The sequence below is a fragment of the Bos indicus x Bos taurus genome, chromosome 15 (genome assembly GCF_003369695.1).
Source record: "Bos indicus x Bos taurus breed Angus x Brahman F1 hybrid chromosome 15, Bos_hybrid_MaternalHap_v2.0, whole genome shotgun sequence".
Taxonomy (NCBI): Eukaryota; Metazoa; Chordata; class Mammalia; order Artiodactyla; family Bovidae; genus Bos; species Bos indicus x Bos taurus.
Window position 1 is genome coordinate 62,628,473 of NC_040090.1, and position 72,089 is coordinate 62,700,561.

A 72,089-nucleotide genomic window follows, 5' to 3' on the forward strand; every position below is an offset into this window, starting at 1 on the left:
TCCATCCAGTCAGTGATGCCATCCAGCCATCTCATCCTCTGTCGTCCCCTTCTCCTCCTACCCCCAATCCCTCCCAGCATCAGAGTGTTTTCCAATGAGTCAACTCTTTGCATGAGGTGGCCAAAGTACTGGAGTTTCAGCTTTAGCATCATTCCTTCCAAAGAAATCCCAGGGCTGATCTTCAGAATGGACTGGTTGGATCTCCTTGCAGTCCAAGGGACTCTCAAGAGTCTTCTCCAGCACCACAGTTGAAAAGCATCAATTCTTCAGCGCTCAGCCTTCTTCACAGTCCAACTCTCACATCCATACATGACCACTGGAAAAACTAGACAGACCTTTGTTGGCAAAGTAATGTCTCTGCTTTTCAATATGCTAGGTTGGTCATAACTTTTCTTCTGAGGAGTAAGCGTTTTTTAATTTCATGGCTGCAGTCACCATCTGCAGTGATTTTGGAGCCCCCAAAAATAAAGTCTGACACTGTTTCCACTGTTTCCCCATCTATTTCCCATGAAGCGATGGGACCTGATGCCATGATCTTCGTTTTCTGAATGTTGAGTTTTAAGCCAACTTTTTCACTCTCCACTTTCACTTTCATCAAGAGGCTCTTGAATTCTTCACTTTCTGCCATAAGGGTGGTGTCATCTGCATATCTGAGGTTATTGATATTTCTCCCGGCAATCTTGATTCCAGCTTGTGCTTCTTCCAGCCCAGGGTTTCTCGTGATGTACTCTGCATATATGACCCAGTAATTCCACTGCTGGGTATATATCTGAAGAAAAGAAGACACTAATTTGAAAAGATATGTGCACCCCAATGTCCATAGCAGCGTTATTAGCTAAGATATGAACTGGAGGGCTTCCCTGGTAGCTCAGTCAGTAAAGGATCTGCCTGCAATGCAGAAGACCTGGGTTCAGTCCCTGGGTTGAGAAGATCCCCTGGAGAAGGGCATGGTAACCCACTCCAGTATTCTTGCCTAGAGAATCCCCATGAACAGAGGAGGCTACAGTCTGGCTACAGTCCATGGGGTGGCAAAGAGTCAGACACACAAAGAGTGACTAGACACAGCACATATGAACTGAAGTGCAACCTAAGTGCCCATCAACAGATGAGTGGATAAAGATGTGGTATATCTATACAGAGGCATGGCTTTTCTGAGGCTGTTCAGCTGGTCAGAGGGGTTCTCAAGGATCTTTTCCCCTGGATGTTCTGCACCCACACGTTCCCCCCTGGCCTAGGGTCTTCGGGACTCAATCCCTGCCCTTCGTTAAAATCTCTCAGGAAATGATAGGTGCTTCTTCACACTAGCATGTAAATCACTGATTCCACTTCTGCTTCAGCCCTTTAGAGAGACGATTGCCTCTAAACAAGGATAAATGTTTACTTGTCATTCTCAGCCTTGGCTGTGCGTCAGCATCCCTGGTGGTTCACTGAGAAATGAAGAAGCCCAGGCCCCACTGGAACCCTGAAACGTTAAAAGTCATCACAGGTGATCCTCATGCACCCCCAGGTCTGGAAACTAGCCCTGGTTGAGTGAGAGGTTGTGTGTGTGGTCCCTGGACCAGCATCATCAGCTCTGCCTGGAACTTAGGAATGCAGAGCTGGGGGCCTGAGCCAGGCTCCCTGAACTGGAGACTCTGGCAGTGGGGCCCAGCCAACTGTCTTTTGTTAAATCTTCCAGTTTAATGTACCAGCTAAAGTTCCACTGCTTTCAAGCAAAAGGACTATGGTCTAATTGGTACATTTGATCAGGAGTTGGGGAAACGTGGAAGGAGGCCAGGGGTGCCCTCTGAAACCACACTGAATAAATGCGGGGGCTAGTTTGTGGACACATAAAGACACCTCTGGTTATTTTTTCATCAATTGACTGAAGCTGTCTGAGATTCATAGACCATTAGCCTTGTTAGAACCTTTTCTTCCAATAGAAGGGCAGTTTTACTTAAAGTGATAGCAACATAGTGGGTAGCAGTATTGATCGGTGGTGGTCATGTTGGTGGTCATGACTGGCCCCCTTCCTTCCTCTTGTACCCCACAAGCCATAGACCACAAGTGAGGCTGGTGGACAGGGCAGAGGCAGAGAATAAGGTAGTGGTAGGGAAGTAAATGATTTGATATGTGAAGCTAAATTGGACTAAATTAGAGGCGATGGAACTCTTCTGTACAGTATTTAATCATAAACTTTATCTCAAAACCCGTGATCCTAAAGTGCTCATGTGAAGGGTAATGTCTTCATGGCCTGAAGTTTGCACATCCTGAGCATTGGCTGAAATGTGAGGGTGTTTCAGTTTTATTCAACCACTTAGTATTGGGTTTATATTGATGAACAAAAGGGACATGTTCCGTAGCTTCAGGGAGTAGGATAAAAAATAAGTGCAAAGACTGTTAATGAAGAGGAGACATAGGAAAGACATGGTGTGAGCAACTGGCAGTTTCTCTGACCTTAGGTCTGGGGCACAGGTAAGTCCTCTCTGGGTAAGTGATGTTTAATCTGAAAACTGAAGGTTTAAGAGTAATTGACCAGGTGAAGGCATGCAGAGGAGGGAAGGAAAGAGTGAAAAGAACATGAAAGAGCAGAAGAGCTCATGTGAAAGCCTCAAATCGAGAGAGGGCATGATATGAAAGTTTTAAGAACTGCAAGCCAACGATGCCAATCCTAGAAAGCACAGGCCGCCTGATAGAAGGTGAGGTGAGAAAGGCAGCAAGTCCAGATCCCCGAGGGCCTAGGAAGTTAGATGAAGGATTTGCACTAGGGCCTAGGGGTGATTGGAAGCCTATGAGAGGTTTAAAGAGGACAGTGGAAGAAGATGACAGATTTGCATGAAAAATAAATCTCTTGGCTGCATTTTGGAAAGTGGATTGGAAGGGAGAAGAGGGGGTGCTGGGACCTGGGAGGTGTGTGTTACACAGACCAAACTTATGAATGTTTGCTTAGGAAAAATCTGAAGAGAACTAGGAAATTATGAGATTAAAGTTGTGTTTGTGCTTATATGCTTTTTTCAGTTTTGCTTTTTGCATGGAGCAGGTTTATGGCAGCTGTCTTCAAAAAGTGCATAAATATCTAACATGTGATGGCCCTAGACAGTGCCGAGGTGACATAACCAATGCTGGTTAAATACTAGCTGCTTGCAAAGCACAATAGAAAACGTGGTGCTAGGCATTATGGGGGATTCCAGGAAGACTTGGTCTTTGCCTACAAGAAACCAACAACTGAGTTACGGAAATAAACAGAAACACTTCAGTGTCCATGGAAAATTTGAGCAGTAAGGGGTGATCACAACTGAGAAAGGAGTCATACACTCCAAAAGGAGTGTTTGAAGTAGTTTCACAGAACACGTAGGTCTCAGGCAAGGCTTTGAGGATCTTGGGAAGTGAGCAAGCCGACAAGAATGGGGGGGACATTCCAGGTCCGGGGAGTAGGAAGAGCAATGTGTGCAGTGATTGGATCCACATTTGTGGTTTCAGCTTGTCTTGGTTTTTAGGGAAAGTCGACTCAACCTCAGACGTAACAGCAAAGCACACTAGCTTTTGGCAAAGAAGAAGGGAGTGGTGAATGTTGCCATCTTAATTACTGGTCAGTTTTCTGCTAAATGTGCTGGAACGGCGGCAGAGCAGGGCCTGTGGGGGGACTTGCTGAAAAGGCGTTTGGGGTTGACTTGAGGCCTGGGAAGGGTGGGTGGGCAGCTTAGACTTTGCCACAGAGGAGCACGTGGGCCTTCCCTAAGTGACCAGTCAGCCCAGAAACCTGTGTGCTCTGGTTTTTAGAGCATTACCTGATACCAAGGCAGTTTAGAAGTTACATCTAACAGAAGGGGACATTTCTGAAGCTCACCCCTCACTGTCCCAGAAGCCCAAGTGCACTGACCCTTCACACTGACAGAGTCTGCTCTTGAGTGGGAAGTTCAGCTTCTCTGAGGGGTAGATTCGGCTCTGAGTTGCCCTCACGTTTCAGGGACAAGTTGCTACTTCATGGCCACCTGCCACTGTCCTGGGCCGGGAGTGAGGTGGTTGAAGAGCAGAGGGCCAAAAATGGAACCCTGTAACAAAAGAGTCAGGTCTGGGCCAGGCTGAAGGAAGATAGGCATGTCTCTGAGGGGGCTCCTGGAAGATGCCTGTTGCAGCCAGTGGGCCAGGGTGAGAGACTGTGCCAGGTGATCGGGTAATACAGGGGGTGTCTCAAGGTCCACAAGGTGAGCTCCAAGAGGATGTCAAGGGGCTGGCCTTTCCAAATGTGTGCTTTCTGTGCAGATGCCCTGGGGCTGCCTGGACTGAGGGATGGGGAAGCTAAAATATGGGGAGACCCAGAGACAGCCTATAGACCCCACCCCATCTTCCCTGGAGCTGGTCCTCTTCCATTTGTTTTATGGGGATCTGCTTAACAATTCACTAGGGGATTAGAAAAGGACTGTGATGATAGAAATCAGTTAGTGAAGTGAAAGTCGCTCAGTTGTGTCTGATTCTTTGCGACCCCATGGACTATACAGTCCATGGAATTCTCCAGGGCAGAATACTGGAGTGGGTAGCCTATCCCTTTTCCACCGGATCTTCCTGACCCAGGCCCAGGAATTGAACCAGAGTCTCCTGCATTGCAGGTGGATTCTTTACCAACTGAGCTATCAGGGAAGTCCAGAAATCAGTTAAACTTTTATCAGTTAAATGACTTTCCACAATATGCTGTTTTGGTTCCTGCTTGAAAAAATGTCCCCCAAAGAGGAGGGTGCTTTTTGAGCACCCTGATCTGCGATGCCCACTGGGGTGGCAGTGATGAGCCCCAGGACCTGCTCAGGGGTTGCAGGGGCCAGCAAGCGGGAGGGAGAGTCAGACAACTGCCGGCAGGAGGAGGAACAATGGGCCAGTGTGAGTGCGCCCGAGGGCCCACGGAGGTGACGGTCCACCAGGGCTGTGGAGGCGTGTTTGTCCAGGCAGGAAGCCACAGGGGATCCCGAGCCAGCCTGCCTTGGCACATCTCCTGACCACACCTGAGGCAGAGCCCTGGGTACCTTGAGGATGGCAGGAGCTGAGCTGGGAAGCCCGCCCCAGTCCACCTGGCAGGGCCAATTCGTCTCTGGTTTCCTGGTTACACTTGATTACCCGCCTCCCACCCCTGGTCCGCACCCCCACCAGCCCCCTGCTCTGTGCTCAAGTTGTCCAACCTTTTCTTTTTGTCACCTCAGAGTCTCACTGTCTGGGAGACACAGCTTGAGCAGGGGTGGAAGTGGGGCGCTAAGATCTAATGACAACTATCCAGGGCAAAGGGTCCCGCAAGGACGGGGGAGCCTCCTAGGTTCTCATTGACACAAGTGGAATAGATGTTTTAGGAGCTCTTCACAGCTCTCCAATTGTGTGAAGACCCTTGGGCCAACACAGGTATAACCATATCTCGGTGGATAATGGTAACTGTATGACAAGACAGTACCATTTCTGGTGTCGATGACTTGGGGAGGAGGCCTCTCAGAACAGGTGGTAGGTTGGCACAATTATCTGTGAAAGAGCTGGGGTGAGCCCACATGGAGACAAATAGTGGAAATGAGTGGGCAAGTAGAGGTGGAACTTGGCTCTGGTGTTCATTTGAACATTGTGTATGGAAAAGACAGGGCCTGTGAGCCAAGGGAAAGAGTTGATCATGGTGAGTTCTGAAAGCCAGCGTGTTGGCTTGACTTCACCATAGCTGGTGTTGTACATGTATGTTTTACATATAACTAATCTAACCGTCACAGAAATGTTATCGTCTATGTACTCAGAGATGATAAGTAAACCTGCCCCAAGTTGGTGGAAGCAGGATCCAACCTAGGCTTCTGAGTCTGGACTCTCCATCACAAGTTGTAGATACACCATTGCCCAGGTTGGATGCCTGCTCTCCCCAAAGTTCACAGCCAAGTCATGAGGGATGAAAGAGTCAGGCCAGGCCCCTCTTTTTTAGAAAAGACAGCTAGGTATTGTTGTCAGGAAGATGCCCTGGAGAAGGGCTTGGCAACCTACTCCAGTATTCTTGCCTGGAGAAACCCATGGACAGAGGAGCCTGGTGGGCTACAGTTCATACGGTCACAAAGAATTGGACATAACTGAAGCTACTTAGCATGCATGCATTGTAGAGGGCAACTGGGTAAGGCTGCTGCTGCTGCTGCTAAGTCACTTCAGTCGTGTCCAACTCTGTGTGACCCCATAGACGGCAGTCCACCAGGCTCCCCCATCCCTGGGATTCTCCAGGCAAGAACACTGGAGTGGGTTGCCATTTCCTTCTCCAATGCATGAAAGTGAAAAGTGAAAGTGAAGTCACTCAGTCATGTCTGACTCTTAGCGACCCCATGGCCTGCAGCCCACCAGGCTCCTCTGTCCATGGGATTTTCCAGGCAAGAGTACTGGAGTGGGGTGCCATTGCCTTCTCCGAACTGGGTAAGGCAGAGGTTCTCAAATGTAATCCCAGGACCAGAAGCTGCAGCATCACCCTTTGGAGCTTGGAAGAAATGCAAATTCTCTGGTCCTACCTCAGATCTACCACATTGCAAATCACATGTCATGATTTTGACATGTGATAAAGTGAAAATCGCTAACTCGTCTCTGCCTTTGCCTATCTAAATGACTGTGGGAAGGTAATTTCATCTCTCTGATTCTGGTTTCCTCATCTTTAAAATGAAAGGCTCATTCCAGATTCATTTACTTTTTATTAATCCAACAGGTACCTACTATGTGACAGACTCTGAGACTACAAAGACATGTGGCCTCTAGAATGGGATAAAATGACAACCAGGTGGCTTGGGATCATCAATGGTCACCACTGTAGATTGAACCTGAGCTAATTCTTGCTGGAATAGTTGTCAGGAAGACTTTTTCTCTACACCTCCTCTTTCTCCTAACTCAAATATATCTCCCCACTGTTGCGAAAACCACATTTAAAGGGAATATAACTCTGACCCTATTGCTTCTCAGTTAAAAATCTCCAATGGCTTCCTGTTGTCTATGCTTTCCAAGAGGATTGCAGTGAAGGGCCAGACTGCTTGAGATCCTTAGAAATGTCAGAGGCCTCGACACAACTCTGCTCAGCACACATAAGCCTGCGTGATGGTTAGGAGGAAGGATTCCTGGCCAGCAGAGGTCCTAGGTTCTACAGCACACAAGTTCACGGCTGAAAGAAGGAAAGGATAAGATTCTTATGCAACATTTGGCAAAACTCTGCTCTTTCTTGGGGCTCATGTGACATTTCCCTGGACGAACCTGGTTAAGTTTCCTGCCTGCATTTCAAAACCTACAAAACATTCAGAGCAGAAGAAAATGGATGCGATGGCTCAAGACTCATCACGGTGTGTTTTGTCTGATGTGGCAACTGGAGCCATTGTGCTCACCGATCAGCAGCCTGAATCAGGCCCCCAGGACTTGGGGACCGCAGTTAACCTCGATGGGCTGGGAATTTGTTCCGGTGCAGCTTCTACTGTCTACATGGTTGTCTCACCCTCTGAAGAAGAACAGGAGACTGGTGTCAATGAATCTGTGATAGTTTAGTGACCATGTGCTCTACAACTGGCATTGTGCCAATTTTTCTGGATACAAAAGAAACCTGAGATGCTTCCCCAAGGAACTCAACATTTCTTCCTCCAGAGGAGGTAGTCTTCCAAGATTTCTGCAGCCCACAAACTTGTTGTCATCTGCACACCAGGCAAGCCGCACTCAAGGTGAGGTGGGTCTGGGACTGCTTAGCATTTGTCTGGAATTTGCTCTGAGTCTGAGCATCTTCCCATGAAGGCCACCTCACTGGTACAAAATAGTCCCACTGTTTCAGAAAGGTAAGTGTTCAGAATTGGGTTCTTGGCTCCGCATGTAGGACTGGAAGCCTCTGGATAAAGAAGGCAGGCAAGGATGTCTGGGTCATATTAGGTTCTAGGCTTTTGGGCTCAGCATCCCCTGGTAAAATCTTTTGTGGCATCCATGGCAGAGTGGGAAGCTCACCAGAGCCTTGACCCCACTTCCTGCTTATCTGACTGAGCATGGGCCTCCTTGAGTTCAGTTTCTACTTTTCCACTGTGAAGGCAATGGCTGGTGCTTAGTTGGTATTTGCTGAATGTAGAATATCTGGGTTTAATGTCATTGATGATTTTATCTGTATCCCTTAGCTGAACTCTTCTTACTGTTTTTCTAAATGTGACCGGTGTAAATACCAGGCTGGAGGCCTCAAGATGTTTATTTGAAGAGATTCTTTTTGATCCACTGCTTTTGCTGTTCTGATGAAAAGAAATTTGTGCTGACTGTCTCTCCGCCACCTCCGCCCCCTCCCCAACTCCCACTAGAATGGAAGCTCTTTGAAGTCAGGGACTTTACTTTCTTGTTTACTGGTATATCCTCAGTGCCAAATACACAGTGGATGACAACAGGGGGACAGCCAACAAATATTTGCTGAATGAATAGATAGCTGAATGGATGGTGGGTGAATGGATTGAGGGATGGGAAATGAATCACTGATTTCCTGAGACCCAACTCTCTTGGGACATAGTGTCATTGGTTGATTAAGAGGTGTGGAATCACACTGCCCAGGTTGGAACTCTGGCTCTTTTGATGAGCTATATGTTTTACTCAAGTTTCTTAACCTCATTCTGTCTACTTCTTTCATCTGTAAAATGAGGCTAATACTTCAAAGCATTGCTAGGAGGATTAGATGAAATAATACGTGCGAGTATTTAGAACAGTTCCTGGCATATAGTGAGTGCCCCAAATCTTGGCCATCATTGGCTTTGTGAACAGGAAAGTACACGTGGGGCTCTTGGAGTTGTTTGACCTCCGTCTTCTGCCCGCCCCCCACTCCAATACTTTTTTAGTGTGTGGTGTGACTGTATCTATTTGTGGAGTACAGTAACTAACCAACATTTATTTATTTATCTTCTTAAGTTCTTATCCAATCAGTTTATAGTTATTGTGATCCTGTTATACTTCTTGCCCCGCTTTTGTTTTGTATTTGCTTCCATACATAGTGGTAGAAATGCTGAGCTCAAGTCAAAAGCCCCCATATTCATTGTTAATAAAAGTAATACTGACAACAATAATAACTACCCTTGGTAGAGTCTATGTGCTGGGCGCTGCATACTTTGTTAAGTGATTGCCTGGATCAGAGGCCATGGATATCCAAGTATTGACTGACTGCCATATTTGACTTTGTCTCTGGGTTTGCAGAGTCCAGGCTGAGCTTCGTTCACTAGTTTCCCTCTTGTGTTACTTTGACCACACATGCCTCACTTAGAGTTACTGTTTGAATTAACTGCTCTGTCTCTGGAGGCAGATCTCTTTCTCTTTGGATCTTTGAGATGTCTAAAATTCTGAGTGATCTTTCTCCCTTTCTTACCCTTTTCCCTCTTCATTTACATTTCTATTCCCCTCTTCTTTTCATCTGCTCCATGTCTTCATTCATTCATTCAAGTTGCTCTCCTTCCAAATTAGAGAAGTGGTAGTTCAAAAAAAGCAGCACAGCTGCTCACCCTGCAGCTCCACCTGTGACCGAAAGTTGCCCAGGAGCATGGCACACATGCAAATAGACTTGTCTTGACATGCTGGAGCCTTTTCCTTTTTGTAGTAAACTAAACCTTTGATTCATAAGGAAATGGACTTTGGCTTTATTGTAATTCCTATTTTGATAGTGTGTGAGCACAAGTCATGAACTACACTTAGTGAAAATCCTGAGTCACTGGAGGGCTTGGTGTTTCAGAAACAGGAAGAGGAGGAGGTGCTTTGTTGCATTTTCAGAAGGAAGGGTGGATGACAAGCATCACCTCAATCATTGGGCAAACTCCCTTCACTTTACTCCTCTGAGCCTTTAACTCAAGGGAAACGGGGTTTGACAGCATGCCTGAGATATGTTGTTTGGGGGCCTCTGGTCACTTGGGTCTTTTAACACCACACACAGAAGCAGTGAGACTGAGCAGTCTGCATCATGGGCACGCAGAGTGGGTGCCAGGCAGGTCACAGGGTCCCAATCACTATTCCCTGTGGTGGGATCTACAGGAAAGGGATTGTCTCTGGGCTCAGAGTGTTCATGGTGCCAAGCTCCCTCCTGTGTGTGGGAAGTGATAGTTATGTGCTTAAGTAGACAAGGGATCTTCCATGCTATGCTTAACCTGGAGCTTTTTGTTTTTCTTCTTAATTAGCTTTTTAGGGGCATTCCAATGAATAAGAGTTGAAAGACGATAGATAGAAAAAAAATCTTGAGAAAAAAGGGAGGACTACATTTTGATTGCCTTTTTTGCTGCTGCTGCTGCTGCTGCTGCTAAGTCGCTTCAGTGGTGTCTGACTCTGTGTGACCCTGTAGACAGTAGCCCACCAGGCTCCCCCATCCCTGGGATTCTCCAGGCAAGAACACTGGAGTGGGTTGCCATTTCCTTCTCCAATGCATGAAAGTGAAAAGTGAAATCGCTCACATGCTTCCTAAATCCCAGAGTAATGTCACCTAAAATTTTTTTTCCATGTAAACCAACTGATCAACCAACTGAGTCATGGCTCCTCCAGATCTATTGAGCCAGCCTTTCTGAGGTTGGGGCCCAGAAATATCTCTCTATAATTATTCTGTATAATTGGATGGGAGCTACTCTCTAGGAACTCTCATGGGAATTTCTATTATTAAAAATTAGGTTTTTCATACCAGTGACAATTGCTTGAGCATAAGGTCTGTGTCTTCCTCACTTTGAAATAACATAAGTATTTGTAGAAGTATCAAGGAAGACATTTCTTGAAGGTAGCCATCAAACGTGCAAATCTGTGGGGGGAAAGTATTGCTGGTGACGTGGAGGTGACATTAATTAAGCCTATTGTTCAATGTGTAGTGCCAAATGTTGGAAGAAACACACGGTGGATAGAATAATCTGGGAAATTTTCTCTTGCAAGTGCTGTTTTCCACAAACAAGGACTTTTGCAAGTGCTGTTTTCCAAAGCTCATGGCTAGCTAGTCCCAACTTAATTAGTTTTTATGACTATCTTCCAGGGTTTTTTATGACAGTCTTGGGCTATAGTTCATAGTTATAACCACCTGACCCTTGGTTTTCTCATCAGCAAAATGGGAGCATGAACACTTGCCAGTTGCCTGGATTGAAGAGAGGTTGTCAGTATGACTAGAGTCCATTCATCTAGTGCCAGAAGGCATTCAAGTATAGCCATAAAGAGTTGGGCATCCTCCAGCCTGCCATGGAGGCCAGGCTCTTACCCATAATAGAGCCCTAGCTTCTAAACACTGGCATCCACCCAAGCCATTCGGACATAGGTCTCTGCAATTTTTGTTTGATCAGAATGAAAGTAATTTCCTTTTATCATTGATCCTGATCATAATATCTAGTTACTTAAAGCACAATAAAGCTGGAAATCTCAACCATTAAGGCCATTATTTGATAAGGATCTGCCAAGTAGCTGTGGGCCATATTGTGGATGGTCCTGGGAACTGGGCGTGATGTGGTGTGAATCCCACTACTTCTTTGGGAGGACCTGTTCTTCTCTTGGAAAAGTAAAAACTGGTGAAACTCATCGGGGTCCCTAGTGTGACTGAATCTGAGAACAAAAATGTGAAAGAGAATTCAATTATGCAGTCTCTTGATCAAAGTGAAACAATGAAAATTAGTATATATAAAAGGCTGTATACTAGGCTATTACATTTAATCATTGCAAGTAATGTTATTATTTTTTGATGTGGAAGAAGAGAAAACTAAAGTTTGGAGAGTTTAAACAGTTACCCAGGAACACACTGCTCTCAGTGTAGCCATATTTCAAACCAGATTCTCTTAAATAATCTCTCCACAGTGCCCTGCTGTCTTGCCCAGAGGCAAATTCTGTGGAAGAATGTAATGATATTCATTTGTAGGAGAAATGGATTTAGCTGACTCAGTGTGTAAAGAAAACACAGGAGATGGAACATACGCAGCAATGGAACTTGATATTATACACAAGGACTACCCGTATCACTTGGGGATCTCATTCTTGTTGCAGCTGAACTGTTAATTTATCTCAAATATTTAAAAAATTTTTATCTCATAGGGTTCAGGATGGGGAACACATGTACACCCGTGGTAGATGCATGTTGATGTATGGCAAAACCAATACAATATTGTAAAGTAAAAAAAAAAAAAAAAAAATTTAAAAAAGCCAAAAAAACACACAACAAACAAAAATAAAATAAAATAAACAGTGGTTCTTAACCTTGAAATTCTCATGAACTCTATGGATTGTGTCCCAAGGAAAATGTATATATACATGTAGGAACCCTCCCCTTCCTCTTTAAAATCACCTATGTCCTTCCTTCCCCTTCTACCACACCTCTGAGGGCAAGAAATCTTTCTGTAGATACATAACTTTACAAATTGCTCCAAATTTCTGGGCCACAGAAAATCTTTATAGTCTGGGGGTTGTTCAACCTGCAGACATCAGATTTTCCATGCTCTAGTCTGTTCTGTGTCTTACAGAAGTATTTTCTCTTTTTTATTCCAGCCTTAAGAAAATTTCTATAATAAACTTTATCCAGGTGTTTGACCACCTTTTGCTCCCATATTTTTTGCAGTATCCTCATGGGTTGCCCCTTTTATCTGATTGCTTTCTCCAAGAGCAATTTTAATGTGAGGCCTTGTATGCTTGAGGATACTTTTGTTATGCTACAACACTTGAATAACAGTTTAGTTGGATTTAAAGTTATAAGTTACATGATCTTTTCTTCCATACTTTAAAAATATTTTTTCATTGTCTATTTGCATCATCTAGTTTTGCTGTTGAGAATTATATTAATCAATATGATTCTTGTTTCTCAGCTGTTACTATGAACTTCTCAATAAGTTTTAGACTTTCCTCTTTGTATTAATTTTTTAAAAACTGCATTATAGTGTCCAAGTTTAGTTTTTATTCTTTTTATTTTTTTGGCCCCAACCAGAGATTGAACCTGTGTCCCCTGCAATGGAAGCGTGGAGTCTCAACCACTAGGCCCCTGGGGAAGTTTCTCATTTTTCTTTACTTGTATGGTTTCACTGTTAATAAACCCTTTTTAATCTTAGATTTTTCATAATGTTTTTTTTTTAATTTTAGGAAATTATGTTCAACATATATCCAAGAGAAGGACAAGATAAGAATAACAACTATCACCATTGCTATTTATCACAGATTGTCCAACATTATAAGGAAAGGAAAGAAGCAAGAGCTGTAAGGATTAGAAAGGAAAAGATAAAACTGTCATTATTTTCAGAAGAGATAATCATCGCCCTAGCATAACCATAATAATCAACAGACAAACTATTAAAGCTAAGTGAGTTCAGCAAGTTTGCCAAAAATAAAATATCACAAATATTATTAGAATTTTTCTATATTAAAAATAAGCAACTAGAAACTATAATAAAAAGTAAGATACTATTCAAAATGGCAAGAGAAACTGTAATTTAAAGACTTTACTTATCTAAGAATTCACTAGATTTCTGTGGATAAAAATTTAAAACTCTAATAATAAAGAATGTAGAATATGAGCTCAGTTGATACTAACAGAAAGCTACCCCATGCTTATCAGGGCCAAATTATTCTTATAACAATATCAATAAATTAAGTGAAAACCAACCAACATTCCAGCTGGATTTTTTTTGAGGGGCTTAATAAACTTATTCTATAATTTTAAGATGTACTGTAATAAAAGTGAAAACTATAAAGTGTAAATACAAGAACACACAATGAGATCAATAAAATAAAATAGAATTCAAAGTCAAGCCCATAACTGAAGTATTTCTATTTAAAGAAAAGACGTTGAGAATAAAGTTAAATGGCAGGTTAGGAGAAGAAAATTTCTATTGAGTAAAACTGATAATACCTAGAATTGTACATATAAAATATATAAAGAACTTCTGGCAATCAGCATGAAAAACACAGCAACCCCAATAGATTAACTGGCAAAGAAATGAAGGGCATTTTAGAGAAGAGGAAATCTAAGAGGTTAAGAAACATATGAAGAGACACCCAAATTTATCAGCATTACTAATGTAAAATAAAACCACGATGAAATAGCACTACATCTGTTAGTGTGGCAAAAATTAAAAAGCTGGATGATACCAAGTTTGGTGGTGAAATAGAAACCTATAAAGCCTCACAAACTGCTGGTGGGTTTCCAGGTTGTATTTGGTTAACTTAAATATATGCATATCCTTTGACCTAGTAATCGTACCTCTGGGCATATAATTCCAAGGAAATGTTCACATGGCTTTGTAAAAGGATGCATATCAGAATGTTTATTGATGCTTTGTTTGTGGAGGGAGAGGTTGGAGACAGTCTGGTTAAGTATGATGCAGTGCTGCATTCCACCGAATACTTTCAAGTCATTAGGAATGACAGATGGAATGTATACATAGCAATGTGGATGGATCTTACAACATAGTTCTGAGTTGAAAAGGAAGAAACAGTTGAGCTCTGTATTATAGCACCACTTACATGAATTAAAAATCCACATGCACAAAAGAATACACATTTTGTAAGAACAGGTACAAATGTCTACAGAAAAAAGGATAGATGTTGACCAGATGAAAACAGTTGCTTTGATTGGAATGGTGGGTGTCTGATGGAGGTAAAGGAAGTCAGAAAAAAGAATAGGCATGGAAGATAGGACAGTGATAGGAAAGTGAATGGATGAATGGATGGATATAACACAATGAATTAATAAATAAGAGAGGGAACTTTCATGGACCAATGATGATAAAGTGTCATGGATGAAGAGGATGATCAAAGTCCAGATGAAAATGGAAAAATAATCTAGTATAGATGATGGTGCATAATGAGCACTTAGTAAATACTTGTTAAATGAAAAAATGCAGTCTGTGGTGGATCATTTTTGCAAAGCTAAGAGGTTCTTTACTGAATTATTTTAGGAGCTTTAATTTTGGCATATCAGTTTGTTAAAAAATGTGAGCCCATATATTTAGAGACATCTGGATGGCATTAACAGATTTTTTTTTCTTCCACTTCTTGAAGTATTACATAAACATGGACACTTTGCCCTTTTCCAAACTATGCCATGTAGTTTGACTTTAACTCTGACTTATAGAATATGTCTTCCCAGAAAATATTTGCCATTTTGATCAAGTCTTGATTTCCAAATATCTGCCTTAACATGGTCATTGATATCAACTTTGATACATCTAATTTCTTTGCTGGAAGCACTGAACAGGATTCTGCTTCTGAGCTTTGAGTCTGTCAGCCATCAGTTCAGTTCAGTCGCTCAGTGGTGTCTGAATCTTTGTGATCCGATGGACTGCAACATGCCAGGCTTCCCTGTTCATCACTAACTCCTGGTACTTATTCAAACTCATGTCCATCAAGTCAGTGAGGCGATCCAATCATCTCATACTCTGTCGTCCCCTTCTCCTCCCACCTTCAATCTTTCCCAGCATCAGGGTCTTTTCCAATGAGTGAGCTCTTAGCATCAGGTGACCAAAGTATTGGAGCTTCAGCCTCAGCATCAGTCCTTCCAATGAATATTCAGGACTGATTTCCTTTAGGATGGACTGGTTGGATCTCCTTGTTGTCCAAGGGACTCTCAAGAGTCTTCTCCAGCACCACAGTTCAAAAGTATCAATTCTTTGGTGCTCAGCTTTCTTTATAGTCCAACTCTCACATCCATACATGACCACTGGAAAAACCATAGCTTTGACTAGACAGACATTTAAAGCTGAACATGACAGTGGATTTGCCTACTAACATTTTTCCCTTCTACCACTGTATGAGATTTGATTTCTTAGAGCATCTCTGTGTTTGTTTTCTCCCTCCCTTCTTGCCAGAGGACAAGGATTTATCCCAAGGGGTATAAACTTCTATTGATCTGCTCCAGGTTTTAATATTAGTAATCATATATTTCCACTAATAAGCATAATTCATATTCAGCTTTCACTGATTTCAACTTAACAAATGAAGTGTAACTATTTAAAGCTCCAGTTCTAGACAGAACTTGTATCTTACACTTAGCTTATTACCTAATAGCCCTATTTGTGCTCAGTTGCTCAGTCGTGCCCCACTCTTTGAGGTCCCATGGACTATAGCCTGCCAGGCGCCTCTGTCCATGGGATTTCCCGGGTAAGAATATTAGAGAAGTCTGCCATTTCCTACTGCAGGGGATCTTCCCCACCCAGGGATCGAGTCCACATCTCTTGTCTCTCCTGCATTGGCAGAAGGATTCTTTACCACTAGAACCACCTGGAAAGCCCCAGTAGCCCTGTGATACTGGGCAAGTTAAATTTCCTAAGCATTTGTTTGTTCTGAACAACTTGGGTAGAAGTTTTCTCAAAGAGTTGTGGTGACAAGATGATGTAACTAAGGCTTCACATGGAGCTTGGTGCATAAGTAGTTATTATTACTTCATGGAAGTCATTATGCTAGGCCTATGAGGAGAGACAAAGATGAGTAAAGAAATGTTCTTAACTTCATGGAACTTGGAGAGAATGAGACAGATGCCCAAACTATAGAGCAATATGAGAGAGGTCAAGTGATGTCACATTTCTCCTGAGACATCCAGAGAACTGCTTCTTCATTTTATAAAGAAGGATTACTTGACTTGATCAAGGGGAAGCAGTCAGTGAGCTCCAGAGCCTTGAAGGGAACCCATGTCTCTTCTGACGGAGCCAGGCCTGATGGTCATGTCCCTGTTTCTGTGGACACTCCTCAGGTAGCCTGAGGCCTCGTGGCACTGCTGTCTGCCAGGCCACGACTGTGGACCTCCATGTCCTAAAGTCCAGAGGCTTTGTGTTGAGGGTTCATAATTCAGTCAGGAGCTAGACTTTGCTGTTTTTTGAGTGAGTAACTTATGGGGATAACATTTCTTCTCAAGTCTTGCCCTCAAATTAATAATCCATTAGAGACTAATTCATTACATTCATAATTTCATTTGATTGAAATTTTACTGAGAGATAGATGTGCTCCAGGTTCTTTGTTGGCATCAGGAAGACAAAGATAAAAACCTCGTGGAGTCACACAACAACTTACTGCCCTGTGACAGAGAACGTGCTCCAGGGCCTGAGAAAAGAGGGACACATATTTTCAGTACCAGGAGGTTTGATGAGTCAGAACATTTTTCACCAGAAAAGGTACTGTTTGAGCTGGATCCTGAAAAAGGAGGTGATGTTCAGGTGAAGAACTGGAGAAGAGGAACTGAGGGAGAGAGGATGGTAGTGTCAAAGACAGGGAGCTGCGTGGGGGCAGAGGTGGTTAGAAGACCGCTGGGGGCCAGTGGTGGGGGCGGGTGCAGCGAGCCAGGAGCCTGGGGAGGCCAATAAGGATTAGATCGCCGGGGGGCCTTCTATGCCCCTCGCTTTGTGGTTGAAGGCAGCAGGTGAAGAAGGCTTTTTAAGCTGGAGAATGGCATGATCCAATCTAGGTTGAGTGAGTGGGTTTTGAGCCAGTGTGGAAGGAAGAGCAACAAGACCCTAGACCTGCCCTAGGGGGCTCTACTCAGGGGGTCTTGAACCCAAAGAGATGGGGTCATCAGGGCCTGAGCATGTGGACTCAGGAGCCTAAGGGCAGAAAACAATGAACTGGGAAGGCGTCTGCGGCCTGGCACACCAATCACTATCCGAGGGTGTACCCCACTGCTTTTCCGTCCTGAGGCTTCTTGCTAACAGGTGGGGCAGGCTGGGAGGGAGACTCCCTTCACATCTCCTCAGCAAGCTCTCTTAGAGTAACCAGCTCCAGACAAAGAGCCCGGCTCCGGTCTTCCTTCTGCCTTGAGTGAGCTGGCCTCTTTCTCCATGGGCTCGCATGGGCCAGTAGGGCTGGTGTTCCCCCGATTTCAGCGTGATTAGGCCTGGCCACTTTGGTGGTGGTTGGTGGGGTGGGCAAGGGAAGGGGCTAACGTGGTTCAAAATGGAATACACAGAAAAGCATTATTAAAAGAATGAGGAGGTTGTTTAGTGAGGCTTGAAGCGTCTACAGGTGTTTCCTCCTGTGTTGAGAACCCGTGTCCCCCGGGAATCGCATTTCCCGTCGAGCAGGGCCCAGGGCGGACGGAGTGCTGCTGACACCCGGGTGTGGTGGAGAGGCCTGAATGGGCGCCACAGAAAACCCGGAGCTTTCCAGGGGGTCTCAGGGCCCCTTGCGGGCGCGGAGGGGGACATGGCTGGACACACCTGCTCACGGAGTGCACACTCACGCACACTTGCCCATGCTCCGCGCACCCTGGCCCACTCTGCGGGCCTCGTCCCGGTGCCCACGGCCTCCCGGGCCGGGCCGTCGTGCAGATGCGGCCGGCGGGCCGCGAGCGAGCGTGACGGGGTGGCCGCTGGTGGGCCCGCGAGGGCGTGCGGGCGGGTGAGGGCGCCCCACCGGCGAAGAGGTGCATCGGCGCCTGGGTGGGAGGATGTGATGACGCGGTGCCCCCGCAGCGGGAACTCAGCCTTTAAAAGCTGAGGAAGCAGCCTCCGAGCAGGCGGTGGCTCCACTGGAGGCAAGCACACCCGGGTCTCACATTAAAGAAGCCAAACTGTCTGCTTCAAAGAGAAAAGGCAACATCCTGTCGCAGGCCATGCTCTGGCAGAAACGTAAGTGGTTTGGCCCGTGGCTGCCGGAGCCGTGTCGGCGAGGGAGGGCCCGGGCTCCAGCAGGCAGCCTGAGCCGGGAGGTGCTGGGGTGACAGGCAGTGGGTCCCCGTCCCCAGCCAGGGCGGCAGAAGGACGAGGTGGGCGAGATGGAGCCCAGTGGAGAAACCGACCTGTCAGAAGTGATGCTGATTTTCCAGGTTGGAGGGGAACGAACGAGTGTTCCAAGGTGGGACAGCTCATCCTCTCTCCCACACGAATCACTGTGGTGAACAAAGGGCAGCTGATGATTCACCGAACAGAATTTGGAGGGGAAGGCAGTGGAGTGCTTTACCTGAGTGGCTTTACTTTTATAAACAGCTACTCTTCAGCCTGTGGTTCAGTTCCGTGGGCCCGTTCCTCTCTGGGTTACTGAGCTTTCTGCCAAAGTCACAATGTGTCACTGACTGCATGGGGAGGATGTGGAAACTTGGCTTGTCAAGCCTGTCCTCAGCTGCTCTCCTATCTTGCCTCCCGTCATTCTTCGCCTCCTGTGGCAAGGCTCCTGGGTTCCTGCACAAGGGGGCGTGGGTTTACCTGGAACCCTAGTGTTTATCCCTGGAGTTGGATGGAACATCTGTGAACTTTATTTTCCACATGTGGGACTGAACAGACACTCCTGTTATTAATAATTGAAGTCACACAGAGTTTTTCGGCAGCATTCCTTTCTCAGAAAAACAAAGTCAGCTCAATAGCCTCATGAGAGCTGAACCTTCCTGGGGCTCTCAAGAAAGAGGTACCAAAAATTTGCTCTGTCTTTTTAAAGATGCTTAGGTCTTTAACATGCCTTTTAATGAATTCAGGTACACTCTACCTCAAGCGAACTTAATACAAAAGAACCTAGGTTTACATAAAAAGATAAATTAGGGAGCTTTATTTTTTTACACAAGATAGTCTATTGGAGCCCTTGAAGTTCTGAAAACATACCTTCATTTAGACATAGCTTACAGTCACTTTATCAGCAGCTCATTGTTTCCTTTATTTCTTGTGTAAATTCTCCAAGAGTTGAGCTTGTTAATGTGTAATGTGAAGGAACGATTTCAAAGTTTCTGAGATTGTGAAGTCTCATCATTGTTTGATGTTGGCAAGATGCAGTTTTTTTTTTTTTTCTTCTTCAATGAAAAGAAGTGAATTCTAATTTGGGTTTAAGAATTATAGAAACCTTCCAAGATACCTAGGGATATTCTAGTATGGATGGTGGCTATTGTTCCCAGAAGAAGGATGGAGCAAGACGCTCCCCTTCGGGGGCAAAGGCAGACGGCCCTGTGGAAATGCATTAATGGTGGCAGGTGGGCAATGATGTCCCTCCTGGGAGCTCCTGAGTCTCCATATGCCCTGACCCTGACCCTTAGAGCTCAGTCTGTGGGTTTTATGTGAGCCCCTGCAGGGACTTCTGCCTTGGTTCTTACCTGCTCAGAGCAAGTCACTTTCTTCTTTTTAACCCTCAGGTTTCTCATATGTAAAAGAGGGTAAAAATGATACCCACCGGTTCCACAGAGCTACCCTTAGTAAGCTGAGACGCCGTTGAGATGATGTTGTCTGCTGTGGTTCTGCTTCAGTGCCTGAGATATGGGTTGCTTCCTTGTGTACATGAGCTGCCATATTTCCCGTTCTTGGTTACACCCTGCATTTTTCCTTCTTTAACTTCTCCTAAGAGATTAACAGTTTCTTTTTAAAGGGGATGCTAGAGGCGTGTTTCCTGCTCACTCCCTGGAGGTCAGTCAGGTGCAGCAAAACTCCATCCCCAGGGAGACCACGTTGTAAGTTCGTCCTTGGAATACCTGTGGTGAATGATTCTACATGTTCATCTGTACATAATCAAAATTCTTATTAATTGCTCTTTGGCACTTTAAAGGAAACTGGGAAAGGCCCTGGGCACTGGACCCACCCCCTTACCCCAAGTGAGGCCCTCGTCTAGGGCACTGAGGGTACCTGGGTGACTAAACCCTGTGGGAAAACCAGTAAAAACAGGGCAGCATTGTCAGCCCACTTAGAATCACCTGATAGAAGGTCAGAATTTGAAATCAGACACCAAGAGTGCTGAAAAGGCACTTTCTTTTTTCAGAAAACACCCTCGAGGCATGAGCTGAAATGACTGTATTATGGGGTTCTGGAAAGGGTTAAGAAAACATTCACTTTGTAGATGTTGTCTCCTCCCTACTTGGCCCGTGACCCCTGGTTGTAGCCTAAATGTGAAGTTGGGCTTTGGTTCAGATCAGCTGCTAACTGTGGGCACACAGAGGCAGAAATCTTCAAGCCACAGCCATGAATCTGCGATTTGCTTGACTGGTCAGTTGAACAAAGAAGTCATGCTCCCTGCAGATCCACTTGCCGCCTCCTCCCCTCATGTTCTGCACTGGGTCCAGCAGGTCCCGCGTGGATGTGAAGAACTGACGTCTACCCAGCAAGAAGCCCTTCTTAAGGCCAGCTAGTAACAGTGCTGTAGAAACAGCAGGCACGATGGGGTGAGACAGGTCTGGGTTTGAAAGTTGTCTCTGCAGCTTAATGATTTAACCTTTTCGCATTTTTACAAATCTGGAAAATGGGGTTCTAATGCCTGCCTTACAAGGTTTTTGTCAGAACAAAAGTAGAGAATAGGGAAAGTGTCATCAAGTCTCCTGAGTATTAATGACAGTGGTATGAGAGCACCATCCCTCCTGGGACACCTCCCGTCTTGAGTAATTTAGGGTTATGCCAAATCTTTTCCAGTCATTTTCCATACTTTGATTAGAATAGTTAAAAGGCATATCAAAAGATTTTTGATTGATAGGACCTACATACAGTTTTCCAAGGGTCTAAATCAGACAGGGGTCTGCAACTGTGGCCTCAGTGGCAAATCAGTCCCACAACCTGTTTTTGTAAATAAAAACTGATTGGGGTACGGCCATGTCTATTCATTTACATATTGTCTAGGGTTGCTTCTGTTCTTGATACAATGAAACAGTCGAGTAGGTGCCCCAGAGACCACATAGCCTACAAAAAACATAACTATCTGGCCCTTTAAAATAAGGTTTTCTGACCTTTGGGTTTAAAATGATTTGGGTAGGACTTTAGGTGTTCATTTCTCTGAGTTACTGGGGGCTTGTACAATGACAACACTCATGGGAGATAAAGCTAACGGTCAACTGATGATATGATTTACACAATGCTGAAAAGTTTGACTTGGTTGACTTCTTAAAGGCGATGGAACTGTGTATAGTAGATTCAACCCTACTTGTTAGAAAATGAATGAATTGAATGACTTTTTAAAATTGTTATTCGTGTTAGAGAAAGATCTGCATTATAACAAAAGAATGGCTTGACTGCTTTTCTTTGAACTGGCTGCTTGACTTGATGTCCTATAGATTTGGCTTTGATGTTCCTTCATTGTAGCACTCAAGGAGGCATCTTAAGAACAGGGTATACTTCTTATGAAATTATTATGGCATGAATACTTACTTTCAGATAACTTGAACAGACATTCACCAAATAGATAAATTCAGATCTCAAAATTCTTCGTAATATAGAATTTTATACTTTACTCCAAGGTTCCTCTAAATAGCCAACTTTTTGAGAGCAGTTAAAAGTACAGTTAAAGAGAAGAAAAACTTGTTATATACATATAGTATTTGGAACTCTCCTGCGTAAATTCAGATGAACTTATGACTAGGAGTAATTTAAGTCTGTGGACTGCTTCTAATATTTCTATTCTGTTAAAACATTTAGTAATATGCCTAATAAACACCCTTGCTTCTTACCAAGTTTATCTATTGATTCGGTGGTTCTTGTTGATAAAGACAATTAGGATCCAAAAGATGGTCAAGAATTCACTGCACAGGAAGAGGTGAAGTAAGTGACACACATCAGCTAAACATACAGATTAATCAGTGGAAGAACTGATGTCTTCAAGGTGGACACTTTACTTCTTCTCCCTATATTAACTAGATAAGAAGGCCAACCTTGTCCCCCTCTAACAGCTCCAAAGTTCTTGAGTCAGAGGTTTTGAAAGCTCTCTTCTGATTCAAAGCTGCATATCTGGTCTGTTGTGAGACACAAAAAAGAATCAAGGCTGTCCACACTTATTAGCTAAATACCTGGGCATTTAATTCACTTAGAAGTCCTATAAATTTTTGTGTTTAAACATTCTCATTACAAAGTAAAGATATTAGGTTGTTTTTCACCTTCTAGTTTATTTCTAAAGTAGCTTATTTCCCACTAAATGAAGCTGTCCACCGATTTCTCACTTTGAGCCAAACAACCAAAGTTGGCTAATTGATCATTAGCCAACTAATGTTGCTAAGTGGGATCATTAACATAATTTTCAGCTTTATGAAATGCTTAACAACATTGTGGTTTTCTCATTTTTGTAGAAAAACTCCTTGATAAGAGTGGGCCTGGGATGGAGAGACCTCCTCTGAAACCCTCTTGTCTTGGTTATATGTTGTTGCTGTTGTTCAGTCATGTCTGACTCTTTGCGACCCCATGGGCTGCAGCATGCCGGGTCTCCCTGGCCCTCGCTAGTTGTATGAGGCTATGGCAAAAATTCTTCTTGCAGGAAGGAGACTTGGATTCCACTTTCCAGTCTCTGGGTAATTAGGTGTGGGGCCTTAGAGAATGCCACCTAAACACTCTGGGCTGCAAGTTGGCCAGCTATAAAATGGAACTTCTCTTTTCTTGGCTGAAGGCAAGGGGACTGAACTTGACTAAAATCCTTTTCCAAGTCGAGTTTCTGAGTCTTCATGAGTACTTATTAAAAATAAATACTTATTTTCAAAAGAAAAAATACGTATTTTCAAATGCATCTCAGGTGATTCTAATGTGCAGTCAAGCTGAGAAACTACTGACTTGGAGGCTGAAATTGACGGCTTCTGATATACTTTTGGACATTGCATTGCTATGAGCATAGCAGGTTCAATCCTTTCACGGAGTAAACATCAGCTATGGGGTGCTGAGTGCTTACCTGGTGCCATGCTGTCTGTCAGATGTCCTGTTTGATCAGTTTGGATTGCATTTGACTGTTATTGAAGAGGCCAGAAAATGCATGGATTTGAATAAATAGGAAAGTGGTATACTTCCTCTCACATGGAAGTGGTGCATAGTAGTCTGCAGGGTTGTATGGAAGCTGTAAGTGCCAACAGTCTCAGGCTACTTCTGTCTTTTTAGTCTGCTGGCCTTGGCATGTGGCCTTTGTCCTCAAATTTGCTTTCTAGTTGCACTGTAGCTCCAGCCATCACATCTGTGTTTCAGACCATGAAGAAGAAGAATAGGGAAAGGCAAAAAGATCATGCTTCTCTATCATGGCCTCTCCCCACCAACACACAACTTCTGCCGACATCTAATGGCCACTCCTATCTTTGAGGGAGAATAGGGTCCTTGTTTAGCTGGGCACGTTGTCAATCCTCCAAAACATAGGGGTAGATAGCAAGGAAGGAAAGGGCAGGTGCTGGGTGTGGCAACCACCAGTCTTTGCCACACTTGAATGTATTATCTCGTTTAATCCTCGTGAAAACTTCATGAGGTGGGTTCTGTTTTAAGCTCTACTTCATAGATGAGAAAACAAAGCTTAAAGGTGAGTTAGTAACTTACCCTGAGTGCTGTCTTGCTCACCTGTCCTGTCTCTCTACCAAAGGTTCTTGTCTCACTCATGGGGCTTAGGAGCCTGCTCTCGGTAGAAGCACAGGCCTTTCACGTTAGGTAAAGGACCATGACGCACGTGGAGCACACCAGCTGGCAAATGTCTGTTCACACTTTGAAAACTCATTTTTGGTGCATGTGTTTCAGCTTGAAGGAAATGAAGTCTTTGCTTTCCTGCTATACTCCTTTACTGGGCTCTTTGCAGATATTTTAACTGCAATAGCAGATTCAAAGGGGAGGGAAGGACCTAGAATCTCCCCAGAATAACAGAGCCAATGTGTCTTCTGGGCAGCTCTGTGTGGAAGCTTGTGCTAGGAGCCCAGGCTTTTGTCTTCTCAGCGCTTCTTTCATTCTGAACCAACTGGACTTTGAAAAACTCAGGGTGTCCCTTCACGTGTGTGTGTGTGTGTGTGTGTGTGTGTGTGTATAAATAAGGCATGGAAAGCCAGGTTTAGGGGATTATTTTGATTTAGAGAGTGACAGCTCTGTTCTTTCTTTCCTCTTAATGGTTTTAAAGCTTAGCCCCTGGGGCAGGCAGATATGAGTTTGAATCCTGGATTTCTGCCTCGCTGGTTGTATGATGCTGGCGAGTCCCTCTACCTTGCTCTGCTGCCATTTCCTTATACGCACGATGGGAATGCAGTTCTTCATAGGGTTGTGGTAAGTGTTTACTACTGATCCTGGCATTAAGTTAACACTCAGTAGCTGTTAGTTAACTGTCATTATTTTCCTGTTCTCTCTCACGTTACCTCTGAGGACAAAATTTATGCAGCTAAGCCTAGATTACAGTCTGTATGACGTCTGAGTTCTGCCTTTTTTGTGTGAATTAGCAGGATGCATATTTCCTATCTTGTAACTCATGATGGGGTTAGTAGTCAAGGCTGATGGTGAAGCTGGCCATTCTGTGACCAAATTTGGAACTTGGGCTTGCAATTTCCTACCAGCCTCGTAAGGGGGAATGGTGGCAGGCTTGTACTGACTGGCAAACTTGTGTTTGTTTTTTAAATTCACAAGATTGGAATTGAGGTGTCATAATCTAGCTTGAAGTCTGCAAGAAATAGCACAAATGATACCGAAAACTGAAACAGCAATGTGCTGCCTCCTTTTCTTAGTAATGGTTTCATTAGTATCACTTTCTGGGAAGAGCAGGTAGCCAAAGAATTACATACCAGAATCATACTCAGACCAGGTGTTGGGACCAGAAAGGATCTGATCATGTTTAAGAAAAGCTGAATTCCTTTTTGATTCTCTAGCAAGAATCATACATTTAATTGGAAGAGGAGTACAAGGATTGATATGACTTCCAGGACTGAGAAACGCTGGGAAGATAGTGAAGTGAAGGAAAAGGGAGGCAAGAGAGTTGAAGATAGAAGCAAGTTTTAATGCTGGATGAAAGCAATACCAACTCTAGAAAGAAGGGGATTTAAGGAAAATCAACCATCCATTGATCATCCCATGCAAGCCTGAGTCCATCCAATAATGGGATTATTTCCAGCTAGAGGAATCAACCAATGAAATAAGTTATCTTCAGCAGGAGGGAGAGGAGAATGGAATCAGGGAAGGTGTCGTGGAGCATGTAGATGGCTTCCGATGTGCCTCCTCCAGAATAAATGGTGATTAGACTTCTTGCTTAGATTCTGGGGACAGAAGAGGCATCTTAGAACATGAAATACTAGCATTGGGAAGGAAACCCAAGGCTCTGTATGCTGGTGTCTAAAACATTTTTGTCACCAACTCCTTTATTCCAACCAAAATCACTGAAGAACTCTGATACAAAAATTAACATGGAGCAGTTTGTGGAGGATCTTGGAGCTCTGATTGCTCCTTCACCCCCAGATTCCGCCCCCCCCCCCCCCCACTTTCTTCCCTTTCTCGGCAAAAAATTCACTTTATAGGCACCTTTACTCTATTCCAGAGTTTTAGATCACAGCCTGACAATTCTGCCCTGGACCAGTCCTCTACTCTTAGCAAGAACCCTGATAGCTGGTGACAGGTCCTTGGTTTAAATACGTCCAGGGTAAGGACCTCACTCCTAGAGAAAAGTGAGTCACTGTAGAACTTGTTGTATTCGTCTCCAGGAAGCTTTGAAGCCATGAAAAGTCATGTTTTCAGTCTCTGTAGCTACCTTGTGAATAAGGAAGAGGTACATTCCTCAAAGTTGGACCAAGTGATGTCTTTCCCAAGCTTGTTGTTCTAACTTTTTCAGTATCCTTCACAAGGGATTTCCCCCACATCATAAATTTGCCAGTTAGTAAACCAGAGACTTAAAACAAAAGCTCATTTTGACTGGCAGTTACAGTCACATCATGTGTCAATTATTAGGGCTACCTTCACTCATGTAGGCTGTATCCGGGGCCACAATGAGCCTTATGTCTTGGACACTTGGGTCTGATCCAAATATATAGCTGATGCTGGGTCTAAAGAGTCCTTCCTCCAAGGAAATTGTCCCCACCTGAAGGTCTCAGGAAAATTTTTTTTTTTTATAGGAATCCCTTTGGTCTTAGAAATCCCAAACTAGATATTGCTTAAATCAAGGAACAAACAACTGAATGTCACCTCCTCCAGCTTCTAACTATAGGTCTTTCCTGTTCTAGATTATACTGGCAATTCTAGTTTCAGGCTTTGGGTCTCAGACTAAAGAGGGAAGATGTATCTGTCTCCTCTGCTCCATCTCCACAACTCTGGGCCTGCCTTGCTATAGAATTTGGGTGAGAAGCCTGGGTTGGATCACCCCTGGGTGTGGTCTAATGCTCTCAGTGTAGGTCCCTTCCCCTGTTTTGATCCCTATTGCTCTAGATAAAGCTGAGGCAGTACTCAATATGTCAGCCAGAAGTTTGTCTTGTTCGAATAGGTGATAAAGCTCCCCTCTCTGTTCACTAAAGAGCCCTCCGTCATATACTTCCATGTTTCCATCCCACATGTGAAATGTGCTCCTAGGCTTCTAGCCCTTTAAAGATGTATCTGTGACAATGGCCTCAGTCATGGCTGCATCCCTGTCCTTTCAGAGATACATACATGTTACTCTGTCTGCCGCTCAAAAATCTCCAAGGTGCTCCTTCCTGGAGTAGTCCTTAAAAACTAAAATATGCCACAAATTTAATCCTCTGATAGCTTTGGAATTAAAAAAGATCTTCTGCTCAGCTCCTGATATCTTTACAAGAGGTCAGTGCCAGGATTTTCTTGTCTCTTCTCTATTTAAGCATGCTCTATTTGCATGTGAGATCTTGGATCAATTTCTCTGCAGCATCACTGCCCTCCCTGTCTCCTGAACAGGGCCATCCTGCTGCTGGGGACATCAGGTCCAAGAATCTGAGGGATGACTCCCAGGAATACAATGAAGGCAGGTTGAGAAGGCCCTGGGTATATTGAGGATGGAGACATTCAGTATTAGGATGCAGCTGGATGAGGGCACGTCAGGGTCACTGTACCAAGGCTACTCTTTTGATGATGAAGGGCCACAGAGTTTTGGCTGAGAACAAAGGAGAAACAGCCATTTCTTAAAAACCTATTACATAGTAGGTGTTTGGTTAATTTCATGCAATCCTCATGATATTCCCATGAGATGGAGATCATTATTTTCATGCCACAAATGGAGAAATGAGATGCACACAGTTTACATTATTTGTCAAGGGTCACACAGTGATAAGCTGTATAGTAGACATTCTACACTAGATCTGCTTGAGTTCCAAATAATACCGCACCGCTTTTCAGTGCCAAAGATTTTAGGGTTGCGTTAGGTGTTTCTTCCCTTCCTAAATGATATGAGTCCACCGTTAGAAAGAGGTGGTCTCTAACTTCACTGAGAGTTGTGGTGAAGACTCAAAAGGCTTCCTGCAGATAGGACTGTCAGAAAGTTAGATCTGAGACTGTCTGGAACTCCTGAAGCCAGCTGGTTTCCATCTTGGAATCTGAGTTTCTAGGTCTGGGTCTTCCCCCAGGGGACTAATCTGCCAGGACAGGATAAGTGAAACATCTTTGGGGTTCGTCCAGGGTCCCTAGGCTGAGGAAGGATCCTGATTGCCTGGGGCTACTTTATTCTATCTGGAGTCAGGCTTCCATGTATGGTGTGGGCTGAGCCCAACCCCAGAACCGTACTGGAGACAGAACAGTTGTGCTCGAACACGCTCCTCTTCATACAGCCCCTGGAGACAGGGGCCCCCAACTTGCTGCTCATTCAAGCCTGACCGAACCAAGTTGAGGTGAAAACGAGCCAAACAAGCCCAGAACACTTCAACTGTGAGGCAGATGCAGCTCTGTCCCAGTTTGTAATTCTAGGTTTGCTTGTGCTATGATCTGATGAAGTCTACATACTCTGCCGGCCTAGATGGTAAGCTCCATGATGGCAGGGACGTGGTTTGCTCTGCCCTGTTTAAAGAGCCCTCTTCCAGGGGTCTCCTTGGCACCCTGAGACACGGTATGTGAGACGGGAGCCCTTTCTGCTCTGGTGACCCCAGTTTCTGTAAAAGGCGGGCAGATGCAGCTGGTTTCTCAGGTGAACCTATCCGCTGTCATTTCAGTCGAAAATACCAAAAATAAAACTTTGCGGGGAATTGTGTGGGTCTCAGTTCTCGCCACTCCTCATGTGAGCAGGCTGCCGGTAAGCTTCTCATGGACTTCTCTCTCCCTCCTCAGCTGGGAGATGTCGTTTCTTGCGGGAACTGGCAGTCGAGGGAGTGGTGCAGGCCCAGATTCCCAGCCCGGAGGGAGGAAGGTTAGAACTGAGCAGGGGACCATTTGACACCAAGCTCCAGTGTCGCCCAGAGGAATAAATGAGATTTTCCCTGGTCTGGGAGGAGGCAGAATGTGAGGCAGAAGTGGACTGCACTTGGAATTAGAGGTCCTGGGTTTAGTTGATGACACTGCTGTTTACAAGTGCAGTCCATGGGCAAGTCACTGAACATCTCTTGAGCATCACTTTCCTCATCCGTGAAAAGGAGGGTGAGAGGAAGACTTCCCTGTCTATTTCAGAAGTTGTGGTGAAAGCATTTGTGTCAAAATTCTCTGTGAGCCACGGGACATCATGCAAAGGTGAGAGTGGTGATTTCTGAGCTCCTGGGAGTTAAGATCATGAGCAGGAAACACACAGACCTTTGGGAGCCCTGCACTCAACATACCTGAGTCTCCAAAAACAAAGGCCTCACACTGACACTGTCTCTGGGAGTCAAGAGCAGAATCCAAGAGCCTTCCATGCTCTACTTGATCTGCAGGAAGATTGGAGGAGGGTGGACGGCTGGGTGAGAGATGCTGAGCACTCTCGGGGAGGGACACCTCAGCAGTAGAGCCTCTGAGAAAAGAGTCAGAAGGTTCTGACACTAGAGGTCATGTGGCTGACTCCACCCAAGGTCATGGGTGGCTCATCCACAAGTTTTGGGACAATTCAGGGAGTTCTGAGTCTGCTGAGTAGAATGTTCAGACAGGAGCTTGGTGAATGAGAGGGGGCTCTGGGTAGTAGGGCTCTCTACTTAAGCTTAACATAATTCAGGTGTGGGTGTGCTACGTCGCTTCGGTCATGTTTTACTCTTTGCAACCCTATGGATTGTAGCCCGCCAGGCTTCTCTGTCTATGGGATTCTCCAGGCAGGAATACTGAAGTGGGTTGCCATGCTCCCCCCAGCGGATCTTCTAGACCCAGGGATTGAACCTGTGTCTCTTAAGTCTCCTGCGTTGGCAGGCAGATTCTTTACCACTAGTACCACCTGGGAATTTGGGAGGAGTCTAATCACTGTGGGTGTCCATTCAGTGCTGAATTTAGCTTCCTTCAAATACGGATTACTTGGCCTCTAGACCCCTTGGATCTGGGACTCTATAGTCATCCCAAGTGTAAGTCATCTTAAGTGACTGTGGACCTCTTTATGCATTTTCAATGACCTGCCTATGGTTGCTCAATGAGCTCTGTGGGGGCTCTTGGGAATATGCCTCTTAGAATGGAGACACAGGAGGTTTGGGGGTGGGAGGGCGGGAATACTGACCTTTCCCTTTCCCTCTGCAACTGGACCAGAGAACATGGGCTCAGCTTCCATATTTGAGATCTCCTGATGGAGACACCCTAGTCTGCACATGAAGACTCACTCCTGTTTGGCGACCAACTGCCTTCAATCAAATCCTAATTCAATTGAGGGTTCACTGTCCCGCATCTTGTGTACACCTGTAAAGCCACCTTTGTTGTCCATCTGTGTTTCTCCTTGGCCCTGTTATGTAGATTGCTAAAGTATGTGAGTGACATGTTGCTGTTTCCTGGCTCCAGGGTCTTTATCAGTCCAGACATTAGTGAATAGAAAGCCTACATTTACATGCATATGTGATCTCTTTGTTAGCAGATGTTAAAAGAGAAAAGTAAACTACAGTCTAGTATAAACTGGGTGGGAAAACCATTCTATAGCATGTCAAGTCCAATCTTTGGCCAAAACCCAAGTTCTTTCTTCTAGTTAGGAAAAAAAAAAATCAGCCATTGTCCTTGAATGCAAAGAACAAATTTAAAAATATGACTCAGACCTTCATCAACAACACTTGCAGTAGTGTTCAGTTAAGGATATGAATAATCCTTTATCTGAATTGAGTTAAGCTTTCCCGGGAGTCCTCAACTATCTTAGGTCAAGAACACAAATAAGCTTCTTTTCATTAAAGTGAAAAGTGTCAGCAACCTTTATGACTTTGTTTTTAGTTAGAAGCTAGGTTAGCCCTAGGCTTTGAATGCCTTGAATGCCTGTTGTCCAATTATTTGGTTTTGGTTTTGCTATAAATAAAGAAAAAAAATTATTGTGTTTCTCCTTAGTGGGTCCTTTTTTATGTTTTGAAATATTACTAAAGATTCATCAGCAAAAGAGCGTAATATGTACTGTGGTTATTTTGGAGTGATCAATACTGGGTTATGTTGTCCTTTTGGGCCAGAAAATTTTTGTCGTTCAAAATGGCCTCATGTGGCTGCATCCTCGAGTTTCAACCAGTCAGTTGTAAATGGGAAGCACTGTCAATGAGAGATTGTCAAGATGGGTGGGATGGGTTCCCCTTTCTGGTTCCCTGATGATGGACATGTAGGCTCACCCTGAATCTCTTACAACAGCGGTCCCGACTGGGGTTCAGCTCACGGCCTGGCCCCATTGGCTCATGGGAGATCTGTGACCGGACAATGGCTGGGAGAAGAGCATTCTTTCAAGAATATCTTGGGGGCTGTTCTAGGTACCTCCTGCCTGAAGAGGGCTCTCTTAAAGCTGCCCCAGGAGATGCCTGGGTGTTGGCTTCACTGGGACCTACCTCTTTAGTTGTAGCTTTCTTACTGTGGTGTGAACATGGTTTGCATGGGGTCATTAAATAAACAAGTGCTGGCAATTTTGCATGTTTCCTTGGTGATGTTTATTATACCTCATCAAGGAACCAAGGGCCATGTTTATTTAAATCAGTAGAATCCTATGTTCCCGAAGCTTGGTGCAAAGCAAGCCCAGGGCCCACATGCAGCCAGAGTGCCCTCTCAGGTGACCCTTGGGCTTGACTCTGTCATGGTCTGTGCTTTCCAGTGGAACAGCAGCTGCAGGACTCTTATTTTTGTGATGTGGAGCATGTCCGGGTATGTGGCAGGGGGAACTGAAATAGCCTCTGCTGACTTTTTATACCTTCAGATTTTTTCGTTGCTCATTTTGGAAAAGGGAAGCCCTCAGTGGGGCCTAATTCATAGGTTTTTCTGTAAATGAGTTTTGTTTTTCTCCCAAACAACATTGCCTACTCACTTGTAGTGGTGGAAAGATAATATGGCTGAACTTCTCAGACTAAAACTGGAGATTCCCCATGAGAGTCAAGAGGCTTATGTTTAGGTGGAAAGAGTTTTCTCAGTGCTGGACACGTGGATACCCTCAAGAGACGTAAAGGGTCTTCAAACCACAGGATAAATGGTGAGAAAACTTAGGTTTTGAGAGTGTTACCTGTACCTGCAATTCGATTGGGGGCTGTGAAAATCTCTGGTCAACTCCGCTTTGGGAAATTAGACTTTCATCTCTGCTCGTGTGTTATTTTCATCTCCAGTTCTACATTCCTTGGCTCTTCTTTTATTTAGTCTTATTATCTGAGGAAATTATTTTGATAATCTTAAAATTTTTCTTTAGTTATTTTATTGAGGGATCCAGAGGACCCAAGGCAAAGCAATCATGACTTCAGACAAACTTATTTTCCTCTTCCAAATTTCTGTTTGTGGGCTCATTTCTCATGCTAGTGGCAGTAGGGAGTCCAGAGTTTACTGTGGAATTATAGATGGTTATTGCTGCTTCACAAAGGTTGGTGTGAAAGATGCCAACTGCAGGTTTTCCACCTTGCAAATACACTTGGGCCATTGGGGTCCTGTGGGAATTGTCTTGAGGCTTCGGATTCTGATATTTCACGGGCACTTTGCCAAGACATTGTCAGAAGCACCCTCCCTCTTGCCTGCTCCCCTGACAGCAGTGACAGAATTCCTTAGCAGTGCTTGGGGACTCCTGGGTGGACAGCCAGGAGGTCCTTGGGAGCTGTGGGAGTTTCATGACTGGAAAAGGTGGGGACCTCGAAACTGCTCTCCAGATGGTGTTGTCCCAGGGCACACCTGTTGACATTGTGGGTTCCGAGGAAGTCCAGACCTCAGAGTGTGATGACCTCTGCTCACAGCAGCTCCCCAAGCCCTCTTTGTTCATTGACTCAAAACCAACAGGAGGCAGGAAGCTCTCACTTGCCAGGAAGCGGAAAGTGCCCAGGTGGCTGCTTTGCAGCCTGGAGGTCCCCGTGTCCATTTCCGGGGAGGCAGTGGGATCCGGAGTCCCCCTGGCCCTTCCCAAGAAATGTATCAGCAGATCAGAGGGGGCTGAACGGTACACCTGTCTGAGGTGTGTGCGTGGGAGATTGCACCTTTCTTATGCCCCAGCTGAATGAAGAGTGTGACCACCGTGATCAGACCCCCAAATAACTCTATCCCTCAAGTTTCTCCCGAATGCACAAGGCCTCAGGCCGCACTGTCTGCCTAAGAATAGCTAGAAACTCAACCAGAGACCAGTGTAGGTTGAGTGATATGGGTGTGAACCAGTCTGCTGGAGCTGTGAGTAACCCTGAGAATGGGAGGTCAGAGTGCAGGAGGGCAGCCCCCCTGCCCCTACCCCGTGTCAGGCCACACCTGGGGCCTGCAGTCACCGCTGGCATCTTCATAAGGGGAAGTGGCAGAACTTGTGCTGGAGTGATGCAGACAGAAGGAAGGTTAGAGGGATTCAAAACACATCATTAAGAAGTAGCTGAAGGAAACAGCATGGGAATCACTCTTAATCAGTTGTAGAGGTCGTCACTAACTACAAACGGAAACAAACTAGCTCTGCTCAGAGGAGACAAACACGAACAATATTCCTATTTTACCACATCTTGAAGCACTTCAGAGAGAGGTTAAAATTCATGAGCCCTGTCCTCAGTGAGTTGTTAATCACTGAGAAGAAGCACAAAGGCAGTCAGAACATGGGTTCACAGTGGCTGCTTTTTATGGCTGTCTTAACACAAAGCTCTTTGCAAATCTAGGTTTAATTTTTATTTATACACCGATGTTTGATACTATGGGAGGAAATCACAATCAACATATGGCAATTCAAACATTAATAATAAAATTTGGCTATTTTTAAAAAATCACCAGCCAGTGCCTGCTGCTTTCTGCCTATTATTTTCCCCACTTCTATTGTGTTAATTTAGTTTGCAAAAAATTATTCTAATGTTCTCACTCTTTCTTGGAATCCAAAAAAAGAAATAGCTGAAGGAATGGAATGTTTGTTCCCACTCTATAGGGCACCTGGGATCTGTCTTCAGTTGCTGGGAGGGGACCCTGCTACAAATATCAGTGATGGTATTGCTGCTGCTGCTAAGTCGCTTCAGTCGTGTCCGACTCTGTGTGACCCCATAGGCGGCAGCCCACCAGGCTCCCCCATCCCTGGGATTCTCTAGGCAAGAATACTGGAGTGGGTTGCCATTTCCTTCTCCAATGCATGAAAGGGAAAAGTGAAAGTGAAGTCACTCAGTCGTGTCCGACTCTTAGTGACCCCATGGACTGCAGCTCACCAGGCTCCTCGGTCCATGGGATTTTCCAGGCAAGAGTACTGGAGTGGGGTGCCATTGCCTTCTCTGAATGATGGTATTAGCTCACATTTATTTAACGCTGTCTCAGTGTAAGCTCTATTCTAAGCATTTACATGTAATTCTCAAGTTACTTTACCAAATGCAAACCATTATGATCCTCATTCTGTCCATGAGAAAGCTTTAAATGGATCATGAATTGTGAGTTTCATTAGAAAGTAACGCACGGGAAAACGCTGCTTGTCACCATGAGGCAGGTCGAGTAGGAGGAAGAGCTTTCTGACAGTAGCACTCTAGAGAGGAAGGTGGATGTGGGTGGGGAGGAGGAAGGATAATAACATGTGTTGAACGTTGACCACATGCTGGACGTGGCTTTGGAAGCTTCCCATGTATTATTTCAGTTAATCCTCACAAGAACCATGTGAGACAGGAACTATTAGCCCCATTCTACAGATGAGGAAACTGAGGCTCGGGATGTAAGTCAACTGAGACCTTTCCACCAGAAACTAATAGCCCAGGTATCTTAGGCTCTTAAGTCTGTGGTCACTGCTGCTTAAACAAAGGTGATGGTGCACAGGGGTCCCAGGATGCAGGTCCCAGGCTGGCTTTCTCTGCTACACACTCCTGCTTCAGCCTGAATTTCACAAGTTATAACTGCTTTATCATTCACCTGTCCCACTAGACTGCAAGATGCGTGTGGGCAGTGGCCACATCTGTCGTGCTCAGTGCTGTCTTCCCAGCATCCAGAAATATTTGAAAGAATAAGTGAATATCAGTAAGGATCCCTTGTTATGACAGGGGATGTTAGAAAGAAGATAATTTTAATCTCTTATTGGGATGTTAAAGGGAAATCAGGGATGAATTAGCAGTGATTCTAATCCCAGCAGAGCTTCAGAATCACCTGAGTGATATTTATAAATACGGATTCGGAAGCCCGCATCAAACGCCCAGAATCAGACTGTTCGGGAGCAGGGTCTGGGCATCTGTGTTTTGTAGCACTCCCCAGTCACTTCAGCTTACTTGGCCAGGTTAGGAAGCCCCTGTGAATGTATCTGAGTCTGGGGTCCTCTGACTTGTATGTATTCCTGCAGCTCTTGGACACCCCTTCCCTCTTTCCCCTGCTTCTCTGCCTGGGCTTCCAGGCCTGGCCATGTTGTGTCTGGAGCAGGGATGGAGGTCTGGTGCTGGTCAGGCTTGGGGTGTTATCAGCTGTGTATTTACTGAGCAAAGTTCGGTTAGGGCAGCACTGCGGATCCGGGTTTAATAGATATCTGGGCTCCCGCGCTTTTGATTCAGAGCCCAGGTCCCTGGGCCCTTATCAGTGATGCCATGTGAGCTGAAGGCCCAGTGCTGCTTGCCTTTCTGGGCTGACCCAGGCCTGACCTCCAGGGGTCCAAGGCGCCAGGCTTCCATCTGGAAGGGCAGACTGTCACTGCCAGCCATAGATGCTTTGGCCTTGCTCTCCTGGTCGGGGAAAGCCCCGTGTTCCAGCCCATGGTGCTTCAGTTTCCTGGCCTTGATGACAAAAGGCAGAGGGAACCTTCTCTGAGAGATGAAGCTGGATACTCTCTGGCCCCAGGCATATGGGTGACCTTTGGTTATTTGTCCTGGGGGCCACAGAAAACCCAGGAAGCACTCACTGCAGCCCGTTCTGAATGTCCAGGAAAGGTGAAGGGAAAATGAGTTGGCAGCACAATGAGTTGGATGAGAAACCATCCAACCAATTAATCAATCAATAACTTATTAAGTTTATTATGGACATGCTAATTGGGAAGATATGGAGAAATAAGGTATACTCTTTCACCTTGGGAAGTTTATAGTCTAGCTAGGGGCATAAGAAATTTATAGCTAAAAAGGGATTACTAATTATTACATAGCAGACTACAGATTTATTTGAATGCTTGTATTTGAATTCTGTGAAAGTGAAAGTGTTCAGTTGCTCAGTCATGTCCAACTCTTAGTAACACCATGGGCTGTAGCCTACCGAGGCTCCTCTGACCATAGAATTCTTCAGGCAAGAACACTGAAGTGGGTTGCCATTCCCTTCTCCAGGGCTTTTTCCCGACCCTGGGATCGAACCTGGGTCTCCTGCATTGCAGGCAGATTCTTAACCATTTGAGCCACCAGGGAAGCCCCTAATTCTGTCTCTGATTTTATACTAAGCATGTATTCTGTGTCTGTGTGTGTGTGCTCAGTCTCTCAGTCGTATCTGACTCTTTGCAGCCCCATGGACTATATAACCTACCAGGCTCCTCTGTCCATGGAGTTTTTCAGGCAAGAATACTGAAGGGGGTTGCCATTTCCTTCTCCAGGGCAGCTCCTGGCCCCGGGGATTGAACCTGCGTCTCTTGTGTCTCCTGCATTGGCAGGTGGATTCTTTCCACTGCGACACCTGGGAAGCCTGTATTATGCTTCCCATTGACTGTGTCAGGGACTCCTTAACGATACTCCTTTGATAAGAAATTGCCAGTTAAGAGGCACAGAGAGATGTGGCTGTGACTCACCCAGGATCACACAGCTAGAAAGTGTCAGAGGCAAGTTTTGAGGCCTGTGGCATCTGACTCAGAGTCCCTGCTCTTATGCCATCCTCTGCTGCCCCCTATGATGAATTCTAACCTGTCTGGAAGTGTTGAGGAGGTTGTAGGATGAAGCAAAGTCTGTGGGCCCCGGTGGTCAGCTAGGAGGGTCATAGTAGTAGTCTTGGGTCAGGAAGAATCTCAAGAGGTTAAGAAAAATGAGAGGGACTCCTGACCCTGGGAGATCACTGGTAGAGATGAGGAGGGGAGACCTTCATAGAAGGTGGAGAGGAGGAGTCTAGACAGAGCTTCTGGCCACCACCAGGCTCCACGTGGTGTTTAGTGTACAAAAAGGTTGGGGAATTGGGTTGAGCTCACGCTGCAGTGCTCGAGCTTGAATCTTCTGGGTGGAGGGGAGCCTAGAAGGTTTGGGGCAGGAGCGGTGCTAACCCTGGGAGGAATGTCCTAGGAAGTCACGTGTAGTCCCGCACCTTCAAGCACAGCTTAGGTGAGCAGGCAGACCCTGGAGGAGAGCGGGCACATTGGGCTGGGGGCTGTCTGCACAGGGAGACGAGTACCAGTGATGCTCTCTTTGCAGCCACAGCTCCAGAGCAAGCCCCGGCCCCACCCCGGCCGTACCAGGGCGTGCGTGTGAAGGAGCCGGTGAAGGAGCTGCTGCGGAGGAAACGGGGCCATGCCAGCAGTGGGGCATCGGTGACACCGACGGCGGTGAGGGGGCTGCTGTGATCGGAGTGTGTGTGTGTGTCTGTGTGTGTGTAGGGAGTGGGGAGTGGTCCAAGGGGGTCAGGCGGGGTGTATGTCCTTGCTCCATGGGCTCCTCAGTGAGGGCATCAGGACCACACATCGCAGAGGTGTGGCTGCTGGAGATCGGCCCAGGGCAGAAGAAGTTGAGTCACTTGAAGTGGGGTGAGGAATCCCACTTGAGCAGCAGGTGTCTCACACATCCTGATAGGATTTGAGGGTCCCCCTGGGACAGGGTGAGACTGATTCCCTAAGTGCACAGCCTTCTTGCTCAAGGGAAACACCCACTCCCTGGCAAGTATAAGTGGTGCTGGCTGGATCGTGGGGCAGGTGCTTGTTCCAACGAGGGGGGTTCTTGCCCTCCACCCACTCCTCTCCTGCCCTGGGACCCTCTGCGCGAGCTTCCTGCAGACGGCTCGCTGGAGGTGGCTGAACCCTGCACCCCATCTTCCTTCCCCCCTCTAGGTGGTGCTGCCCCACCAGCCCCTGGCGACCTACACCACAGTGGGTAAGAGCTCCCGGCGGCCCCGGCCTCCTCCCAGCCCCTCGTCTGTGCGTCACGTGCAGCTCTGTAACTTCCTCCTTCCCACAGGTCCTTCCTGCCTTGACATGGAGGTCTCTGCCTCCACAGTGACGGAGGAGGGGGCCCTGTGTGCGGGCTGGCTCTCGCAGCCCGCCCCGGCCGCCCTCCAGCCCCTGGCCCCTTGGACGCCCTACACGGAGTACGTGTCCCACGAGGCTGTCAGCTGCCCCTACTCGGCTGACATGTACGTGCAGCCTGTGTGCCCCAGCTACACGGTCGTGGGGCCCTCCTCGGTGCTGACCTACGCCTCCCAGCCGCTCATCACCAACGTCACGGTACGTCACACGAAGGCATTTACGCGGATGGCGCCCTTGTAGAACCTGGGCTGATTTCCTGCCCCTGACCTTCCTTACTCTTGTTGCCCAGGATAATCAGGTCATCTAAGCCCACCCTGTCCTCCAGAGCGGGGCTTAAGGCGATCTGACATTAGAGGCAGAACTCAAAAAACTACCCTGTAGGTGGTTCTCACTCCACCAAAAGTATGGTTTTCTCAAAAGTTGTATCACATGTTGCTCAGCCTATGAATTTTCTTACAAACCCCATTATTGGCTGAATGGTCCAGGGAGGCCACCTGCCTGCTGGTCTGCCCTATCTCCCCTGCTGCCTCAGATATGCTGAGTCTCAGGGATGGGTCTCAGTTTTTCCTGAATGGGGAACCGGGTGATGTTTGCATAGAGTCTCTTGCCAGAGCCAGCCTTTCCTTTCTACTCAGATGATTTAGGGGGTGATTATTCACCCAATAATGGGATTTTTCAGAGAATTTCTAGGCTGAGCAACACATGACACAACTTTTCAGAAAACTACTTTTGATGGAGAGAGACCCACCTGCAGGGTAATTTTTTGAGTTCCACCTCTGGTGTCAGATCATCTGACACTCTGCCCCTTCATTCACTAGCTATGTGACCCCAAGCACAGTGATTTAATGGTCTGAATCTCAGTGTTCTCATCTGTAAAATGGGAATACTAACGAAAGGGTTGATGTCATGAGCGATGGCCTGATGCACTTAGGCTGCTTAGAACACTTCCTGAGCTCAGCCTGGTTTCCAGAATACAGAAAGCACTCAATAGATACGAGTTATTATGATTGCCTCAAAGTTGACCAACAGCATTAACCAAGTGCTATCTTCAAGTGCTGGATAGGGAAGGGTTTGCTCCCCTAGGAATGTAGGAAGGAAGAGAAATAGTTTTATGTGAATGCTGCCTGTTTAACCAAAGGAATGGGAAGCCCCCAGGTGTTCAGAGGGGAAAAGACCAGTAGTTACAGCCATATCCAGCACCAGTCCAAGGGAGGCTGTGGGAGGCAGAGCGGGGCTCTCATGAGTCACTGCAGAGCACACCCATGATGATGGAGCTTGCTTTGGTCCCCCAAGCCCATCTGTTTACCTCAAGGTCCAGTGTCATCCTGAAGCTCCTCCCCTTCAAGCACCATCCAGGCCTGGGTTGCAGGACCCTCCCCCTCCACGCCCACCCGCTGCTCAGCAAACCAGTGGTAGGACCTGAGTGATGGTGGATGGGAAGCAGTTCATTCAATACCCTTCCCAGGCAGCTCATTTCAATATCGGAGGCCTGGGGTGGGAGTGGGGAGTGGTGGACACAGTGGTTCCCAACCATTTCAGGACTAGGAATTCCTTTCATTATTTATCCTTTTCATCAATCCCACCTCTTGCTTTGAAAAGTTCTGTGTATCAAACAAACCATATTTATTAAGAAATAATTTATTTGTCTTGCCATTTTGTAAATTAACTCATCAAAGCTGGTTAGAGCTAACAATTTCCACTCCTGATCTGCAGGAGATAAGACCTGTATGATGGGTTGATGTAATTCTATCCCTGAGCCAAGATACCTGCGGTGGGAGTTGAAATGCCCAGGTTTATGTAGGATTTCCATTTGGATTTTTTAAATACTAGAAGTGATAAGGCTTTGTTGGGAGGCTGAAAGTCCTGAGACCCTTTCCGGCTCTATTATTCTATAGAAAAATACCCTAAAGCCTTGCTACTCAAACTGTGGTCCTTGAACCAGCTGCATTGGCATCACCTGGGATCCTATTAGACATGCAGAATCCAGGTCTGATCAGACCTCCTGTACCAGAATATGCATTGCAGCAAGGTCCCAGAAGATTGAAATAAGCTCTTCCCCAGTGGTAAAGAATCCGCCTGCCAATGCAGGAGACACAAGAGACGTGGGTTTGATCCCCAGGTAGGGAAGATCCCCTGGAGTAGGAAATGGGAACCTGCTTCATTATTATTGCCTGGATAATTCCATGGACAGAGGAGCCTGGTTGGCCACAAAGAGTCGGACATGACTGAACACACAGTACTAATTCTCAAGACACAGCGGCCACTGGAGGAAATGTGGCAGGGGACAGAGGGTGATGGGGGAGGTTTTGGCCTCTCACACACACATCATTCCATGCAAAGACAGTCTTCTCCTACCTCCTTTCTTATCAGTGGTATCCAGGCCCTGGTTTTGGCAGCTTGAGCTGGGATTTGTAGGATGGCTGCCATGTAGGTGAAAGATACTGTTTACAGAGTGCCTGGGAGAATGGCTCTGACCTTTCGAGGTCTCTGGAAAGGGCACAGGAGGCCCAGCTAAGCAGCAGCAGAGGATGAGGTAATGGGAGGCTAGTGGAGCTGAGCTCAAGGGGTCCTCAGAATCCCAAACCTGCTGTGTGGAGCCAGGACGGTCTTTGTGTCTAGGCACAGTAGTGGCCACTTGGCAATACAGCTGCTATGCTGTGTGATGGGCTTATTGTTTAATATGCTGTTTTATCATTGATTTTAAGATGTATGTCACCCCTGCACACATATTTTGATATCTCTGAAATCTGGGTGCATTTTATATTCAATGAAATCTGGAAAAGCATCTGTTCTTCGCTCAGCCTGGTGATGTCAGTCCTTTGGGTAATCTGTTTTACAGATCAGAAAACAGAGGCTTCAGGTGGGGAAGTATGAGAGGGCATATACCTAGTGAGTGACAGGGAAAGGGATGTGGAAGTTTGTCTGGCTTCTCCCTTGGGGGAGACTTTGTGCAGGGGAAGGCAGAGCCCTCTGGAATGAGATGGGAGGACAGGGCTGACGTGAGGCAAACAGAGATCCCCACAAGAACCGAGGTGAGCAGTGGGTACCCGGGCTGCTAACCACCCTGTGTCTTCCCCATCACAGACGAGGAGTGCTGCCGCGCCCACCGTGGGGCCCCCGCTGGAGGGGCCAGAGCACCAGGCCCCCCTCACCTACTTCCCGTGGCCTCAGCCGCTGTCCACGCTGCCCACCTCCACCCTGCAGTACCAGCCTCCAGCCCCAGCCCTGCCTGGGCCCCAGTTTGTCCAGCTCCCGATCTCCATTCCCGAGCCAGTCCTCCCGGACGCCGAGGACCCCAGGAGAGCCATCGGTTCCCTGACCATCGACAAGCTGCTTTTGGAGGAAGAAGATAGCGACACCTACGCGCTCAACCACACGCTGTCTGTGGAAGGCTTTTAGGGCCGGCGCCCACCAGAGCCTCCTGTTCAGCACCCTGTTCCCTGAAACTGGGATTTAAAAATGAGCCTGGGATCAAACCCTCAGATTCATTTCTGCGTAAAGTTGCCATTTCATAACTACACTTTCTACCGCAAACTAGAATTGCAAACCAGACTTTCTCCCACCCTCTCTCCCTCCTTCCCTCCCTCCCCGTCTTTCTCACTCGCCCTTTCTTCTTTCTTTTTCCATTTCAGTTCCCTTTGGGGAAGGAATTAGGGATTTTAAAGATAAGATTTGACGCCAGATGTTGCCTAATTTCTGTGGCCCAGGGTTTTCACTTGTGTCACATTCCCTTCCTGGAGAAGGCCCCTTTCTCCAGTGCCCCCTGCTTCACAGTAGCAGCAGCCCCACTGAGCCGTCTGCAGGCAGTGACGTCCCGTGCTTTGCCATTTTGAGATGGACGGGGTGCCCTGTGAGAAGACCAGCCCTGCCAGCATCTCCAAGGGCTGAACCAACGCCGGAGGCCTTGAGTGTCAGTTCCCACAATTGCTCCTTTGTCTGCTGTTCTCAGCTTTGGCCAGCTCTACAGTCTAGGCAGCAGGGTCTCAAGGCCTGGGGCTCAGCGAGGTGATGGGTGGAGGGTGGGGGGTGGGAAGGGACATCAGAGTGGGTTGGGGCTGGACCAGTGGGGTGGGTGGGGTGGACAGAGGAGGGATGGGGATTTAGAGTGTGTACTTGGGGGAGGGCGTAGGGGCAGGGGAGAGCAGAGGGACTGAGGAATGGTTTGCTTTAATTACTTGGTTATAAAGAAGGGGACTGCACTTGAGAAAAATATAGCTTTAATAGATAGTTTTGCTGCTCTCCTTGAGGATACTTGCAAGGAGAGCTGAGCTTTCATAAACAGAATGATGTATATGCCTTTCCATGTTCAGACCCGGCGGGGCTGAGTGCCGGCCAAGATCCACTGAGACCATGGTGACTGGTGGCACCACTGGCCAATGTGCTTCTTGAACTTCCACAGACCACCCTTATGTGGAGTCAACACCTCCCCGCCAAGCACCATCCTTCCTGGAGCTTCTAGAGCCTCAGTCAGAAGGACCGCAAGGTTTCATTTCCATTTTTGTTTTTATTTTTTTGCTGGAGAAACATCAGATGTGCAGGGGCCCAACGCAGTGGCCACCAGAGTGCTCATCTCCCCACAATGGCCGTATTCGTGGGAAACTAGCATTATTTGGAGGACTCCATATAGAAGTAGTGGACTCTTCTGGGGAATGACATAGATTTACCATTTTAAATAACATTTTGGAGAAAAATTGCCTTTTTTTTTGGGATTTTTTTTTTCTGCTTTGGGTTTATTTTTGACTTAACTTTCTGGTATCTGCCTAAAGTCCCCAAAACAGATATCTTGAATTGTTTTATTCAGACTTAATCTTTTTTAGATTTAAAAGGTTAAAATAACATTTTAGATAACAAATGTCCATCTTTGTCTGCAGTGGTGTGAGTAGGCAAGAGAGAAGGGAGTCTCGGGCTTGTTTGATCAAAAGCCCTGGTTTCCTATAAAAAACACTATGCAAGATTATCCCACTTACTATTGGAAGCTTTGAGAAGGTGCAGAAGCAGCCTCTATTAGGGAGTTTAAGTCGGCATAACTAGCAAAGAAATAAAATAGAATACTTGACATATTTGCTAAGATTTAAGACGTGTTTTTTTTTTTTTTTTCTTCTTTTCTTGAAGTCAGATACCTTGGTTGTAACCATCCATCTAAGTTTCTTCCTGAGGTTTTCTGTTAAGATGGACACATTTTCAATAAAGATTTGCTCAGACTTTTCTGTGCTGAAGTGTTTTATTTCTTATCAGATTAATCTCCTTAGCTTGCAGTTCCATGTCAGGCAGTGTCATTCAAGGAAGGAGCTTATACTAGTCTTGTTGACTTTGCAACATGACCAGCTGCCAGGGAAGATAAGTGTAGTCCCACTGTGCTTGCAGCGCAGTTCTTCCAAGCAAAACATGCAAAGCCAGGAGGCTTGGTGTCCGGAAGAGCGGGGCTCTGAGAAAAAGAAGCAAATCTTTTTAACCCTATCACTCTTCCTCTTATCCATTGTACATGAGTACCTGCTCATGATGCTGGGTGTCCAGGGATAAATCAGCCCCTGGCACTTCCACAGCAGGTTCTTAGAGTCCACCAATCAGAACCCAGGGACATGTGACGTGGTGCCAAGTGCTATGCCCAAAGGAGGCCAATCTCTTCTTAGGACCAGACATCACAATGAAATGGGATCTCTAGAAGCCAGCCAGCCTCCTCTAACACCAGTCCTTGGCACGAGTCACATTTTGGAGGGGTTGCCTTTTCCTGGTGATTTTCTGAGTTACTGAGAATTTCTGAGCTCACTGCACTCATTGGTATTATTTACTGGGGTGATTGTCTTTTTTTTTTTTTTTTTAATGATCTACTTTATTCTGCTGTGTCCTTTATTTCCAGTTTGGGGGGACAAAAATACATCTGTTATTTGCCTCACTTTAGATTATCACCACCACTGTCTTCTTTTTTTTTTTCTTCATGTAAATCATAATCCAGAAAAAAGACCTGGAAGGAAAGGGATTTGAGGCTCTTTTCTCTAGATTTACTAAGGCGCAACTGAAGGGGAAGACCTTTTAAAAACACTTCGCAGCCCTCACTCGCCCTTGATGTGATGAAGGGTGAACCACTTGCCCTACAACATGAAGAGAACGACTAGTTTTGTATAGATTGGTGCTTTACAGGATTCTGATTCACAAGCGTGTCCACTTTCAACGTGAAAATAGGGATCAAGGAGAAGATGAGTATGTGATAGGATGAAGAGGCCGGACATACGCAAAATCATGAAATTGCACGGCCAAGTGACTCAAATTCTCCAAACATTATTTTGTACCCACATGTAAGTGGAAGTTTGAAGACATATTCTCGAGCTAAACTTGAATTTTTGAAATCAGACATCATAGATAACTTAATTTTTACAAACTTACTTCCAATATGAGGCAATCAACAATTCCTCATTGAATTTAGTTAACTTGGGAGATCATTCCATTCCATTTAAGAAATACTGAATGGAAGATTGCAATTGATTATAATAGATTCTCCTTTAGTAGACTTACAGATATGTGATGTTTCTCAGGTTTTTTTTTTTTTTTTGAATGTTGGGTAGGAACTTTCATAAATTGGTATTCCTAATCTATTTGTGAGTTTTTTCCAAGTACAGCTATGACTACTGTGAGAGGGTTTAAAATTTTTAAATTTTGGTAAGAACAGTTAGATTTATCCTCAAAGCATTTTTTGACAATAAAATATTGCAACCTTTATTTAAAATAAAACACAAGTTGGCAAGCCTTGTGAGACAACAGGCTGATAGCATTCCCATTTCAAGGGTCTGTATCCTCAACACATTTTGAAGTATACAACATAGCGTTGTTATCTGTAGGCTTGATGTGGTACATCAGATCTCTAGAACTTATTCATCTTGCATAACTAAAATTTTATCCCCATTGATTAGCAACTCCTCTTTCCTCCCTCCTCTTAGGCACTGACAAACTCCACTCTATTCTTTACTTTTATGAGTTTGATTATTTTAAATATTTCATATAAGTATATGGAATCATGCAGTATTTTCTTTCTGTAACTGGCTTATTTCACGTAGCATAATGTCTTCAATGGATAAAGAAAATGCATATAAATACAATGGAATACTATTCAACTTAAAAAATCCTGTAAGTGTCAACATTAATGAACACTGCAAGAGGGATTCGTTCATTCATTGAACATTTTTATCAAGTGCCAACTCTGGAATACACAGCATCGTGAATTATTACAGATTTCTGCTTTGAAAAAAAAGTTTTCTAGCTTGGTGATGCCAAAAATAGAAATTTAAAAGATGAGATAAGTATAAAATAGATAATTTTTAGCTTTTATTTATTAATGATATAAAGGTACTTTGGACCTCATTTACCATAGATAATATTTAGAGGGAGAAATATTATTGAATATGTCTAAGAAGGAATGATGCTAAAGCTGAAACTCCAGTACTTTGGCCACCTCATGTGAAGAGTTGACTCATTGGAAAAGACTCTGATGCTGGGAGGGATTGGGGGCAGGAGGAGAAGGGGACGACAGAGGATGAGATGGCTGGATGGCATCACTGACTCGATGGACATGAGTCTGGGTGAACTCCGGGAGCTGGTGATGGACAGGGAGGCCTGGAGTGCTGCGATTCATGGGGTCGCAAAGAGTCGGACACGACAGACTGACTGAACTGAACTGAACTGAATTGCTTTTAAAAATCTTTGTAATGTACCAACTTGAAGATCTGGGTCTAAGTTCAGTTTATTTCAGTACCTTTTGAATAGAGATCATAGCTGAAAAAGATACCATACAAAGATATTTAAATCCAAGTTAAAATAGTATATACTTGGCTATGCTAAATAAATTACAGATCTCATTTCAAAATCAATTTTGCAAAGACAATTTTATTATATATTCCATTAAAAAAATCTAGTTAATTATTTTAATTGGAGGATAATTTCTTTACAATATTGTGGTGGTTTTGCCATACATCAACATGGATGACCCACAGGTGCACATGTGTCCCCCCATCCTGAATCCCCTTCCCACCTCCCTCCTCACCCCATCCCTCTGGATTGTCTCAGAGCACCAGCTTTGAGTGCCCTGCTTCATGCATCAAACTTGCACTGATCATCTATTTTACGTATGGTAATATACATGTTTCAATGCTATTGTCTCAAATCATCCCACCCTCCCCTTCTCTCGCATAGTCCAAAAGTCTGTTCTTTACATCTGTGTCTCTTTTGGTGACTTTCATATAGGATCATCTTTACTGTCTTTCTAAATTCCATATATATTCACTGATGTACTGTATTGGTGTTTCTCTTTCTGACTTACTTCATTCTGTATAATAGGCTCCAATTTCATCTACCTCATTAGAACTGACTCAAATGCATTCTTTTTTTTTTTTATAACTGAGTAATATTCCATTGTGTATATGTACCACAACTTCCTTATCCATTCATCTACTGTTGGACATCTGGGTTGCTTCCATGTCCTAGCTATTGTAAACTGCTGCAATGAACATTGGGGTACATGTGTCTCTTTCAATTTTGATTTCCTTGGAGTGTATGCCCAGCAGTGGGATTGCTGGGTCATATGGTAGTTCTATTCCAAGTTTTTTAAGGAATCTCCACACTGTTCTCCATAGTGGTTGCACTAGTTTGCATTCCCGCCACCAGTAAGAGGGTTCCCTTTTCTCCACACCCTCTCCAGCATTTATTGTTTGTAGACTTCTTGATGGCGGTCATTCTGACTGGTGTGAGATGATCCCTCATTTGGTTTAGATTTGTATTTCTCTAATAATGAGTGATGCTGAACATCTTTTCATGTATTTAGGCTTTATTTTAAAATTTGGCTATTAAATTTCATCTTAGTTGACGTCAACTAGTCTTGCAAACTCATTGAAGATGTTGACTTTTTATTATTTAACACATTGAGTAAAAACTCCCAAACTCTTTATTTGGAACATTTTAAATAGACTAAAAATTTCCATTTCTACTTTAAAAAAAATGTGTAAAGATACAGGTGACACATTCAACTTAATTGTTGTTAGCAATAATATCACATTAATAGTAAAATCATTCCTAAACATCCCCTAGACCTCACATTATAAAGTTTTCTGTTACTGAATTTCTAAAAGCAGTATTAAAATATCATCTATACCCTGATGGCCTGGATTAAATGGAAATTGTGTTTAAACTTTTAAGCTAAGTTTTTTTTTTTTTAATTTGCAGGTAGCATATTTTGGACAGTCAATTTATCAACCAAAAAGATCAGAAATTTAGTGTTATTGTATTAAAAAAAAATAGTAATTTATTTTTAAGTTTGACAATTCTTTGGGATTTTCTGCCATGAGATAATCAGTAATTCTCTTTGTGGTGGAAGAATCTCATATCATTATAAATATTGTATCCTTTAAAGCTGTTGTACTTATAAAATTAATCACACTGATAATCACCCTGTAAACTTCAAAGGTTGCTGAATGGTGGAAATGAATAAGCTGAGTGAGGGCGTCACCATGATCCCTCCTCCTGTGTGTAACTTCTGCTTGCCCCTAGGGATACTTTCAGAGCCATCAATCACACACATCCAAGTCGGGGGGCCAGCATTAGTCCGTGTTAGGTGACCAATTTGTCCTGGTTGCCTGGGACCTTCCTGGATTTAGTCCTGTGTTCCAGGAAATCCTTTAGTCTGGAGTAAATTGGGACCTTTCATCACCTCAGTCCACATATTAAATACAAGTAGATATTAATTTTTTCTTTCTCTGCTTTTTTTTTCTTATAAATTAGTAGATTTTCGTCTGCACACCAATGGATTGTCTCATGTGATCCCTAGGTTTCATGTACCCCACTTCACAGCTTGTGATTGAGATTCTTGGTAAAAGCTCCTCTGGGGACCACATGAAGGATGCTGGCCTTAAAAACCCTGTCATAAGGGGTTCTAAGTCAGTACGAGATGTAGGAATGCCATGGACTCTACAGGGAATGCTCCTGGGGTTTCTCATATGAGACAAGCATGAGATGAGTATTACATTCTGGCTGCCCAGGTGGTACACATGGTGAAGAATCCACATGCCAATGCAAGAGATGTGAGAAATGCAGCTTCAATTCTTGGGTTGGGAAGATCCCCTGCAGTAGGAAATGGCAACCCACTTCAGTATTATTGCCTGGAAATTCCCATGGACAGAGGAGCCTGGCAGGTTATAGTCCATGGGGTCCCAAAGAGTTGAACACAACTGAGCACCCACACACCACATGTTACATACTGTCTCAAAACTAAAATCAAGTTCTCACAAAAGGGTTTCTTTATCCAAGCTGGTCTTAAAGCAACACCCATACTAATAAGTCAATGTGAACTCTTTTGGGAAAGTCTTAAGAGAAGGCACATTATCCCTAAGGTCAGGGTGATGGCTTCTTTTACCCAATTCAGTCAGGTAGGAAACTCTTAATAGGGGTCTCAGCCTAGACTGCACATTAGAATCACTTGGGGTGTCTTGAAAAATTCCTTTCCTGTGCCCAGACCAAGACTTAGGCCAACTAAGCAGAATTGCTGGGAGTGAGGACTGGGCATCAGGGATTTTAAAGCTCTCGGGTGATTTCCACATGGAACCCAAGCCCAGAACCACTGCTCATGTACCCTCCAATGTCAGTGGTTTAGGGATGGCTGTCTGAAAACTGGCAAGAGATTTCAGCAACTCCTGTGTGATACATAGAATTGATGTGTACTCTTTTGTTTTGTTTTTTTCTAAATTAAATTTTTATTGGAGTATAGTAGAGTTGCTTTACAATGCTATGTTAGTTTCTATTGTACAGCAAAATGAATCAGCTTTTCACATACATATGTCCCCTCTTTTTTGGATTTCCCTCCCATTTAGTAGAACGGGAGCGCTGAGCACTGAGCACAGAGCACCGAGCACCAAGTAGAGTTCCCTGTGCTCTACACTAGGTGCCCATTATATTCTATTTTATACACAGTGTCAGTAGTGTGTATCCATCAAATCCAATCTCTCAAGTCATCCCTAATGAAATAGAACAGCATCTCTTTCTGACTGAAGTCAGTCAGAAGAGATGCTGTTCTCTTCAATTAGTATTGTTTGCCTACCAAGCCAGGCAGGGGTACAGTGCTGTGCCATCTCTTCATCAGAGGGTGGAAGACTACTGGTCTTAGCAATCACTCTATAAAACCTGTAGAGCGGATACATTTCGTTGAGAGATAGCAGCTAAAGTCATTTTAGATGCCCGTTATCTGACAGCATGAGAATTTTCTCTCAATATGTGTAGTTCCCACAAGCAAATGCAAAAACGAAATGTAAAGCAAAGAGCAGGATGTTAGAATCTGCTCCCTTTGTCTCACCTGTGTGCTGTTAAACCTCAGTAACGGATTGATGTATTCAATATGGAGCCTCCTGGGCCAGCTGAAAATACGATGGGGCCAATAGCTATGGCAGAGTACCCCAGATAAGCTTATGGTGTGGTCGACTCAGGAGCCTCCCTGAGCAGAGGACTTTGTGATGTTCAAACTGAACAAAACATTAAAGCATGAGCCTTGTAGGAGTGAGAAATCTGCTTTTTCCAATAAAACTAAGCCTTGACCAATGTCCTTATTTGCTATCTTAGATTCTATGTATTTCAGTGGAGAAAGACCTTGATGCCCGGAGGGCCTCAGAGAGCTGGAGGACTAGGAGCCAGGAGTCTAAGGAAGGTTGTCACCAACTGTGGGTAAATGGGACTGGAGAGCCTTGTTTCATTTACCAGGTGCAATAGCCATGGTGTGCTGGGTACTTGGGAAATTCAAGGAAAAGTCAGGCATAGCCCTGACCACAAGAAGCTCAGAGTTAGGACAAGTGGAAGGGTGCAGGACAGTGAAACAAGTTGGGGTGGTAGATCTATACATAGGTCTTTAGCTGTCCCACCTTTACTAATGAAAATGTTACTGCCATCTCACTTAATCCTCACAAAAGACAAGACTATACAATTTTAATTCTCATTCATAGAAGGAAGAGACAGATTGAAAGCAGCTAAGTAATCTGTCCCAGTTCACACAGTCAGTAAGTGGCCCACCTTATCTGATGCTCTTCCTTTTAATCATTTTGTCGTACAGTCAACAACACTGACTCTAGTCTGAAGAGCTCTGTCACAGGTTCTAAGTCAGTACTAAGTCTAAGAACACCAAGAATTCTACTAGCTAATGATCCTTCGGTTTCTGATTTGAGACAAAGACTGGGGATGAGACCAAATGTATCTATTTCTTATCATGACCTGCAGTATCATAGTGAGTAACTACTCTGTCCAGACCTGGTGCCAGGACACTTTGTTACCTGACATACTTAACACAAATTGGAATATTTAAAGGGCTGAAATAAAATGCATTAATATTTCAACAAAATTCAGTTCTTTTAAAGTATTTGTTAGAGCCCCAACCTATAGATATTCTTAAAAATGACTTTCAGAGGAAGGAGATGATTAGTATGACGTTTTTACAGAGATTATTTGAAATAGGTAGTTCACGTGTTTCTGAAAGGGATTTTCGTTTGTTTTCCCAAAAGTCTTTGATTTACATAGTCATGTTCCCCTTTTTGAACAGAAATATGTAAGCCTTCTTATTAAAAAGAAGAAACAGCCTAATCCTTTCTATCCAAACCAGTAAGGGCTTTGAGGCTAAGATGTACTAAAAATGCCTTAGTACCATGGCAGACCTTAGTCTAGATGTGTGCTTTGTGCCTGGGGAAGTAAGTCAGGATAAAGAGTTTTCAGAGTTGCAGCCTTTGTTCCTGTTCACCCCTGGGAACAGTGACTCTGGTCTATGTACTTGAAGACGAGAAGGCAGACCAGACATCCTCGTGATGCTGAAGGGGCTTTTGAGCAGAACTTGTCTGGCTACCACAGTGACTCAGCACCAGCTTACGGTGACTAGCTCAGACCACTGTATATTTGCTGGTGTTTTCATGTCCGAGGGTTGATTAGGTATGCTTTTGAAATGGAATCACAGTCTCACGTATCAAAAGTCGTTGTCTCATATGAGGCGGTGGAGCATAGTGAAAGAAAGAATAGTTTGGCGCAGACAAAACTCTGCTTGAATGGGGATAATATATGTGATAATATAATTAAAGAGCCTACAGTAAATTCTGACATTTCAAAAGCCTTCCAGAAATGTTAGTTCCTCTTAAGTAGAAGGTTAGAAGGTTCTACATCTTAAACTTTTAAAATTTAAAAGCATCTCACAGGTTTTATAGAAACACTTTATAGAAACAAAATTTAGAGGCAAATTAGTTATCATATAGCTGATGTTGAAATAGAATCTCCTGGTTGGAAATAATTTACCTTCCTTTTTACAGCTGTCATTTTTTTTTCCACCAGTTTTAGGTCTGAAATAAAAGTGCTATTTTTAAAAATATAAATGATATTGTTGTCATAAGCTTTACCACACTAGTAACCACAGTTTTAAAGATTAGAATGTACACTTATTGAGAATAGTAGCTTCCCTTGTAGCTCAGCTGGTAAAGAATCTGCCCGCAATGCTGGAGACCTGGGTTCGATCCCTGGGTTGGGAAGATCCCCTGGAGAAGGGAAAGGCTACCCACTCCAGTATTCTGGCCTGGAGAATTCCATGGACATACAGTCCATGGGGTCACAAAGAGTCGGACACGACTGAGTGACTTTCACTTGTTGCAAATAGTAATAACTTACTGTGTTTTCTTTTTCTGGGAACGTTCAGTGCAGTGAATAACCTAGGTTTCTTAGAAGTCTGGGTGTTGGATAACCAATGCGTGGCACAGGTGGGCTGATGGGCCATTATGCAGCGGCGAGAGCATGTCTACCCGGGGCTGAATTTCTCAAGCTTATATCCTGAGGTCACCAGGGAGAGTTTTGATCTTTCACACGAGTATTACTTTTTTCCTACTCATCATTTTGTTATGCAAATGTTCAAACACATACAGAAATTTAAAGAAGTGTACAGAGAACATCTATATACTTACTACCTAAGATTCTACAATTAATATTCTATCACAAATCAGCCTGGTTCATTCACTCACCCACTATTTATCCTTTACTATGTCTGTATTTAGATAGATTTCAAAGTGAGTTGCTGATATGGGCATAATAATCCCTAGATATTTTAGGATTCATACATGAAATGAATATTAATTAGGGTTTTTTTTTTTTTTTGCAATTGTGAGATCAAATTTGCATAAGGTGAAACAGATACATCTTAAGGATACTATTAAATTAGTTCATCTGCATAACTCTCATCAAGATGCAGAAAATGCTATCAACCCCAAAATTGTCTCATACTCCTTCTTAGTCAATCTCCGTGCCTATCTCCTTAAAGGCAACCATCATTTTTCTTTTCTCCACAGATTAGTCAGAGTTGCTGGTTGTAGAATTAACATGAATTGAATGACATAGTGAACATTCTCTTATGTAAATGTTGCTTTGCTCTGATTAATATTTTTATATTAATCTGTATTGTGCATATATAGGTAGTTTGTTCTTTTTTATTGCTGAGTAAAACTGAATATTCCCTTGTAAGAATATCTACTGTAGTTTGCTTATCCATTTTCTTATTGATTGACACCTGGGCTGTTTCTAGTTTGAAGTTATTATGGATACAGTTGCTAAAAACATTCTTGTACAAGTTGTTTTGTGTGTGTGTACATACATTTTTATTTCTCTTGGGTAAATACCTAAGAATAAAATCACTGGATCATATGGTAGATACATGTTTAATTTTATAAGAAAGCTGGATAAATCTTTTTCCAGAGTGGTTATACTATTTTACACATCTACCAACAACATATGAGAGTTCCAGTTCCTCTACTGCCTTGCCAACATTTGGTCTATATCATTTTGGTTTTAATTTGCATTTCTTTGATGACTAATAATGTTGGACACTTTGTTCTACACTTATTTATTGATCATTCATCTTCCTTTGTAAAATGTCTGTTTGAATCTTTTGCACATTTTAATAGGGTAAATTGTCTTCTTTTTATTGAGTTATGGGAGTTCTTGATATATTGTGAATATAATTCATTTGTTAGTTATATGTTTTCTGAATATTTTCTTCAAGTTGAAGGTTGCCTATCATTTTTCTAATAGTATCTTTTGATGAGGATAAACTTTTAAACCTGATGCAGTACAATTCATTATTCTTTTCTTTTGTTGTTCAGTTGCTAAGTCAAGGCTGACTCTTTATGAATCCCATGGACTGCAATATTCCAGGCTTCCCTATTCTTCACTATCTCCTGTAGTTTGTTTGACTCATTGAGTTTGATTCATTTTCATTGAGTCAGTGATGCCATCCAACCATCTCATCCTCTGTTGCCCTCTTCTCTTCCTGCCTTCAATCTTCCCCAGCATCAGAGTCTTTTCCAATGAGTTGGCTGTTCACATCAGGTGGTCAAATATTGGGGGAGCTTCATCTTTAGCATCAGTCCTTCCAATGAGTATTCAGGGTTTATTTCCTTTAGGATTGGCTGGTTTGATCTCCTTGCTGTCCAAGGGACTCTCAAGAGTCTTCTCGAACACCACAGTTCAAAAGCATCAATTCTTTGGCACTCAGCTTTCCTTATGGTCCACCTCTTACATCCATACATGACTGCTTGAAAAACCATAGCTTTAACTCTATGGGCCTTTGTCAGCAAAGTGATATCTCTGCTTTTGAATACTCTGTCTAGGTTTGTCACAAATTTTCTTCCACGGAGCAAGTGTCTTTAAATTTCTTGGCTGCAATCACTATCCTCAGTGATTTTGGAGCCCAAGAAAATTTGGAGCCCAAGAATATCTTTTCTTTTATGGGTGTTTATTTCTATCTAAGAAATTCTTGGCTTCTTGCCCCCCACCCCATAAGTTATGCAGATATTACCCTGTTTTCTTATATGTTTTCATATAGTTTTATGTTTTACATTGAAACCTAAGACCCATTTTCTGTCTGTGTATGGGGGGTGGGTATGATATAGGAGTTAAAGTTTTTTTTCCCCCTACATGTGCATTCAGCTTTTCTAATATCATTTGTTGAAAAGCATTTCCTTTCTCCATTGGATTTCTCTTATGTTTTTGTGGAAACTAAGTGACTATGTAAGTGTGATTCCATTTCAGGATTTTCTTTTCTGATCCGTTGATATTTTTTTATCTATTCTTGCACCACTACCACACTGTTCTAATTAATATAGCTTTATAGAAACTCTTGAAATCAAATATGTAAGTTCTCCAACTTTGTTTTCCTTTTTTCAAGATTGCTTTGAATATTATAGGTCCATTTCATTTCCATGTAAACTTTAGAATCAGCTTATACATTCCTGCAAAAAACCAAGTGAGATTATTATTGGGATTGCATTAAATTTGTAGATCAATTTGCAGATGATTGACATCTTAAAACATTGCATCTTCTAATCCATGAACATGGTATGTCTCTCCATGAATTTAGAACTTTAAACTTTCTCAGCAAGGCTTTGTAGTTTTCAGTGTACAAGTTTTATGCATTTTAAAAATTTATTACAAAAGTATTTTATGTCTTTCTTTTTTATTGCTGTATCTTATGTTTTTGATGTTATTATAAAAATTGTATTTTAAATTCTATTTTGTAATTGAGACTAACATATACAAACACAATTGTTGTTTGTGGATTGAACTTGTATTCCTCAATCTTGCTAAACTTATTTGTGGGGTCTAGTAGCTATTTTGGTAGATTCCTAATGATTTCACATGTAAACACTCATGTTGGAGCAGACATTTTACTTCTTTCTTTCCAATCTGTTTGGATTGTTTCTTTTCCGTGTTTTATTGTATTGGTTAGAACCTAGGTAAAATGTTGAATAGAAGTGATGAGAAACAGCATATTTGCATTATTCTCAATCTTAGAGAGAAATCAATCAATATTCCATCATTATAATGATATTCAGTTCAGTTGCTCAGTTGTGTCTGACTCTTTGCAATCCCATGGACTGCAGCACGCCAGGCTTCCCTGTCCATCACCAACTCTGGGAGCTTGCTCAAAATCATGTCCATCGAGTTGGTGAGGCCATCCAACCATCTCGTCCTCTGTCATCCCCTTTTCCTCCCACCTTCAATCTTTCCCAGCGTCAGGGTCTTTTCCAATGAGTCAGTTCTTTGCATCAGGTGGCCAAAATATTAGAGCTTTAGCTTCAGCATCAGGCCTTCCAATGAATATTCAGTACTGATTTCCTTTAGACTGGTTTGATCTCCTTGCTGTCCAAGGGACTCTCAAGAGTCTTCTCAAACACCACAGTTCAAAAGCATCAATTCTTTGGCACTCAGATTTCTTTATAGTCCAACTCTCATATCCACACATGACTACTGGGAAAAGCACAGCTTTGACTAGATGGGTCTTTGTCACTAAAGCAATGTCTTTGCTTTTTAATATGCTGTCTAGGTTGGTCACAGCTTTTCTTCCAAGGAGCAAGCATCTTTTTATTTCATGGCTGCAGTCACCATCTGTAGTGATTTGGAGCCCAAGAAAATAAAGTCTGTCATTGTTTCCACTGTTTCCCCATGTATTTGCCATGAAGTGATGGGACTGGATGCCATGATCTTTACTTTTTGAATGTTGAGTTTTAAGCCAGCTTTTTCACTTTCCTCTTTCACTTTCATCAAGAAGCTCTTTAGTTCTATCACTTTCTGCTGTAAGGGTGGTGTCATCTGCATATCTGAGGTTACTGATATCTCTCCCGGCAATCTTGATTCCAGCTTGTGCTATATCCAGTCTGACATTTTGCATGATGTACTCTTCATATAAGCTAAATAAGCAGGGTGACAATATACAACTTTGATGTACTCCTTTCCCAATTTGGAACCAGTTTGTGGTTCCATGTCCAGTTCTAACTGTTGCTTCTTGACCTGCACACAGATTTCTCAGGAGGCGGGTAAGGTGGTTTGGTATTCCCATCTCTTTCAGAATTTTCCACAGTTTGTTATGACCCACACAGTCAAAGGCTTTGGCATAGTCAATAAGCAGAAGTAGATTTTTTCTGGAACTCTCTTGTTTTTTTCTATGATCCAACAGATGTTGGCAATTTGATCTCTGGTTCCTCTGCCTTTTCTAAATCCAGCTTGAACATCTGGAAGTTCTTCATTCAGTTACTGTTGAAACCTCACTTGGAGAATTTTGAGCATTTCTTTGCTAGCATGTGAGATGAGTGCAATTGTGCAGTAGTTTGAGCATTCTTTGGCATTGCCTTTCTTTGGGATTGAAATGAAAACAGACCTTTTCCAATCCTGTGGCCACTGCTGAGTTTTCTAAATTTGTTGGCATATTCAGTGCAGCACTTTCACAGCATCATCTTTTAGGGTTTGAAATAGCTCAACCGGAATTTCATCACCTTTACTAGCTTTGTTCGTAGTGATACTTCCTAAGGGCCATTTGACTTCGCATTCCAGGATGTCTGGCTCTAGGTGAGTGATCACACCATCATAGTTATCTGGGTCATTAAGATCTTTTTTGTATAGTTCTTCTGTGCACAGTTCTTTTGTGTATTCTTTTTTTTTTTAGCTATTTATTTATTTATTTTTATTTTATTTTTAAACTTTACAATATTGTATTGGTTTTGCCAAATATTGAAATGAATCTGCCACAGGTATACATGTGTTCCCCATCCTGAACCCTCCTCCCTCCTCCCTCCCCATACCCTCCCTCTGGGTTGTCCCAGTGCACCAGCCTCAAGCATCCAGTATTGTGCATCGAACCTGGACTGGCGACTCATTCCATATATGATATTATACATGTTTCAATGCCATTCTCCCAAATCTTCCCACCATCTCCCTCTCCCACAGAGTCCAAAAGACTGTTCTATACATCAGTGTCTCTTTTGCTGTCTCGTACACAGGGTTACTGTTAGCATCTTTCTAAATTCCATATATATGCGTTAGTATACTGTATTGGTGTTTTTCTTTCTGGCTTACTTCACTCTGTATAATAGGCTCCAGTTTCATCCACCTGATTAGAACTGATTCAAATGTATTCTTTTTAATGGCTGAGTAATACTCCATTGTGTATATGTACCACTGCTTTCTTATCCATTCATCTGCTGATGGACATCTAGGTTGCTTCCATGTCCTGGCTATTCTTGCCATCTCTTGTTAATATCTCCTGCTTCTGTTAGGTCCATACAATTTCTGTCCTTTATTGTGCCCATCTTTGCATGAAATGTTCCCTTGGTATCTCTAATTTTCTTGAAGAGATCTCTAGTCTTTCCCATTCTATTGTTTTCCTCTATTTCTTTGCATTGACCACTGAGGAAGGCTTTCTTATCTCTCCTTGCTACTCTTTGGAACTCTGCATTCAGATGGGTACTTCTTTCCTTTCCTCTTTGCCTTTAGTTTCTGTTCTTTTCTCAACTATTTGTAAGGCCTTCTTAGACAACCATTTGCTTTATTGCATTTCTTTTTCTTGGGGATGGTCTTGATCACCACCTCCTGTACAATGTCATGAACCTCCATCCATAATCCTTCATATGGTATTCATATGGTAATATCATAACTACACAGGATTTTTGTTATAGGATTTTTATCTGTAACCTTTATCAGATTGAGGAAGTACCCTTACAGTCATAGTTGTTGAGTTAAAAAAATCACACCAGTGCTTAGTTTGAATTTTTTTGATCCATTGAAGTATTCATGCATTTTCCTTCTTCATTCTGTTCATATGTGAAGTATATTGATAGGTTCTCTTGAAAGTCAAATTAACCTTGTATTCCTGGGATAAATTTTACTTGGCCACAATGCAGATTTTTGGTAAATTTTTCATCCATATTTATGAGCAATATTGCTCTGCAATTTCATTTTCATGTAATGTCTTTATTAGGTTTTGGTATAGGTTATGTTAGCCTCACAAAATGAATTGGGAAGTGTTGTCTCTCCCATTTCTGTAACAGTTTGTATAAGACTTGTGTTAATTTTTCCCTGAAATTTTGCTAAAATTTACCAGGGAAATTTTCTGGGCCTATAATTTTCTTTGTGGGAATGTTTTTGATGATATATTTATTTATGATTCCCTAGCTGTGGCATTATTGACATATTTGGATAATTCTCTTTGTAAATTGAAGTATAGTTTATTTATGTTATTGGGTTAGTTTTAGATATTTCAGTTATATACATATATTTCAGATTATCTCCAATTATAATTTATTACAAGATACTGAATATAGCTCTCTTTGCTATACAGTAAATCTTTGTTGCTTATCTATCTTATATGTCATAGTGTGTATCTGTTAATCCTATACTCTTCATTTATCATCCCTCACCCCGTCTTTCTACTTTGGTAACCATAATCTTGCTTTATTTGTCTTTGAGTCTGTTTCTGTTTTATATATAGATTCTTTTGTATTATTTTTAGATTCCACACATACATAATACTGTATACTATTTGTCTTTCTCCTTCTGACTTACTTCCCTTAGTATGATATTCTCTAGGTTTGTCCATGCTGCAAATGCAATGTTTCATTCTTTTTATGGCTAATATTCCATTGTATATGCACACCATATCTTCTTTATCTATTCATCTGTTGATGGACACTTAGGTTGCTTCTGTGTCTTGGTTATTGTAAACAGTGCTGCCATGCATATTGGGATGCATATGTCTTTTCAAATTAGAGTTTTCCTCTTTTTCAGATATATGCACAGGAGTGGATTGTTGGATCATATGACAGCTGGAGAGTGAAAAAGTTGGCTTAAAGCTCAACATTCAGAAAACGAAGATCATGGCCTGTGGTCCCATCACTTCATGGGAAATAGATGGGGAAACAGTGGAAACAGTGTCAGGCTTTACTTTTTGGGGCTCCAAAATCACTGCAGATGGTGATTGCAGACATGAAATTAAAAGATGCTTACTCCTTGGAAGGAAAGTTATGACCAACCTAGATAGCATATTCAAAAGCAGAGACATTACTTTGCCAACAAAGGTCCATCTAGTCAAGGCTATGGGTTTTCCAGTAGTCATGTATGGATGTGAGAGTTGGACTGTGAAGAGGGCTGAGCACCCATGAGTTGATGCTTTTGAACTGTGGTGTTGGAGAAGACTCTTGAGAGTCCCTTGGACTGCAAGGAGATCCAACCAGTCCATTCTAAAGGACATCAGCCCTGGAATTTCTTTGGAAGGAATGATGCTAAAGCTGAAATTCCAGTACTTTGGCCACCTCATGAGAAGAGTTGACTCATTGGAAAAGACTCAGATGCTGGGAGGGATTGGGGGCAGGAGGAGAAGGGGATGACAGAGGATGAGATGGCTGGATGGCATCACTGACTCGATGGATGTGAGTTTGAGTGAACTCCGGGAGTTGGTGATGGACAGGGAGGCCTGGCGTGCTGCGACTCATGGGGTCGCAAAGAGTCGGACACGACTGAGCGACTGAACTGACTGACCATAGGAACCTCCATACTGTTTTCCATAGTGCTGCACCAATTCATATTCCCACTGACAGTGTAGGAGGGTTCCCTTTCTTCTACACTCTCTCCAGCATTTATTCCTTGTAGACTTTTTGATGGTAGTCATTCAGCCTGGTATAACGTGATAGTTCTTTGTGGTTTTGATTTGCATTTCTCTAATAGTTAATAATACTGAGCATCTTTTCATGTGTCTATTGGCTACATGTATATCTTCTTTGGAGAAACTGAATACTTCTTTGTAGGAGGAGATTGACTTCTGCATCACAGAGTGTTTAGGGCCAAACCTGGCCTCTACCCACCAGATGCCAATAACTTTCCCTCACCTAGTTATAACAGAAAATGTCTCTAGATGTTGCCAAATAGCCCTTGGAGAACAAAATTACTCTTAGTTGACAATTATGTTTGATCTGTATTTTAAAGATATATCCTAAGGTCATCAAATTTTCTTTAAATGCCTTTTTATAATATACATATTTAAATCTATAAAATTTCTCTTTAACACTACCTTAGCTGCATTCCACAGATTTTGATATATTGTATTTTCATTATCATTCATTAGAGATATTAAAAATTTTTTGTTATATCATTCTTGGCTTATGGGTTATTTTGATGCGTTTTGTTTAATTTCAAAATATTTTGGCATTTTCTAGATACTGCAATATTACTGGTTTGCAATTTAATTCTACATGAGAGAATATACTCTATAAAACTGTAATCTTTTAAAATGTATAGAGATTTGTTTTCTAGACCAACATTTGGGTTTTTTTCTGGTGATCATGGAAAAAGCAAGAGAGTTCCAGAAAAACATCTATTTCTGCTTTATTGACTATGCCAAAGCCTTTGACTGTGTGGATCACAATAAACTGTGGAAAATTCTGAAAGAGATGGCAATCAGACCACCTGACTTGCCTCTTGAGAAATCTGTATGCAGGTCAGTAAGCAACAGTTAGAACTGGACATGGAACAAGACTGGTTCCAAATAGGAAAAGGAGTAGGTCAAGGCTGTATATTGTCACCCTGCTTATTTAACTTATATGCAGAGTACATCATGAGAAACGCTGGGCTGGAAGAAACACAAGCTGGAATCAAGATTGCCGGGAGAAATATCAATAACCTCAGATATGCAGATGACACCACCCTTATGGCAGAAAGTGAAGAGGAACTCAAAAGCCTCTTGATGAAAGTGAAAGAGGAGAGTGAAAAAGTTGACTTAAAGCTCAACATTCAGAAAACGAAGATCATGGCATCTGGTCCCATCACTTCATGGGAAATAGATGGGGAAACAGTGTTAGACTTTATTTTTTTGGGCTCCAAAATCACTGCAGATGGTGACTGCAGCCATTAATTAAAAGATGCTTACTCCAGTGTTTTATAGTTTTCTATATATAGGTCTTTAGTTTCTTTAGGTAGATATATTCCTAAGTATTTTATTCTTTCCGTTGCAATGGTGAATGGAATTGTTTCCTTAATTTCTCTTTCTGTTTTCTCATTATTAGTGTATAGGAATGCAAGGGATTTCTGTGTGTTGATTTTATATCCTGCAACTTTTCTATAGTCATTGATTAGTTCTAGTAATTTTCTGGTGGAGTCTTTAGGGTTTTCTACGTAGAGGATCATGTCATCTGCAAATAGTGAGAGTTTTACTTCTTCTTTTCCAATTTGGATTCATTTTATTTCTTTTTCTGCTCTGATTGCTGTGGCCAAAACTTCCAAAACTATGTTGAATAGTAATGGTGAAAGTGGGCACCCTTGTCTTGTTCCTGACTTTAGAGGAAATGCTTTCAATTTTTCACCATTGAGGATAATGTTTGCCTATATATAGAAAACTATAAAACACTGGTGAAAGAAATCAAAGAGGACACTAATAGATGGAGAAATATACCATGTTCATGGATTGGAAGAATCAATATAGTGAAAATGAGTATACTACCCAAAGCAATTTATAGATTCAATGCAAACCCTATCAAGCTACCAACAGTATTCTTCACAGAGCTAGAACAAATAATTTCACAATTTGTATGGAAATACAAAAAACCTCGAATAGCCAAAGCGATCCTGAGAAAGAAGAATGGAACTGGAGGAATCAACCTACCTGACTTCAGGCTCTACTACAAAGCCACAGTTATCAAGACAGTATGGTACTGGCACAAAGACAGAAATATTGATCAATGGAACAAAATAGAAAGCCCAGAGATAAATCCACGCACATATGGACACCTTATCTTTGACAAAGGAGGCAAGAATATACAATGGATTAAAGACAATCTCTTTAACAAGTGGTGCTGGGAAATCTGGTAAACTACTTGTAAAAGAATGAAACTAGACCACTTTCTAACACCATACACAAAAATAAACTCAAAATGGATTAAAGATCTCAACGTAAGACCAGAAACTATAAAATTCCTAGAGGAGAACATAGGCAAAACACTCTCTGACATTCATCACAGCAGGATCCTCTGTGACCCACCTCCCAGAATATTGGAAATAAAAGCAAAAATAGTAATGGTGAAAGTGGGCACCCTTGTCTTGTTCCTGACTTTAGAGGAAATGCTTTCAATTTTTCACCATTGAGGATAATGTTTGCTGTGGGTTTGTCATATATAGCTTTTATTATGTTGAGGTATGTTCCTTCTATTCCTGCTTTCTGGAGAGTTTTTATCATAAACGGATGTTGAATTTTGTCAAAGGCTTTCTCTGCATCTATTGAGATAATCATATGGTTTTTATTTTTCAATTTGTTAATGTGGTGTATTATATTGATTGTTTTGCGGATATTGAAGAATCCTTGCATCCCTGGGATAAAGCCCACTTGATCATGGTGTATGATCTTTTTAATGTGTTGTTGGATTCTGATTGCTAGAATTTTGTTAAGGATTTTTGCATCTATGTTCATCAGTGATATTGGCCTGTAGTTTTCTTTTTTTGTGGCATCTTTGTCAGGTTTTGGTATTAGGGTGATGGTGGCCTCATAGAATGAGTTTGGAAGTTTACCTTCCTCTGCAATTTTTTGGAAGAGTTTGAGCAGGATAGGTGTTAGCTCTTCTCTAAATTTTTGGTAGAATTCAGCTGTGAAGCCGTCTGGACCGGGGCTTTTGTTTGCTGGAAGATTTCTGATTACAGTTTCAATTTCCGTGCTTGTGATGGGTCTGTTAAGATTTTCTATTTCTTCCTGGTCGAGTTTTGGAAAGTTGTACTTTTCTAAGAATTTGTCCATTTCTTCCATGTTGTCCATTTTATTGGCATATAATTGCTGATAGTAGTCTCTTATGATCCTTTGTATTTCTGTGTTGTCTGTTGTGATCTCTCCATTTTCGTTTCTAATTTTGTTGATTTGATTTTTCTCCCTTTGTTTCTTGATGAGTCTGGCTAATGGTTTGTCAATTTTATTTATCCTTTCAAAGAACCAGCTTTTGGCTTTGTTGATTTTTGCCATGGTCTCTTTTGTTTCTTTTGCATTTATTTCTGCCCTAGTTTTTAAGATTTCTTTCCTTCTACTAACCCTGGGGTTCTTCATTTCTTCCCTTTCTAGTTGCTTTAGGTGTAGAGTTAGGTTATTTATTTGACTTTTTTCTTGTTTCTTGAGGTGTGCCTGTATTGCTATGAACTTTCCCCTTAGGACTGCTTTTACCGTGTCCCACAGGTTTTGGGTTGTTGTGTTTTCATTTTCATTCGTTTCTATGCAAATTTTGATTTCTTTTTTGATTTCTTCTGTGATTTGTTGGTTATTCAGCAGCGTGTTGTTCAGCCTCCATATGTTGGAATTTTTAATAGTTTTTCTCTTGTAATTGAGATCTAATCTTACTGCATTGTGGTCAGAAAAAAAGTTTTGGAAGTTCTGGCCACAGCAATCAGAGCAGAAAAAGAAATAAAAGGAATCCAAATTGGAAAAGAAGAAGTAAAACTCTCACTGTTTGCAGATGACGTGAGCCTCTACATAGAAAACCCTAAAGATTCCACCAGAAAATTACTAGAACTAATCAATGACTATAGTAAAGTTGCAGGATATAAAATCAACACACAGAAATCCCTTGCATTCCTATACACTAATAATGAGAAAACAGAAAGAGAAATTAAGGAAACAATTCCATTCACCATTGCAACGGAAAGAATAAAATACTTAGGAATATATCTACCTAAAGAAACTAAAGACCTATATATAGAAAACTATAAAACACTGGTGAAAGAAATCAAAGAGGACACTAATAGATGGAGAAATATGCCATGTTCATGGATTGAAGAATCAATATAGTGAAAATGAGTATACTACCCAAAGCAATTTATAGATTCAACGCAATCCCTATCAAGCTACCAACAGTATTCTTCACAGAGCTAGAACAAATAATTTCACAATTTGTATGGAAATACAAAAAACCTCGAATAGCCAAAGCGATCCTGAGAAAGAAGAATGGAACTGGAGGAATCAACCTACCTGACTTCAGGCTCTACTACAAAGCCACAGTTATCAAGACAGTATGGTACTGGCACAAAGACAGAAATATTGATCAATGGAATAAAATAGAAAGCCCAGAGATAAATCCACGCACATATGGACACCTTATCTTTGACAAAGGAGGCAAGAATATACAATGGATTAAAGACAATCTCTTTAACAAGTGGTGCTGGGAAATCTGGTCAACCACTTGTAAAAGAATGAAACTAGACCACTTTCTAACACCATACACAAAAATAAACTCAAAATGGATTAAAGATCTCAACGTAAGACCAGAAACTATAAAACTCCTAGAGGAGAACATAGGCAAAACACTCTCTGACATACATCACAGCAGGAACCTCTATGACCCACCTCCCAGAATATTGGAAATAAAAGCAAAAATAAACAAATGGGACCTAATTAACCTTAAAAGCTTCTGCACATCAAAGGAAACTATTAGCAAGGTGAAAAGACAGACTTCAGAATGGGAGAAAATAATAGCAAATGAAGCAACTGACAAACAACTAATCTCAAAAATATACAAGCAACTCCTACAGCTCAACTCCAGAAAAATAAATGAAATAAATGACCCAATCAAAAAATGGGCCAAAGATCTAAATAGACATTTCTCCAAAGAAGACATACAGATGGCTAACAAACACATGAAAAGATGCTCAACATCACTCATTATCAGAGAAATGCAAATCAAAACCACTATGAGGTACCATTTCACACCAGTCAGAATGGCTGCAATCCAGAAGTCTACAAATAATAAATGCTGGAGAGGGTGTGGAGAAAAGGGAACCCTCTTACACTGTTGGTGGGAATGCCAACTAGTACAGCCACTATGGAGAAAAGTGTGGAGATTCCTTAAAAAACTGGGAATAGACCTGCCTTATGATCCAGCAATCCCGCTGCTGGGCATACACACTGAGGAAACCAGAAGGGAAAGAGACACGTGTACCCCAATGTTCATCGCAGCACTGTTTATAACAGCCAGGACATGGAAGCAACCTAGATGTCCATCAGCAGATGAATGGATAAGAAAGCAGTGGTACATATACACAATGGAGTATTACTCAGCCATTAAAAAGAATACATTTGAATCAATTCTAATGAGGTGGACGAAACTGGAGCCTATTATACAGAGTGAAGTAAGCCAGAAGGAAAAACACCAATACAGTATACTAATGCATATATATGGAATTTAGAAAGATGGTAACAATAACCCTGTGTACAAGACAGCAAAAGAGACACTGATGTATAGAACAGTCTTATGGACTCTGTGGGAGAGGGAGAGGGTGGGAAGATTTGGGAGAATGGCATTGAAACATGTATAATATCATGTATGAAACGAGACGCCAGTCCAGGTTCGATGCACGATACTGGATGCTTGGGGCTGGTGCACTGGGACGACCCAGAGGGATGGTGTGGAGAGGGAGAAGGGAGGAGGGTTCAGGATGGGGAATTCATTTTGATATTTGGCAAAACTAATACAATTATGTAAAGTTTAAAAATAAAATAAAATTAATTAAAAAATTAAAAAAAAAAAAGATGCTTACTCCTTGGAAGGAAAGTTATGACCAACCTAGATAGCATATTCAAAAGCAGAGACATTACTAGCCAACAAAGGTTCATGTAGTCAAGGCTATGGTTTTTCCAGTAGTCACATATGGATGTGAGAGTTGGACTGTGAAGAAGGCTGAGCACCCACGAATTGATGCTTTTGAACTGTGGTGTTGGAGAAGACTCTTGAGAGGCCTTTGGACTGCAAGTAGATCCAACCAGTCCATTCTGAAGGAGATTAGCCCTGGGATTTCTTTGGAAGGAATGATGCTAAAGCTGAAACTCCAGTACTTTGGCCACCTTATGAGAAGAGTTGACTCATTGGCAAAGACTCTGATGCTGGGAGGGATTGGGGGCAGGAGGAGAAGGGGATGACAGAGGATGAGATAGATGGCTGGATGGCATCACTGACTCGATGGATGTGAGTCTGAGTGAATTCTGGGCTTTGGTGATGGACAGGGAGGCCTGGCGTGCTGCGATTCATGGGGCCGCAAAGATTCGGATACGACTGAGCGACTGAATTGAACTGATACCATGTTCCCTTGAAAAAACAATTCTGTAATTGTTGGATATAGTATTCCATAAACATTAATTCATCTAAGCTGGTTGATAGTGTTGCTTCAGCTTTTTATGCATTTGCTGATGAGTTTTATTATTATTCATTATTTATGCTTGCACTGGGTCTTTGTTTCTGTGAGTGGATTTTCTCTGGTTGCAGCGTGTGGGGGCTACTCTAGTTGTGGCACACGGGCTTAATTGTCCACGGCATGTGGAATCATTCCAGACGAGGGATTGAACCCATGTACTCTGAATTGGCAGGCAGATTCTTAACCACTGGACCACCAGGGAAGTCCTCCTGATTAGTTTTGTCTAGTTATTCTCAGTGGCTGAAAGAGGTAGTAATATCTCTACCTATGATTCTGAGTTTATTTCTCCATTTAATCTTGTTGACTTTTGATCCATGTTTTGAATCTCTGTTATTGGGTATATACACACTTATGGTTGTTATCCCTTCACGATAAATAGGTCCTTTTATCATTATGAAATGGCTCTCTTTATCTCTGTTCATACTGTTTGTTTTGAAGTCTACTTTATTTGATGTTAATATAGCTACTTTAGCCTTCTTATGCTTACTGTTTGCTCAGTGGTATTGGTGTTCCTTTGTAAGCAGAAATACTATAATATTTTATATTTATATAGTGCATTACTTATAAAGAGACTTACCTTCTATACTCTCCTTTGATCTTCACAGCAATCTTACAGAAAAGTGATGCTGTTATGTATACTTTACAGCGACGGAACTGAGTCTATAGGAATTGAGTGACTTTCCCAATAACACGGCAGTTTGTGAGTACTAGAGACTGGTTTCTGTTTTTATTCAATGCCCGGATCTTATTATGGTATGGTTTTTTCATAGACGGAGTGGAAGGAGAATTGGAGGGATTCAGTGTGGTGTATCAGGGGATCAGTTAGGGCAAATGTAGGAAGCATATGCAGAGAAGGGTACACATTTTCTATCATCTAAACCCATGAATGCTTATACTTCTAGGCTCAAGATTGAGTCTGGAGAAAACGCTTTTGGTTGTAAATGTGGTGAGACATTGTTATCACATGGTGAATAGAGTCATGGAGATCTCTGAGTATCAGAGGAGCGACTGGGCTGTGAACATCATTGTTACACATTTGATGATCACCAGCGACTTGTCTTCACTGTGTTGTGTGTAGTAGATTTGGCCTGGCGGCAGAGGGTTAGATAAGGCGATCTGTTGGCTCCTGCCCAAAGATTCCATGACTCCTTCTTATGAAAACCACAGGAGAACTTGAGGTCTGAAGTGCTTCTCACTGAGAGAAATTGACCTTCCCTGAAGGAGCCCTTCCCTAATTCTCACCTGGCAGTCTAAGCCCCAGGTGGCCAATCTGTTGGACCCCACGGGGCTGGGCTGCTCCAGCTGGACCCAGGAGCTCAGCTATGCAAATACCAATTATGAGTTTGTATTTGCGTTGAACTCACCTTTTGCTTTCAAACCTCCGAAGCCCACCAGAAGGAATCTGTCTAGGGGGTTTGGACGGTAGTGTTTTTGTGTATGTGTGTGGGTGTTTTAGCTTGTTGTTTATTTGGTTTTTGCTTAAGTGGTGAATTTTATATCTCAAAGACGTGAATTTGTGATTAAAAAAAATATACCTAGCTTTGTTTTTTAAAAATGTTTTATTTATTTATTATAGATATCCTTATTTATTTATTGAATTCTGACTCTGCTGGGCTTTTGCTGCTGTGTGTGGCTTTGTCTAGCTGTAGCAGGTGGGGTATAAGGGCTCCTCGCTGTGGTGGCCTCTCTTGTGACAGGTCATGGGCTCTAGGTGTGTGAACTCGGTAATTGTGACTCACGGGGTCAGTAGTTGTGGCTTGGGTGCTCTAGTGCACAGGTTCAGTAGTTGTGGCATGTGAGGTTAGGTGCCCCCATGGCATGTGGGATCTTCCTGGGCCAAACCTGTGTCCTCTGCACTGATAGGCAGATTCTTAACCACTGGACCACCAGGGAAGTCCAAAAATACACCCAGCTTTGTTATAGTGATTTTTCTAACCAAAAAAAAAAAGATGCATTTTGCCTTTGTTTGTCCACTTTGCTGCTCCTAAAATGAGCTGTGGACTTTCCTGCCTCTGTGTCCTTGACGTGCCCTTTCTCTGCTGTTGATTCACCTCCCATACTCAGTTCAAATACCACCTTCTCTGAGAAACCCTCACCATTTGGTCAGAGTAAATGATTCTGAGTTCTCAAGCTCCACTGAAGAAATTCTTCCATCTCCAGTGAGCCCCAAGGATCCTCCCAAGGAAACACTTTCCCCTTCGAGACATGTGAGGAAACAGGGGTTGGGCTTCAGACCCACGGTAAGGACAAACCCGAGGGATGAGTTGTGTACCTGTCACACCAGCCTGGAGAGGTCACCCTCTGCTCATCAGGTTGTTATGTCCTAGGGAACCTCTTTCATTGATCAGTGGTGTCCGTTCTCTGCAGATGGATAGAAAGGGTTAAGCAGCCAGGCAATTCCCCAGAGGCTTGGTAATTTCTGGAGAATCCTGGCACAAGTAATTTGCATAATGCAGACTTATCTCCTGGACAATGCAGTGCCCTGCAATCCCAATGCAAACGAACTGCAGCTGTATTAACCTCTGAGGCTTGGGGGGCTGTTTGGACTGTTGCTGGGAGCCCTTGCAGGAGATCACCCTTTCCCATCCAGCCCCAGGGAGATCAAAGTACAGACAGAACTTCATTTGTCTAGGGTTGGAGTTATGCACAAGGTGATTCTCTGCTCACTTCATCTTATAGTAACATCAGCAGTCAGGCTCAGGAGACTGTCTGAGAGCTTGGCCTATGGGATTAGACAGGCCTGGTTTCAAATCCTGCTTCTGTCGCTTAGTGGCCATGTGACCAAGGTCTAGTTGCTTGGTTCCCCTCTGCCCCAGTTTCTCCATCTATAAAATGGGTCCTCAAAGTATTGCCATGAGGATTGGATGAAATAATATAATATAATGCAAAGTACTTAGCCTAGGGTCTGAAGTCTTGAGTGATTCATGGCTGTGAAGATAAGGAAGAAAAGTACTCTCAGAGATTTCTCCCTGAAGCCTGCTATGAGATCTGATGTTCACCCTGCATAGAAGACCATCTGCAGTGTTCTAGAGACAGCAGAAGATTCTTGAGAGTCCCTTGGATAGGAAGGAGATCAAATCAGTCAATTCTAGAGGAAATCAATCCTGAATATTTACTGGAAGGACTGATGCTGAAGCTCCAATACTTTGACCATCTGATGTGAAGAGCCAACTTGTTGGAAAAGACCCTGATGCTTGGAAAGATTGAGGGCAAGAGAAGAAGGGGGCAAAAGAGGATGAGATGGTTGGATAGCATCATCAGCTCAATGAACATGAGTTTGAGAAATTCCGGGAGATGGTGAAGGATGCAGAAGCCTTAGTGCTGCAGTCCATGGGGTTGCAAAGAGTTGGACACGATTGAGTGACTGAACAACAATAGCAAAAGACAGGTGGCCCCCTCTCACTAAACTCTCAGCTCCATAGGAGGTGGCTAGGAGTCCCTCCTTCAGGGGGGCCCTCATCCACTCTGATGATCTGCTGTTTGTTGAGGGGTGAAAGGCAGCAAAGGATGACACTGAGTCGGAAATCCCACCAGAAGAGTCTTAGGACACTGTACAAACAGAAAACTCAGCCCTGTGACTTGTGCTCTGATCAGAGTCACTTCTCTGCCAGGATGAGCAGAAACTCCCCCAGCTCACACCTGCCAGCAGGGCTCCATCCTAGGGAGTTACAAGAACCTAAACTCTCTGCCCTTGTCAATATCTAGCCTTCTTTTATCTATCTGTAGGATCCTTGCCATCAGAAGCAGGAAGCAGGGAGACCCTGCTGGTCTCTGTGAACAAGGAGACCTAGGACGTGGGCTCACCTTCTTCTCATCTCCAAGGGACTGTTTTCTATTCTTGCCTCTTAAAGGGGGTCAGGGATCAGGACAAGAATCTTGAGCATGGAACTGGGGTGTCCCCAGGGAAGACTCAGTAAATAGGCCAGGGCCCTGGATGGCACGGAAGAGTCTGAAGGGCCCCATGTGACCAGGAGGACTTGGCACCCTGGACAAGGATACCACTGCCCCTTCGAGACTTTACTTCAGGCTAAGTCTGGGACTTTTGGACGCCCTCAGAGCAGCAGAGCCTGCTGGTCCCGGGTTGGACAGCCAAGATTTAAACCTGGATTTGGTCCCCCACCTCAGGCAGGGCTCAGCTCTCCGCCCTCCACTCCTCCCCAGTCCTCTGCCAACACCTGCAGGGTATGGCGCTGTAGAAGTTAATGAGTGATTTATTAAGTCCCACAGATGACACTCCTGCTATTCGCCCCCATACTCAGATGGCTGAAGGAGACTTTCCTTTTAGGATTTAAGAGTTCGGAGAACTTCTTTTCCCGAGGAGGGTGGATTCGGATTTTGTATATCCTGAAGCGTCTCCTTTGCGGAGATGGCTCAGGAGAGACGCTAGTGGGCGCGTGGCGTGGGAGCCGAATTCCGTCTTGTGCGCTCCTTCTCCGGGACGGCCTTTTCACGGAAAAGAGATAAGGCCGGTAGAGTTTCGGTTAATATTTAATCAGGGTACACGGATTCAGCTCTGCAAAGGCCACACTTACGACTTCTGTTTGCAGTCTCTAAGTGCCAGGAAAGTATTAGTCCTTCCTGCGCATTTAGGGCAAGATTACAGAGTTCTTTCTCCCAAAGTCAGCGGCAGGAATTCAGATGAATACGCCATCCGGCATAGCAGCCTCAGACCCCTACCTCGTCAAAGCCATGCTGGGATTCTCTGCAGGGCCAGGCTGGGAGGGACTGAGCCCTCTCCTCCTAACCGGACCTTTCCCGGCCCCATGGATTGCCCCCACCGGCCCAGTTGACTTTCTCTGCTCAGCCAGTGCTGAGTGTGGTCAACCGCATGGTCGCCTCGCAGAAAGGAAGAAATGCTGTCTTTAAGTTTTTCTATTTGACGCTCTTTTTTTTTAAATTTTATTTTATTTTTAAACTTTACAAATTGTATTAGTTTTGCCAAATATCAAAATGAATCTGCCACAGGTATACATGTGTTCCCCATCCTGAACCCTCCTCCCTCCCCATACCATCCCTCTGGGTTGTCCCAGTGCACTAGCCCCAGGCATCCAGTATCGTGCATCGAACCTGGACTGGCAACTCATTTCATACATGTTTCAATGCCATTCTCCCAAATCTTCCCACCCTCTCCCTCTCCCACAGAGTCCATAAGACTGTTCTATACATCAGTGTCTCTTTTGCTGTCTCGTACACAGGGTTACTGTTAGCATCTTTCTAAATTCCATATATATGCGTTAGTATACTGTATTGGTGTTTTTCTTTCTGGCTTACTTCACTCTGTATAATAGGCTCCAGTTTCATCCACCTCATTAGAATTGATTCAAATGTATTCTTTTTAATGGCTGAGTAATACTCCATTGTGTATATGTACCACAGCTTTCTTATCCATTCATCTGCTGATGGACATCTAGGTTGCTTCCATGTCCTGGCTATTATAAACAGTGCTGCGATGAACATTGGGGTACACGTGTCTGTTTCCCTTCTGGTTTCCTCAGTGTGTATGCCCAGCAGTGGGATTGCTGGATCATAAGGCAGTTCTATTTCCAGTTTTTTAAGGAATCTCCACACTGTTCTCCATAGTGGCTGTACTAGTTTGCATTCCCACCAACAGTGTAAGAGGGTTCCCTTTTCTCCACACCCTCTCCAGCATTTATTGCTTGTAGACTTTTGGATGCTCTTTCCAAATGACTTATTCTAGGGATTTGGTTTCCCTGGTGGTGAACTCCTGTCTTCAGAGCGACAGGAGCCTCCGCGAAGTCAGGGATAGGACGGTAGATGCCCTGCGGCTGAGCCCTTGGGTCCCGCCCTGCTTCCATCAGCATCGGCTGATCTCAACAAACAGATGCGTTCACCTGTTCTCCTCCTAACTCTCCTCTTGGATATCGCTTGCCCTCCCATTTCTTCTCCCACAGGGTGTGTGTCCCTGCCTGTGCCTG

General features: G+C 43.4%; 1 protein-coding gene across 1 annotated transcript; it reads left to right on the plus strand.

Annotated features, from left to right (window-relative positions):
• Positions 1 to 18,344: 18,344 nt before the first annotated feature.
• POU2AF1 (POU class 2 associating factor 1) lies at positions 18,345 to 43,340 on the plus strand. Its single transcript, XM_027563798.1, has 5 exons — positions 18,345 to 18,494; positions 37,316 to 37,446; positions 37,945 to 37,987; positions 38,072 to 38,337; positions 41,224 to 43,340. Exons 1-5 carry the CDS (start codon positions 18,479 to 18,481, stop codon positions 41,536 to 41,538), a joined length of 771 nt encoding a protein of 256 aa, XP_027419599.1. The 5' UTR covers positions 18,345 to 18,478; the 3' UTR covers positions 41,539 to 43,340.
• Positions 43,341 to 72,089: the final 28,749 nt, after the last annotated feature.

Coding starts and splice junctions, on each gene's coding strand:
- POU2AF1 (XM_027563798.1), top strand. Junction 37,447..37,944: donor CATCGGTGACACCGACGGCG/GTGAGGGGGCTG, acceptor TCCCCCCTCTAG/GTGGTGCTGCCCCACCAGCC. Junction 38,338..41,223: donor CGCTCATCACCAACGTCACG/GTACGTCACACG, acceptor TCCCCATCACAG/ACGAGGAGTGCTGCCGCGCC.